At 45.2% G+C, this 71,400-nt stretch overlaps 4 protein-coding genes and 1 long non-coding RNA gene across 5 annotated transcripts; 2 read left to right on the top strand and 3 right to left on the bottom strand.

The window, feature by feature from the left end:
- Window positions 1–14,136: 14,136 nt before the first annotated feature.
- LOC124651732 (STOREKEEPER protein-like) lies at window positions 14,137–15,612 on the bottom strand. The gene has a single exon (XM_047190773.1). It carries the CDS (start codon window positions 15,610–15,612, stop codon window positions 14,398–14,400), a length of 1,215 nt encoding a protein of 404 aa, XP_047046729.1. The 3' UTR covers window positions 14,137–14,397.
- Window positions 15,613–21,386: 5,774 nt separating this feature from the next.
- Window positions 21,387–22,565, bottom strand: LOC124682396 (protein HVA22-like). The gene is made up of 5 exons (XM_047217088.1): window positions 22,408–22,565; window positions 22,274–22,300; window positions 22,048–22,170; window positions 21,776–21,941; window positions 21,387–21,650 (listed from the first exon to the last, which is right to left on the bottom strand). The coding sequence occupies exons 1-5, from the start codon at window positions 22,452–22,454 to the stop codon at window positions 21,618–21,620; spliced, it is 396 nt and encodes a 131-aa protein (XP_047073044.1). The 5' UTR covers window positions 22,455–22,565; the 3' UTR covers window positions 21,387–21,617.
- A 3,211-nt stretch (window positions 22,566–25,776) lies between these two features.
- On the top strand, window positions 25,777–39,786 carry LOC124682397 (IAA-alanine resistance protein 1-like). The gene is made up of 11 exons (XM_047217090.1): window positions 25,777–26,116; window positions 26,211–26,294; window positions 26,388–26,437; window positions 27,608–27,659; window positions 29,315–29,419; window positions 29,717–29,973; window positions 31,868–32,017; window positions 32,157–32,264; window positions 38,800–38,901; window positions 38,983–39,027; window positions 39,385–39,786. The coding sequence occupies exons 1-11, from the start codon at window positions 25,777–25,779 to the stop codon at window positions 39,535–39,537; spliced, it is 1,446 nt and encodes a 481-aa protein (XP_047073046.1). The 3' UTR covers window positions 39,538–39,786.
- Window positions 39,787–58,050: 18,264 nt separating this feature from the next.
- On the bottom strand, window positions 58,051–59,500 carry LOC124682398 (putative clathrin assembly protein At1g25240). The gene is made up of 2 exons (XM_047217091.1): window positions 58,469–59,500; window positions 58,051–58,411 (listed from the first exon to the last, which is right to left on the bottom strand). Exons 1-2 carry the CDS (start codon window positions 59,489–59,491, stop codon window positions 58,244–58,246), a joined length of 1,191 nt encoding a protein of 396 aa, XP_047073047.1. The 5' UTR covers window positions 59,492–59,500; the 3' UTR covers window positions 58,051–58,243.
- A 7,818-nt stretch (window positions 59,501–67,318) lies between these two features.
- Window positions 67,319–70,016, top strand: LOC124682399. The gene is made up of 2 exons (XR_006996270.1): window positions 67,319–67,510; window positions 67,767–70,016. It is a non-coding gene; the product is annotated as an uncharacterized LOC124682399 (long non-coding RNA).
- The last annotated feature ends 1,384 nt before the right edge of the window (window positions 70,017–71,400 follow it).

Below are 71,400 nucleotides of genomic sequence, written 5' to 3' on the forward strand. Positions count from 1 at the left end.
CGACAAGAATATGTTCTTCCTTTGCATTACGACTCCGGGAGGGAGATTGAGCGGAATAACAAACACGGGCCAGCAGCCGTACGCGGCAGTCGACATACCATATGGGTTGAATCCATCGGTTGCTATCGCAATTCTAACATTCCGAGCCTCACTTGCCTCATTTGGGTGCTTTTGATCGAAGCGCTTCCATGATTGACCATCGGATGGATGTACCATGGGTACCCGTTTCGCTCGTCGGGCAATCTTATCCCGGTCTTATGCCATGTCATCTCGCTGCGGTCTCCTCGAACATGTAAAGCCGCTGGATTCTTTTGATGAATGGGAGATAACGAAGAATCTTTATGGCTACTTTTGTCCGCCTCTTCCGACCATTGCCTACATCTACCTCATGATACCTAGAGTGACCACACTTGGCACGAGTACTTGTCATCCGCATAGTCTTTCCAAAACAAAAGGCAAAGTTTTGGACGGACATCATATGTTACATAATCCATTTTCAATGCTTTCAAGATTTTCTTCGTTTCGTACATGGTCTTGGGCAAGCAATGACCTTCAGGCAACATGTTACCTACTCGTGCTCGAGTCTTTTCAAAGGATGCTCGAGTACTCTCAAACATGCACTTGTCGGCTAGCAACTGCGTGATGCCATCAAGTTGAGACATTTTTGCACCCGGGTATAGAGGCCTCCTAGCCGAGGCCATCATATCAATGAAGGCCCTCGCGGTTGGCTCAGGTTCCTCCTCCGGAAGTTCCTCCGGTTGTGGCGGTCCCTCCGGTTCGAGCGGTTCCTCCGGTTCGGATCGTTCGTCCCATGGTAACTCCGGCATGTCAGCATCCCGAAGATCATCTAGCAAGTTTAAGATGCCATCGTTCTCATTGCCATCGATCCGCTGCCGCATCACCTCACCTCTATCACGTTCGTGCCGAGAAAAGTCGACCGGCGGGTCGTAGTCACGCATATACCCATTCCACCAAAGGTGTTTAGTCATCTCTAGAATATCCTTAGGATGACGCCTCCTGCAGTACATTGCAAGGGCAACGGGGACGAACAATCCCCTTCGAACCACGAGCTAACTCCTTCACTAACAAATCGGTCTTCCATTTCCATTCATCCGTCACTTGAGTCGAACTAACACGGCCACTCGTACATCCACTCATTATCAGCCATCCCGCTTTATTGCGTGACAAACAACAAATAGTAGCATGAAATTGAATGCATCATATTTTTATTTTTCTACCGGCGAAAACGCGTGCATCAACCTACATCTCTACTAGGTGGGCTCCTAGCAGCCTCGGACCCGTAGTTGGGTACGTTCTCCACGCTGCTCGGGTGCGAGACAGAATTTCGGCAAGACCTCCCCGCTGCTCTCCCGATACACGTCTCGGCAAAAAGCCGAGAGGATGTGCATCCGGAGAACAACGAGGGAGGCGCCGACGAAATCCTGTCTCGCACCCGAGCAGTAACATGGAAAACGTACCCAACTACGGGTCCGGCGACCGTCCCGTAAATGCCACAAGCGTTACGGTTCAAAATATGCCGACCACTAATGCATATTTATCCGCGTAACGCTTGCGGACGGGAATTGACACCTAGGTTACGCGACTTGACGGAGAAATTAAATCTAATGACATAAAAAATGCGAGAGGGGAGTCGGCAATTCAGCTCACCCTCGGCTGTAGAGGAAGTAGTCGAACAACCGGCGATGTCGACGGCCGTAGAGATGCGCCGCAAGATCCGGGATCGTCACGCGGGATGCTCACTACGGGACCTGTTAGAATAATCAAAATATGATCCCAAGGTTCTCTCCGGTTCACCTCCGAGGGAGTTCCCCCCCCCTACCTGCCATACAATCGCTGCCTAAGTGTAGGAACCCCATGTCCGAGAAGGCCGGGCACACCTTGGAGGGGGTAGCATTGGATATAGAACCATCTCAAATCACTTTTGTGCATGCCATGTGGACACACACAACTTTGGGGCCATTCCCTAGGTCCGATGCTCGATTTCGACGAAACCCTAGTTCGCGTTGACCGCGCGCGTCTACCCCTTTGATCGCATCCCATCGGGGGTCCCGCGGTGGGCGTATGCCTACGTTTGAGCTTGGTTAGGTCATAGGTACATGTGGAAACAAGTACCATCCCATATGATCCCAAGGTTCTCTCCGGTTCACCTCCGAGGGAGTTCCCCCCTATACATGCGGAACGCGCCTAAGTGTAGGAACCCCATGTCCGAGAAGCCGGGCACACCGGAGGGGGTAGCATTGGATATAGAACCATCTCAAATCACTTTTGTGCATGCCATGTGGACACACACAACTTTTGGGGCCATTCCCTAGGTCCGATGCTCGATTTCCGACGAAACCCTAGTTCCGTTGACCGCGCCGTCTACCCTTTGATCGCATCCCATCGGGTTCCCCGTGGGAGTATGCCTACGTTTGAGCTTGGTTAGGTCATAGGTACATGTGGAAACAAGTACCATCCCCTATGATCCCAAGGTTCTCTCCGGTTCACCTCCGAGGAGTTCCCCCTATACATGCGAATCCGCCTAAGTGTAGGAACCCCATGTCCGAGAAGCCGGCACACCCGGAGGGGTAGCATTGGATATAGAACCATCTCAAATCACTTTTGTGCATGCCATGTGGACACACACAACTTTTGGGGCCATTCCCTAGGTCCGATGCTCGATTTCCGACGAAACCCTAGTTCCGTTGACCGCGCCGTCTACCCCTTTGACCGCGTCCCATCGGGGTCCCCGGTGGGCGTATGCCTACGTTTGAGCTTGCTTAGGTCATAGGTACATGTGGAAACAAGTATCATCCCATATGATCCCAAGGTTCTCTACGGTTCACCTCCGAGGGAGTTCCCCCCTATACATGCAGAATCTGCCTAAGTGTAGGAACCCCATGTCCGAGAAGCCGGCACACCCGGAGGGGTAGCATTGGATATAGAACCATCTCAAATCACTTTTGTGCATGCCATGTGGACACACACAACTTTTGGGGCCATTCCCTAGGTCCGATGCTCGATTTCCGACGAAACCCTAGTTCCCGTTGACCGCGTCGTCTACCCCTTTGATCGCGTCCCATCGGGGTCCCCGGTGGGCGTATGCCTACGTTTGAGCTTGCTTAGGTCATAGGTACATGTGGAAACAAGTATCATCCCATATGATCCCAAGGTTCTCTACGGTTCACCTCCGAGGAGTTCCCCCTATACATGCGGAATCCGCCTAAGTGTAGGAACCCCATGTCCGAGAAGCCGGCACACCCGAGGGGGTAGCATTGGATATAGAACCATCTCAAATCACTTTTGTGCATGCCATGTGGACACACACAACTTTTGGGGCCATTCCCTAGGTCCGATGCTCGATTTCTGACGAAACCCTAGTTCTGTTGACCGCGCCGTCTACCCCTTTGACTGCATCCCATCGGGGTTCCCCCGGTGGGAGTATGCCTACGTTTGAGCTTGGTTAGGTCATAGGTACATGTGGAAACAAGTACCATCCCCTATGATCCCAAGGTTCTCTCCGGTTCACCTCCGAGGGAGTTCCCCCCTATACATGCAGAATCCGCCTAAGTGTAGGAACCCCATGTCCGAGAAGCCGGCACACCCGGAGGGGGTAGCATTGGATATAGAACCATCTCAAATCACTTTTGTGCATGCCATGTGGACACACACAACTTTTGGGGCCATTCCCTAGGTCCGATGCTCGATTTCTGACGAAACCCTAGTTCTGTTGACCGCGTCGTCTACCCCTTTGATCGCATCCCATCGGGGGTCCCCGGTGGGCGTATGCCTACGTTTGAGCTTGCTTAGGTCATAGGTACATGTGGAAACAAGTACCATCCCCTATGATCCCAAGGTTCTCTCCGGTTCACCTCCGAGGGAGTCCCCCCTATACATGCGAATCTCTCCCGCCCTTTTTTTCCCGCCCACCCTTTTCCCGCTGCTTCTCTCCCGCCCTTTTTTCCCGCCCACCCTTTCCCGCTCCTTCTCTCCCGCCCTTTTTTCCCGCCCCCCCCTTCCCCCCGCTTCTCTCCCCCCCCTTTTTTCCCCCCCCCCCTTTCCCCCCCCTTCTCTCCCCCCCAGTTTTCCCGCCGTTTCAGCCCCTCGTCGGCCTATATATAGCCATGGCTTCTCCACTAACAAGCACCAGCAACATTTCTCCCTTCATCACTTCTCTCATCCAATAGAACCACAAAATCCTTCGAGCTGAGCCGCCGCCGAGATGGCTCCTCGTCGCCGTAGCAACACGGGCTTCATCGGCGTTCGCTCGCGGCCCGCGGGACATTTCGCGGCTGAAATCACCGCCGGTGGTACGCGTGTGTGGCTCGGCACCTTCTACACGAAGGAGGCTGCTGCCCGCGCATACGACGTTGCGGCTTGAGGTTTGGCCGGCCGCGCCACGAAATGAACTTCCCGGAGGTCGGTCTCCGACGGAAGCTCGAGTCTCTCTACCGAGCCACTACTTCGCTCACGGGGTGAAGCGCGGCGGCACAGGGCTGGCCAGCCGGCGGATTGATACCACCGAGACGGACGAGCAGTTCATGGCACAAGGGCGCGCAGACCATCCCGGAGACGTCGAGGCAACGCGCGCATTCCGGAAGGAGAAGCGGACGTACGAGAGAGAGAGAGGAGGGCGGGAAAGCGGCAGAGGAAGGCCGAGGTTGAAGCAGAGTACGCCAAAGGAGAGGCGTCGACATGGGGGGAGAATGATGAACGGTGGTTGTGGGAACCTCACAACCACCGCTTCGCAGGACACCCCCGCCGAGGATGAAGATTTCGACTTCTCTGATTAATATGTGTGTGTCGAGTCCGTGTGTCTAGCGGGTCATGTGTCGACCCAGTGTTCTTTAAATGCTTTGGTTTGTGTGTGGGTCTAGTTCTTTTAGCCGTTTTGGTTCATGTGTGTGGGTGTAGTTTCTTTAAGTGTTTTGCTTCCTCTGTGTGGGTGTAGTTCTTTGTACTCGTTTCGCTCGTGTGTGGGTCTAGTTCGTAAGCGCTTTGGTATGTGTGTGAGATTAGTTATTTAAGTATTTTGTATCGTGTGTGGGTCTTAAGTATTTTGTATCGTGTGTGGGCCATTCACCCCCTCCGAGGTTCGATTTCTGGCGAAGGGGTTCTATACCGCCCTTATACATATATATAGGTTTCCCGCAAAGGGGTTCGCCAAAATAGCGATGAGAAATAAATAAACAAAAAAATGATTGGGATTAATAATTATCTCTTTGGTGCAAAAAAAAATGGAAAAACAAAAAAAATAGCCGTGCCGACGGCCTTGTTTGTGCCGTGGGTGACCGTCGGCACGAAGAAGGGGGACCCAGTCTCGGTCCTCGTGCCGACGGCCGCCGTTGCGCCAGTGGGCTACCGTCGGCACACTCGTAGACGGCGCCGTGACAGCCTAACGGCCGGGCCCGCCTGTCTGCGCGTGTACCGACGGCCGTGGCTGTGCCGACGGTGACCTTCGGTCGCCACCTTTCGTGGCCGACGGTCCGATTTGCGCCGACGGTGACCGTCGGTGTAGCCAGCAGTGTGCCGACGGCCGGCCTGTGCCGACGGTCAGCTCCGTCGCCGGTCGACCAGGGCCTCTGTGCCGACGGCCCCGACATTTGGCCGTCGGCACATCGGCTGGCCGTCGGCACATGCCGTCTCTCCCGTAGTGTTAGTCACTGTCAGTATTTGTCGTGCATAACAACTCTTACTGATTAGTGGTTAATATATATGCTTGGCGACCATATTTTCGTGAACTGATCTGTGGGTTGAACCGGTCGGCGGCGCGTATTGAAATCGTGGCTACATTAACTTGAATGGAAGCTACTAGTTTAGCAGGTATTAGTAGGTATAACAAATTGGAGAGCTGGGTTGTCAGTTCACCGGACAGGATGCGTGAAAGGGCAGCAGGGGTTGCACACTAGCAGCCGCATCCACCCTTGGATGCCATGCACTCACGCCACTACGTTCCGTCCAAGATCGTGCGTTGTATTCCAAGCGCTGTGGGAGAATTGACATGTGTGATCGCCAGAATCAATCATTTGTTTCATGATGCACTGTACCGCCTACCAGATTGGTTAGTATAGGTCTTTAATCAGCTGCATGTGGGCTTTGGTGATTCAGAATCTCGACAAATGCAGCTCAAGCCTAATCTGCTCTTGGCTTTGGGGATTCAGAATCTTCGATGAACGCAGATGCAAATGCATGACACTGTCGATGGTCGGGGCAACGTCCATACAGTTACCCGGTCAGGTTCAGTTTTAAGTGTCACGCTGATGCTGCATCTGAGGGCACACTCTTAATTTGACATTTGCATTGTACGGTATGACAGTCCACTACGCAAGTACTCTGTATAGTAATTGAGATTGGGTAAAATACTAACATTCCGTGACACAATTCGATCTGATAACTAACCTTGTTGTCGTAAGCAGTAGCAAGGAGATTTTGTCATCTCACTGGGAAAGAGGCTCAAGGGCCAATAAGATAATATGACAAGCCCAAACGAGTAGCTGCAGACATCCTTTGCATTCCTTGAACTAAGGTGAATGTGTTGGTATTGGTTTACGACTATATTGCACTATGCTGTCCTAAACTTGTTCTAGACGCATCCGTAGAAATATCTTGAGGAATCTAACCACTTTTCTGCTGAAATCGCAGCCCTTGTGAATACATTATGCATCTGCTGATGCAATGTCAGTGTAGATTCATCCAGTAAGATCCTCCCCATTCCCCAAGATATTTGACCTTCTCGTCGCATGTACGGTCCATTACGCAAGTAGCAATGATAAGCCCTCCGTACATGATACAGTTTGGTTTGACAATGAAATAAGTCACCGGAAAGGAGGCTTCAAGGGCCAAAGCGTTGCCCGGAGCGACTAGCCGCGCACATCCCTTGCGTTCCATGAAAGTTTACCGTAAGGGCGCCTCGCCGCTACTGCACTCCGGTGATCCAGCTGCTACAAAATAGCACGCATGGATGTGCAGAACCGTTCTCCTTGACCATGTCATCTTGGGACGCGTTTGGTTTACCCGCAAAACATGCAAGCCGGTCAGCGACTCGTTGGATTGAAGGAATTTCATAGAAATTTTGGAGGATTCTAACCCATAGGATAGGAGTTTTTCTATGGAATGCATTTGAATCATGGGATTGAGTTCATCAAATTTCCATGGAATCCATTCTTGTGCTCTTCATTTCATAGCAATCTTAACATGAGCTTAAATCTCATTTTATTTTATTTCCTTTGAGAAGTCCAATACACTTGCACTCTATCTCTATCTAATCTCTCTCTTCAATGCTATAAATTTGTGTGTTTGCTGTTTGTTCACCATCCAAAGACACCTCATACAAAATTCTTGTGCTTCGAAATCCTGTAGCAATTTATGGTACATGACATCTCAATCCTGTGTTTTTTCTATTCGTACGTTTTACATTGGCATTGTATTACTTTGACATTGGCATTGTACGGCTGTACGGTCCACTACGCAAGTAACAGTGGCTTCTACAATTGGATAAAATACCAGCAACATTCCATGACAATGTACCGCAGAAACAGCTCTACCAAAAGATATTACGACAATGTAACGCTGTACTGATTTCTTGAGAAATCTTACTATTTCCTGCTAAACTTCAGGCCCTTCTTAATACATCATGCACCTGCTGATACAATGTCAAATAAAACATGAATGTGCGCGTACAATGTCAATATAGATTCATCCAGTTAGATCCTCCGGATTCCCATTACCACGCTGATGTTGCATCATCTGAGATTTGACCTTCTCGGCGTATGTATGGTTCATTACGCAAGTAGCAATAATGAGCATTCCGTACATTGTGCAATCTGATTTGATAATGAAGGAAGCAATCGTAGGAAGGTAGTAGTAGGATGTCTGTTGCCATTCAGGGTGGGCATAAAAACCGTGAAACCGAAAACCGAACCGAAGCCGAAACCGAACTAACCGAAATCTCGGTTTTTTCCATTAACCGCTATTTTTTCGGTTTCCATTTATACTAACCGAATTAAATTTGGTAGAATTCGGTTTTTAGCCCCACCAACCGAACAACACCGAATAGACCGAATTGAGTAACCTACCATCAATTTGTGCAGAAACCGATCATTCCATAGAAGCCCAATTGCGTTTGATGCTCCAAAAATTGTTCATTCAATGTATGACTTTGGTCTTTGATGTACTAGCTTTTTCTGAATATAGTGTGAAGCCTGCATAATAGAACACGTCGCTCGAAGTCTTAGCTACCCCTTTTAATCGCTCACGAGTGATGCACTCGTACCACGAGTGCCATGACCTACCAAATAGCATCCCTCCACGATTGGTGCTCATTTGTCAATTTGTTGCGCAGTTGATGCTTTTTGTGTTGATATGTCAATCACTATTTGCTTTCTTCGGTGATGCCTACTATTTGTTCAAGTGAGTAGGTTCATTCGGTTTTAACCGAAAAACGAACCGAATTTGTCGGTTAACCGAATCTTCGGTTTCCTAAATTTTCATGCCAATTTCGGTTACCATTTTTGAAAACCGAATTTGTTTAAAAACCGCAAAAACCGAACCGAAATTTCGGTTAAAACCGAATGCCCACCCTGAGTTGCCATCTCACCGGAATGGGGGTTTCAAAGGCCAAAAGCACTGCGCGAGCGACCAGCCGCACGCATCCTTTGCATTCCATGAAGGTTTTACCAGGAGGCCGCTTCGCTGCCACTTTCTCCAGTAGTCCAGCTGCTCCAAAATCGGACGAAGGAATGTGCAGAACCGTTCTCCTTTGACCATGTCATCTTGTTTTGCAACCAAAATTTGCTAACGCCTAGTGGATTCTGTGCCAGGGTTTGCTATCGAGATATTTGCACTTTTGTTTTAGCAAACCGTAAACCAACGTGGGCTATCTTACCAGGATTCGGTTTACCACTGATCACAGACCAAATTAACACGTTAATATTTTTGCTGAATTTCTGACTGTACAGCCGATGTTAGCATTTCCTGCTCTTCTGGTGTACTGATCTGCTTGTTGGCTTTGGTGATTAAGAATCTCAGGAAATCCAACGCTGCTTAAAATCTGCTCTTGGCTTTGGTGATTTGCAATCTTTGATAAACAGAGATGCAAATGACACTGGGCCGGTGCAACGACCATACATCTACCCGGATAATTCAATTTCCAGTTTTTTGTTTCAAAAGAAGTCCCAGTTCTCTCCGTATCTGAGGACCTAGTATTAAGTTGACATTGGCTTTGTACGGTACTAGGGCGCACTACGCAAATTCTCATGATTTTGAAATTGGATAAACTACTAGTACTGTGACACAATTCAATGCGACAATTAAGCGAGTCGTCGTACGATTTTATCATCTCGCTGGGAAAAAGGCCCCTGGTACATGAGTGTTTTAATCTTGGTACTACTGCGCTTTGCTGTTCTAAATTTGTTTTATAACCAGAACTGTACAGAAAACTTGTTTGGAAAATCAGCTTAAATTCAATTAATATACCATATAATTTTCTTTGACTCAATTTTTTTTAGCTAAGCAAGCGATTTTAAGCTATTTTGTACCAAAGAAAGATCGCCAAACAAAAACCAAATGCAGAAACACACCGAAATTATGATATCCACCGCAATACCAATATCTTGGGGAATTTAACAATTTCCTACTAAAATCACGGCCCAAGTAAGGAATGCATCTGCGGATGCAATGTCAATGCAGATTTATCCGGTTAGATCCTCCCAATTTCCAATAAAATTCTCGTGTCGCGTCATCTAAAATTTGACCTTCTCGGTGTACTATATATGGTCCGTTACGCAAGTAGCAATGACAAGCATTCCGTACAATTTGATTTGACAATGAAAGTTTTGCCGTCATCGTAGCAAGGGGGTTTTCCCATCTCACCGGAAAGGAGGTTTCAAGGGCCAAAGTGTTGTGCGAGCGACTGGCCGCCGTGCATTGAGTTCCATTAAACTTTACCAGAAGGGCTCCAGACTCCATTGATCCAGTTGCACCAAAATGGTAGGCATGGATTTGCAGAACCATTCTCCTTGGACCATGTCATATATGTGAACTTCTCCAAAATTTTCATGTCAGCATCAATCAAACATCATCCATATGAAGATAAAATATATTAATTCATGAAGCGCTACGTGGATTATACGGCTTACTAAAAAGGCAAACAAGAGTTGCATAATTTCTAAACTTTGGTTGGCCCACATTTAGTTTGCAATTGAAATTATTTCAAAATGCCACTGGAAGGTTTGCTAGCTGCACTTTGTTTCTAATAAACCAAACACTAAGGGCGATCTCAACTTGGTTTGACAAAGGCGCCTTCACATCACCTTTGCCTTTAGATATGTTCGAAACTGGATTTTCAGAAATGTTCTTTCCAGGGTGGTCACACATTTTTTTATGTTTGACTACATTTCAAAAATAACTATCAACAAAGAAATGTGTAGTCAAAATATCTCATTGGAGACCGGAGTTCATTCCTTGTAGCAAACCCTAAACAAAAAGTATCTTAAACAGAATGTGCTGTAGCCCGGAGCATTGGCGACTATATCAAAAAAATTGGTCAAAATCTCCTTTCAACAAAAAATGATTATTCAAAATAGGCCCAAGCCTCGGAAATTCAAAGGTAATCTCGAACTTATATGCCTCCGCTGGAGTAGGAACATTGAAAAAATAGCAAAGAAAATCAAAACAAGCCAAATTGGCGTGTGTTTCCATAGATCCCGAAATCTCAAAGCAGTGTAACCCCCATCGTGGTATCATTTAATCTCACCCATCCTACCTTAATCCCAGACATGTATCCTTTAATCTCAACCATTATTGTGTGTCACTTAGAAAGATACCTCTCGATGGTTTACACTGTTTTGAGATTTCGGTCTATGGAAGCACAAGCCAAATTGCAATTTTTTACAATGGATATGGACATGTTTTTGTAGCTGAATGCAAAATTTTCCTGAGAAGACATGTGTATGCTCTGCGCACTATAAATGAAATTCGGTGCTCAAAGAAATGACATGTGTGGCTTTTTAGAGAACTCTGATTTGTTCTTCTTTCACATACCACCACACATCTCTTTTCTTAACGAAATGTTTAAGTGCAGTTGGGACATATGTTCATATTCGTTGTAAAAAAGTATCAGTTTTCTTAAAGAAAATTTCTTTTTCGATTTTTCCTTCTTAGGTAGGAGCATGCGGAGGCTCTGAGCCAAAACGCCTTACCCGTGCTTTTTTTTTTTTTTTGCGCGAGGCTGAGAATAAGAGTGCTGCTAGCTCCTGCGGATTAGTCTTTTTTTTTTGAGTAACCAATATTTCATTAATCGAAAACCAAGTTACGTGAAGCAACACATGTGGAAACTAAAAGATGAACCGGGATAAAATGATTATCCTGAATTTAAAGATAAAATCCTAAAAGATCGAGAAATACAAAATGATTCATAGGGTTTCCTGCAACCACCGTAGCCAGCGACCACGGTCCAATTCCAACGCCGCCGAGACGAACGCAAGAAGAGACGCCGAGCCTCCATCGTTGCAAGATCCAAAAAACACCATCGCCAATGAGGCTTTGTGAGTCGATGAACAGGCCTGCTGCAAGCAGCGAGGCACATGTCGTTGTGGCACGTCGTCGTCCGGGGGACGTCCCCATGCTGTCTTGGACCAAGATACGCCGCCTCCTATCGACGAAGTCGGAGAAGAACGACATATCCACCACCTCCGGACCAACAACTTCGCTCCAGAAGAACCACCTCGCCCCGGCCTCCAGCGCCGTCGTGGACAACGACAAACGCCAGTGACACGTCGAAAAACAGATCTCGCTAGAGAAGACCAAGCTACCGACCTGAAAGATCAACAAGCACACGTTGTCAACAACTCCGAGACGCCGCCGTGAAGGTCGCCGTCGGTGTGGGAGTGAAGTTGAGGCAGATTTATTGCCCGGGCGCCGCTCCCACCACCCCAACGACGCACCGCAGCAGCCCTAACTACAAAACGGAGCAGGAACGAGGTCCCCTCCCCCTCCTACCACCGGAGCGGCAAGCAGAGGGAGAGAGCCCCAGAGCTCACACCGGTGGAGATGGGATCTGGCCGCCGCTGCCTTGAGAGAGGAGCAGGGACAATTAGTCGGACACGATAGAATGCGTGCGGCATGCCGTAGCTACAAATCTCTCACGGCGACACTGTATTGAGAGATTTCACAGAAAGCCCAATCTCGTGTAGTTTCGGGCCCATGATGAGGTTTGAAGTTCTTCCATGCAGGTTGGAGTTAACCGGATCGAATGTGGCAAGTGGGTTCGACAAGATGTTCCCTCCTTCCGACTCATGGGCTGGTGTCTTTGGTGATCAAGAGAGCCGGTCACAAAAATATGTGCATACACTCATCCTACCATATGAACTCCTTTGAGAGACTGAATCCAAGAGACTGAGCCAAATTCACCACAGCCACCTCGCTATCGTCATTCGAGAAACTGAAAGAAAATTCAGAGAGACGCCAAAGCGTCAAACCTAGGGATTGATTCATGGTGAGCTAAGGTACCACTACCCCCTAACCATCAAACCACAGGTTAGTAAACTGCAACCAGCTAAACCATACACCAATGAAATTTAGCCGCTTAACACTATCCAGCTTGAACCTGAGGTTACTGCAAACTCATGGCATGGTCATTGTGATCCATTTCTGGACACATGGTCAGTTGGGTCACCAAAAGTAGATCCCAGCAACAAGAATGACAGCAACATACCAAAATGACTTTGTTTCCGGCTATGTAACAAGAATGACAGCAACACGAACGCAGATCAGATACACCAGATAAAACCAGCCAGCATTTGATAATTCCAAGATGATACAATGCCTGTTACTAAGTAAAGTAGAGATGCAGATCATAACATTACCTACTGAGACCAATGGCCGCAAAAATATACAAGAACCACAATGAGATACACAACTAGCACTTCTGCAAGTTTAAGACTGAGCATATCAGCTGGGTTGCATATACTTGCATGTGCAACCCTTAGTCTGTCTTTGGCAGACACATGGGAAATTATGCAACTTCTTTCGAAAAAGAAATGTGAATGTTCATTATGCTACAACATGCATTTGGAGCAAAAACATGTCCATGCACATTCTCCGCCACTAAAGCAACTTGGTAAAACCTAAGGACCAAACTTTTGAACTGCACATGTCATATCATGATGAACATCCATGTATTTTCTATAAAAAACATCAACTTTGAAGAGGAAATCTAATATATGTTGTGTGCGCAACCATGTAGGCACAACCCAGGCTATCAAACTTGATGCTACAGAGGTCAACATTTCAAGGGATGAGGGTTACTAGGCTATCAAACACTAGCAGTACGGGTGATAGCTACATTAAGTGTACCTAATTACATCTAACAAAAGTCAAAAACATGGGAGACTTGCAAATTTTGGTGAAAAACATGTCCATGCACATTCTCTACCAATAAAGAAATTTGGTAAAGCTTAAACACAATACAACTGCAGATGGCATATACTCATATCATGATGAACATCCATGTACTTTCGAAACCAGATTAATTAGATATATGCCATTGCAATTATTGCGTATTCGAGAAATGCCACAACAATTTTTAACCCAATTATCCTCGAATACACAATTATTGCAGTGGCATATATCAAATTAACCCAAAACCCAGGTTATTGAACTTGACGCTACAGCGGTCAACATTGTAAGGGATAAGTCTGTTTACTAAGCTATCAAACACTAGTGTAGCTACATTTAGTGTATCTAATTACATCTGACGCATGCTCCTGAGTCCTGACCACTCCAACATAAGCCATTTGCAAAATAAAGTGTATCTAATAGCTACATTATGTGTATCAAATAACCCAGGTTATTGAACTTGATGCTACAGAGGTCAACATTGTAAGGGATAAGTCTGTTTACTAAGCTATCAAACACTAGTGCAGCTACATTAAGTGCATCTAATTACACCTGACGCATGCTCCTGACCACTCCAACATAAGCCATTTGCAAAATAAACATTAAGCTTTAGTTCTTCCCGTGGGAACCTAGCAGTTAGCAAGCACCAAGACTATCCCTTGATGAAATGCAACACGATTCGTACTGAGACATGCAGAATTAAAAGAACACTTATGGTAAATATTGAAGTACTTAACCAGATATAAATTAGTATCTAAGCAACATAGGTCAGAATGTTTGACAGGAAGCGACAACTCCTTGTTATAGACCTATTTGGTTGAGGTAAGCATACCCTTGCACATTAAGTTAAAGCAACCGAACATCTATATCCAAAAGACGAAAACATCAGAACATGACTAATATACGAACTACAAGGACACATTATGTCAATATCACCCCTTTTGAGCAAGTACTCATCGTACAATGCATGGAAAATCCAGAAGTATGTCAATTTGAACCCACTCAGTTAGTACCCTCGAGTGCATCAAGCACCATCTTTACCGTCTCCTTCATCAGGTCCATCCGACGCAGGTGCTGCCTGATCTCTGAAAGCTTGAACTTCTCTAGCCTCTCCTCCATCGCCAGTGCCCTAGACCCTTCAAGCACATTGAAGGCCTTCCTGAACGCCGTTCCACTCGGTTGCTCCTTGGACAGCTCCTCAACAGCCTCCCACAGGTATGGGTACATGCCGTTCCCCTTCCCAACAACACCCTTCCCACCTCTGTTGCAGTGCCCAATTGCAACGGTATTCGCAGTCCCGTTCGAGACAGTAATGGCCTTGAGCCGTCTATTCGCCCTGCGGTCAGGGCCATCCCACCCACCATCCATATCCCGCTCCCCGTCGCTCTCTCCACTCTTCTGCTCCTCATCGCTGTCCGCAAACCAGTAATTACCGTAGGCAGCTCTACCAGCAGCATCAGCACCCCAAACCATCTTGCTAAGCTCGTAGACGTCACACTCGTGCACAGTCGGCAATTCCGGATCCTGCCCATCCTTGGTACGGGCCACGAGCAAGCGGAACTTGTGCTTGAGGCGCCGGACCTTGTCACAGAGCTGGGTGGTGGATGCCTCTGCGGTCAGCTGGCCACGGATCTGGCTGTGCAGCTTGCCGGTCTCCTGAGTGGACGCGGGGAGCGCACCTTTCTTGGAGCGGTAGGAGATGAGGGAGCGCAGGATGGTGATCTCGTCCTTGGGGCTCCAGACCCGCGGCGGCCGCTTCCGCCTCTCCGCGGAGGGCGGGGAGGTGCGGGGCCGCTTGGAGCGCTGCGAGGAGCGGCGCGGGCTGGAGCTGATGGGCTTGGTCTTGTGAGGGTCGACGAGGGAGTAGCGGCGCGGCGGCGTGGCGTTGTCGGAGTCGGATGCGGCGGCGGAGATGTCGGAGTCGGAGTGGGGGCGGGGGGAGCGCTCGCGGCTGCGCCGCGGGGAGGGGAGCCGGCCCTCGGCGTCGGCGTCGGAGTCGGAGGCGGCCGCGAGGTCGACGGCGGCGGAGATGGGGGTGGAGGACAGCGCGGCGGCGTTCGGGTGGGTGTTGGGTGGGGGGGTCTTGGTTCGGGAGCGGGAGCGGGAGCGGGAGCGGGAGGGAGATGGGGACGGGGAGCGGTGGTCGTGGGACGAGTCCGCCTCGTCGGAGGCCGAGCCCGGAGCGGCGGAGGCGGCGGCCGGGCGCTTCGGGGCCATGGTGGGGAGTGGGGAGTGGGGAGTGGGGAGTTAGGGTTTGGGGGTTTGAATCTTGTGGCTGCGAGATTTGCTCGCCGCTGCCGTCACTGTCGATGTCGAGGCAGAGCGTCGGGTCACAACTCACAACTCACAAACTCCACTGACCAGCGTAACCAATGGACCAGGATAACCATCTCTAACAGAGCCCCACCTAACAGAGCCCCACCAAAACGTGAACTGAAAACACTGAATTCAGTTCATCGAACTCGTGTTTACGGATCGAAAAATTGATGGCGCAGAACAGACCCCGTAAACGAAAACCGTAAAACAGCATATTCCCTAATTATGGCCCACCTGTCAACTTTTTCTCTTTTTTACCCATTTTTTATTTTTTCTACTCTCTTCTTCTTCCCGGAGACATCTCCTACCAAATTCTCCCCGCCCTGGCCACCAAATCGGCCGCCCAGGCCGCGCTTCCCCCCGCCGGACCCTAGCCCGCGCCCGCCGCCGCTCCCGGACACCGCGCCACGCCCTGGCCCGCGCCGCGCCACGGGCCTGCGACTGGCCGCCGTGCCCCGGGCCTGCGCCTGGCCGCCGCGCCCCTGGCCCGCGCCCCGGCCGCCACGCCCGCCTCCGCGTGGCCCCTGGCGCACGCCCCAGCCGCTGCGCCCGCCTCCGTGCCTGGCCGCCGCGCCCGCCTTGCCTCGCCCCATCACGCGCTGGCCCGTCTTGCGCCGCCCCGGCCCGCGCCGGCTCGCCCCACGCCGCCCAACACTGCTCCGGCGAGCTCGACTCCGCCCCGCCCTTTCACGGACGCCTCCAGGGCCGCCACGCCCGCGCCCGGCGAATTCGTGGCCGGCCGGCTGCCCACTCTCCCTTCCTCGAGCTCGGAACGCACGACTCCGCCGAAATTTGGTTGACCTTCGGCCGGATTTTGTTCAATTTGATCCTATTCCGGTAGTCCTCCGGCGGAAGTGCACTGTTTCGAGCTGAAGTTTCAGCCCGCCAAAACACCACTAGGAGTACAGTTCACGTTCAGTTCCGACCTTTCGACCCCTACAAATAGGGGGCAGAGTTTGGTTTCAGTCTCGGCCCGTAAATTTTTTTGCGGTTTCGTCCCGTTTACAGTAATTGATTTGCGCCGATTTTCAAACTGAACCCGTAAACTGGCGGTTATTTTTCAGTTTTGGGCCTTTTACGGGCTCTGTTAGAGATGCTCTTAGAGTGTGGGTGTGCTTTACTCAACTAGAAAGCAGAAAAATAAGCGTGCTAGTACTTCAAATTAAACAATGCAAAATATAAAAAAATCGATAGAAAATATCTTCACCAGCTTAGGGTTGGCAGTACTACTTGTATTCCCTGCAAATTCGTTGTGCTAATATATAAATTTAGGGAGAACTAATATGTGATTAGATGGTTAGGAGGGCAGTGGCATCCCAGACATCTAGAGTTCAAATTACAGGTTTGATACTTTGATGTCTCATAATGGCAAAATATTCTTCAGTGGAAGGCAATATTCCTGGCTAGATAACCTGCCAAAATACCATTATCTAATGGATAGCACTCCGTGAACGGATCCACGTAGCGTCGTAAATAACCTGCCAAAATACCATTATGGTAGTTCAATAAGTTCCAACACAAAGCTCATACTCTTACTTGAATTTGAGCCTTAAGTTGATAACCCCCCACAAACTAGTTCGTATCATATTCTTTGGGGTGATTAAAAAGCAATGTATGTTATCTGCATCCATAAGGTGAGCAAAGGGGCATACCAGAAAATTATGCTTAGTTATTTCTCTTGGTGAAACACCATCCTTATTGTAGTTGTGTTTCCTAAGGTTGTTCTAAGTCAAAATACCCTCCTCTTTTATATTTAGATCTATGCTGGTCTTTCAAATGTATTTGCTAGCAAACCTTGTATTTTCAATTCATTATTAGGTCAACATACCTAATTTAATCGAGAAAGTATTTAGCCTCTGTAAGAATCATCATGGTCGAGTGATAAATTTACATACATCAACCTATGATAACAAATATGTTCGGTTATGCCCCATCTAATATTTAATGGTGCCTAAGATAAATCAGTTGTGCCGGAGACTTGTTTCCATTATGAAATGTTATATAAGGATGAGACTCAATTGTCGCGATTTCTTCTCGCCATATTTGCGCTAAACAATTAAGCTTAACTAGAACGATACACCGCGCGTTGCAGCGGGCATCTCTTTAAGAAATCTAATAAAACACATAAAACTTGGTTTATAGAATATGCAATATTTAGTTGGCCATAGTAGCTAATACAATAGCCATGAAATGGATAAGTATTTGAAAATTTCAAGATTGTTATATTTCAGAGGTGTACGTGATTGATCTAGATAAGGTGAAATCAACCAACTGTAGAACCAAATGATATGGATGGCTTGCATGAAAAATGCATGCACATTGCGGCATTACATTTTAAAAAATATCTTATATTGTTACGTATATAAGAGCTCATAAGTAACACTGAGTTTAATTCACAAAGAGTTTATTTGGTTGCCAAAACTATTTGGTGTTCAAGTTACACATGACTTTACTATGTAAAGATATAGCATGAGGGTGCAATATTATCAATCGAGCGGCAAATATAAATAGTGGCATTGCTAGTTTAATGGTTAAAATAGATAATCTAAATATCTTGCATGTAGAGATAGATAATAAATAAGGACTACTATTAGTGGGATGAAGTGGACAAATGATTGGCTAAGGAAGTAGGTGATGTGGATAGCTTGCATGTTGAGATAGACAAATATTAATTGCACTTAGTGAGATTTTGTTTTATAAGAAGTATAGATTTGGCATATGATGAAGTAAATGAGTTAATTAGCTCATGAATACTAACTCGAAAAGAAGAAGAGAACATGAAACTTAGAACACAAACACGTGTGTAGCTTTGAAATGTCTCGAGGTGCAATGTTTTAGGAACTAATGCTGCACATAGTTACAAAAATATGTAACTAATTCTTTTGTATTGAATAAACAATCAAAGTTCAAAGCATCAAGCTACTTAAGAATTTATCAGCCAACTTTATACAGCCTTGCAACTATAGATTGAGCCTTGTTTTTCTTATTCATAGTTGAGTACTACAAAAATCAACACGGCGCGAGACAGACCCAACATTATGCTCCAAGACTCCCTTGTCGTATATGCTCCTTTAGAATGTAGGAGAATTTTTATAATATGCCACACTTTTCTTTGAAATTCTATTGTTTGTCACAGGACCACCACCCGTCAGTGGCATGTGGTAGTCATGTAACAAATAATGGAAGTCTAAATAAAGATGTGGCAAATTATAAAATCCGACGGAGTTTAGAGTCATGGCATGGATACAAAAATGATAACAAATCGTATTTAAAGATAATTTATCGTGTGCATTAGATTTTGAATGCATAGCATGTTGATATGAAAATAGGGTTCCCCGGAGGTATTTTTTGCGTATGTAAGGTATGACCTCTTGAAAATTATGTACACTCTTGTTTTCCGAAGCGGGCATGCTTGATGTAGTTTTTTTCCATTTTTTGAAGTTGGGGTCTTGATTCTTCTTTTTAGTTGCATGGAGAAACAATTTGCGCATCTAAGTTACTTTAAGTTCACAATGGAAAAGAAAATGATGATGTCGTGCTTAATTCAAGAATTTAAGAGGTGCTCTGAAAAAATGGGCACGTGGGTAGCAGAATTGCAAATGTCGATAGTGCGATTGGCTTGCTTGACACAACTGAGAATGTAAGAGATTTAACTCCTAGAGTGTGAAATTTCAGAATCAGTTTTAAAAAGCTACTTCTCTCCTGATCAAATAAACAAAAATTCTTCTCGAGGCAACTTAAAATAATTAAGTGTGTTAAGTTTGGTGACGAAAGCTCCAGTTTTTTTTATGTCCTTGCATGTTACCTCTACTCAGCGCAAAAGGTATGAAATTTCCAAGTTAACATTATCTTTGGAGGCGTTGCCTTGGAGAGTGTGCATGCAGATGAACGCTTCCTTTTGTTGTTGGGTTTGGAGGATGTGGGGGCGGCTGCCATTCTGGTCCAGCTTTCAATAAAATTGATAGGATACTCATATTAATAAGTTGTAATTTTATTTTAAAGCTCATCTTCAAAAAAAAAAAAATTAACGTTAAGCGTACTTGGTCCGGAGCGATTTGAGGATAGGTGACCAACAAAATGCGCAAAAAAGACGTATTAGTCTGTGAGGCTAGTCTAAAGATCTTAGAGAGCTACCAGTAGACCCGACCAGGGGTGGCCGAGGTGTTACATGCCCCTGGTGTTCTAGGAGCGTCATGGCAGCGGCCTCGAAAACCATGATGGGCATCTTTCTCAGGGGGTGGATCAGCTGCTTGCCATGGATTGGGTGGCTATCTTGTGTCGCTAGTGTGGCGGGATTGTCAGCCTGGTGGACGAGGCGGGTTGACTCTAAGTTGGGACGGTGGCTCCAGAAGGTTCGTCTGCCCGCTAGGGGAGCTGTTGGAGGTTGAGACAGTGATCCCGTAAGTTTCGCACTCTATTGGATGGTTGGCTTCTTCATCTTTGTTGGAGCGTCCGGCTCTCATAGCAGTAATGACGTTTTTTTCTTGGGCTTTGGTGAGAGGTCGTCCGGTCTTAGCGGAGTGGTGTTTGGGCTTGGCCCTTCTTGTGTTGGTGTTGGCTCATTCTAGCTGCATCGGTTTTTATTTGGTTTTCCGTTTATTAACCGAGTAACTTTCTTCTTAATTAACCGAAAAGGTAAAGCGTTTGCCTCGTTTCAGGAAAAAGAAGATATGGGAGGACTTGGTGTGATTGATTTGAAGCTGCAAAATCAATGTCTGCTTCTGAAGTTCGTGGATAAATTCTATAATCAAGTTATACATCCCTTGAGTTGAATTGGTATGGGAATCTTACTATGATCCAGCTCTACCACCAGCCAAGATTAGAGAGACTGCTAGTTTGGTGGAGGGGTTGCCTAAAATTGTTTTAAAGAATTGGCTTCATGCTAATTATAAAATGGCAGAACAATTTTACTATGGGAAAATGACTGGCATGAGCAAAATCTGCAACACTCTTCTTCTTTTGGCTTCGTTTGCGCATTCTTTGTACACTTCAATTTCTTCAGCTATTACTAATGGAGATCTCTCTGAACTTCACAATTTCAATAATTTGGTCTTAAAGGCCTCTTCAGACTATTCAGTATGCACAACGGCAAAGCATATGCTGCTTTCATGACTCCTAATTAAACATCTGCTTTTCAGTTGCTTATGAAAATCTTGCTGCCAACAAAAGCACACTCTTCTTCTGGTTACTCCTTCAGGAACTTGCTGCAGAGAGAACAATTTTCCATTGAGTATAATTGTGTTATGAGCAACGAACATACCCGTGAGACTAGAACAAATTTGTTCATTCAATGCCTCTGTGCTCAAGATTGCTGGAAGTCTTTGTCAATATACTACTATACTTATGCAAGGAACAGATACTCCTCTTGAATGCGAATGCATACTGCTTCACAGATTGAAAAGAAATTTAATAGATCCTTCTTCACGGAAGTGTCATCCTTGAAGCGTGGGCTACTTGAATGACCAGAAATGCTTGCATTTTCAAACATATTCCACCTCTACCATTGTAGAACAATATTCAAGACTCAAAAAAGTAATTAGGACATCGTTGCGTTGCGTGGAAATGTCGTGGCATAACACATGTTGACATATGGTCAAACATCGGCCCTATGGATTCAACGGGGAGCAGCAAGATACACAAGAGCCTAGCAGGTGGCCAGAAGGCGTCGGCTTATTATACAGAGCATGCGCAGTGACTGTGTGTTACACTTCTCGATGTGCTTACAACAGGAAGTGTTTCAGTAACAGAAGCGGTACAGTAACTTCTACAGAGTAAGTACTGCAGTAATAACTAGTTTTGCCACATTTCAGATACAGTACATGATACACCTGCTAGCTAAGATCTTAAGGATTCTGCACAACAGTAGGTTACACTCGTGGATCAATCTGCTGCTAGGTCCCTTCTCCTCAGTACATATGAACATTGTCAGCCGCCTCAGCCTGCAATAGTTTTTTTCCAGTAGGGGAACATAAGAAACAGAGAACAGAACTCGGCCTCTCCGGCATAGAGCACTTACATATTATCACTGATAAGTGCAGAAAAACGCGATTGATCTGGTTGTTACCTTGGCTATGTGCACCTTGTGGTCGGAGTCGCCCTTGCGCGCCCTGCCGCGGTACTTGCGGAGCTGCTCCCTGACGAACTTCTCGTAGATGAAGGAGGCGCCCTTGAACTGCGGGAGCGCCAGCCACGCCACGAAGAGCAGCTTCAGCGGATACCACACCGGGATCCTGGACGCAGCAAGAAAACAATGAGATCGACCGGGAAATCAGGTACAAACCAGCTCTACGATTTAAAGGAGTAACTGTAATTCAGTTGGGATGGAAGATTCATTACCAGTAGAGGACAGGCTCGGCGACCAGTTCAAGGAGGGTGATGAAGGAGTAGAGGATCCAGTAGGCCAGCCACTGCTCGTCGTCGACCTTGGACGGGCTCTCCATCGCGCAGATCGACGCGTACCTGCGCAGCAGACCCGTCAGCGTCGGATGCAGTGAGGATTAACCATGGGAAGCAAAACGATCCACAGCGGTAGGTTCTGAAATTAGTTCTTGGGTGTACTTACAGAGGGTAGAGCAGCATAACGCTTGGCCTGCGGAAGGAGACGAAGCAGCACCAGCAAGAACAGAAACAATATCAGACATCACCGTGACTCTGCGGCCGGAAATAAGCAGATCTGCAAGGAGATGAGATGCATACCCGGCGACGGAGTGAAGGTGGGTGAGGAGCGCCCATGATTTGCCCATCCTCTCCTTCCCGATAAACCGTGCTCAAATGGATTCTACAAAAGATTGATGTTGCTAAAGGTGGGAAACACGAGACCTCGGAGGGAAGCAAAGCTCTATTGGATCGAATGATGGGACACACGAAGATTCAGTAGGAGACGAGCGGAAGATTGGCTTTGTAGACGAGAGTGGGGGGGGGGGGATCGGGTGCTTGGCGTGTACGTGGCGCCCTGGAGTGGCCGACCTGACAAGGCTCCGAGATGTCATTGCGCACATTCGCGTTCGAGCTTTACGTGGTCGCTCCTGGCTTTGCATGCCAGGGTTCTTGACTTCCTGTTCCGGGACGCGAGGCAGTGCTCCGCCTCCGCGTGGCTTCACGCCGACACGTGCAAGGAGTAGCGAGGGTCTCGTGGCTGCACGCGGAGGCGTGCCGCCTGTCACCCGTTCTGTGTGTCAGTGTTTGTAGAGATCTCTGAGACTATCTAGAGTGGTCTAAAAGCGGCCGCTTTAACCTAGCTGCCTCCTCCAGTTCATCCTCCTTCATAGATTGGTTTTTCCTCTTTCGGTCGGCTTCGCCGATATCGGGAGGAGTGAAGAACCCGATCTATACGTGGAGTTTCGAATATAAGTATTGTTTTTATTAGATTATATTAGGATTTTGGTAGCCGTCTTCTTGTTGGTTTCCCTCAATGGAGATGGCATCGTCTGCAATAAGTGGTCTTCGGCCTTTCGTTCGGCGACGAGATCTTCTTCCCGGCGTCAATGGTGGTGTTGAACAATCACAATTTTCTAGGTATGGATCTTCGGATCTTGCTTCGCCAGATCGATTTTGGATCTTTGTCGTTGTTGCCGCGAGGAGGATTATCCTCGCAGTTTTTGTCCCGACTGCTACGTCCTCGACAATGGTGATTCGTACTCTCGGCTCTCCATCGATGACGACAAAGCTAGTTGATAATTATTCCCTGACATACTGGTGTTGGCACTCTTGCCGATGTTGTATGACTGCTTTAATGGTTGCGTGCGTGCACGCAGCCTTGGTATTGCGGCTCAAAAAATTATGGGAGAACTTTCGTCGGTATCTACAGGTTTATGGTTCGTTATCTATCTTTGGCTGCCTTCAGAAGAGTACAAGATTGTGTTCTGGAAGAAGAAAGAAATTGAAGACCTCGAAGATTTGTTACTATCTTTTAGACTTTATTTTGTAATCGTTAGAGTCAGTTCATGTATCTCTACCATGTACTATTTGTTGCTATGAATAATTGAATATATGTGGTATTGACTGCCAAAAAAAAAATCTAGAGTGGCCTAAACCAAGTAAAGCCCCATAGCACACACCGCACACCCGTAGTGTTTAATGGACCGGCCCAACATCGCATTGAGATGTTTTTTCGTCCAGTTTTTCATCGGTTTTCGTCCAGTTTTTTTTTTTGTTTTCTGTTGCTATTTGTCAGGTTTTTTTTTGAAATGATCATTTTTTAAATTGCTTATTTTTGAAAAATTTTAATTTTGAAAAATGCTCAACTTTTAAAAATTGTCCAATTTTAAAATATCTATTTTAAGAAATAAATAGATTTAAAATTTGTTGAGATTAAAAAATTGTCTGATGGTTTTTTGTCGGTTTAAAAAAATTCAAAAAGTGTTCATTTTCGAAAAATATTCAAATTTTTTAAAAATAAATTTAGCAAATTATTCATATTTTAAAAATATTCACATTTTCTAAAATTTTCTATTTTCCGATTTTTGAAAAAAATATTTTGACAAACACCAAAGTCTTTGAAAAGAAGTAACAGAAAACTGTTTTGACAAAGTTGTTTTGAATGTTAACAAAGATGTTTTGAAGAGAGGTACTGAAATCCAAGAATTTATGTTTACCTTCATCTTTGTAATGTTGTAAGAGTTGCACGTCTAGTTGCAATAACTGCACTTGGAGCATGTTTGTGTCACCCAAAGTTGTACCCTCAGCCATGTGTGCCTAGATGCAAGTATCTAGCAGATCAACCCAACAAGAAGTAAGGGCAATGTTGTTGACTTTCCTTTTGCTCGTAGACAATCGGGATCTCTACTCCTTAAAAGGGTACCCTCCTTTACTTGCGAGTACATGATAGATTGGACTTGGCTTAATACTTCCTTGCTAATTTGTCATTCTGATCGCTACCCCATGAGAGAAGGTGGGTGCGAACTCATCCCCACCGCTACCAATGCAGCCATGCCACCAGAAGTACACTGATTAGGGTGGGAAGGAGGGATTCTACGTTAGCAAGTGCCGCCGCCAAGCCGCCTCCTAGAGCAACACCGCCGCCGAAATCAAGAGCAAAAAGTGGTGGATTTTGGATAGAATCCAGATGCACTCCGCGCCAGATCCAGATCGCCGCCGAGAACCTCATGACTCGTGATACCGAATTGACATGCCTCAAGCTAATTAAGTGTCCATGGACACCAATTTAGGCATATATCATACTCACTCCCTCTATATTACTCTAAATCAAGATGAATCAACGTATTAGAGAGGGTAGCAAGGCCGGACCACAAACAGTGGCGCTTAGGAATAAACCCTAGTACAAGATAGATGGTTCTTTCTCCGCTGGAGGACGGATTAAAAGAAAAAAAAATCTACAGAGCGACAATGAACAGAGCGGTTGAAAAGACAAGCACATCTGTAGAGTAGGAGTTCATCAGCTGTAATGGCAGGAAGCTTCGATAGCTGTTGGATGCTCGATCGGCAGAGAATGTTTCTGGGCAAGTGAACACTTAATTGAATACCTTAACACTTCGTCAGTTACAGTTTCAGTGCATGACGACTCATCGGTATGAACTTTGCAAATTGACGACACGGGACGGGAACGGGACCATGCCGGGTGTCAGCTGGGCACCGCTCTGAGGTCTCGACTGATGTCGGCACTCCTCCCTTCCCCGTCCGTCCTCCGGCCACTGCTTCACTCCACTGCATCTCCAAATCCAGTGCCCAGTTCGTTGCTAACCTGCTATCCTCCATCAGATACATCTCTCGTCGTAATCTCGTCTACTAGTTCTCATCCAAGTGCTCCCCAAATCGCACAACACTTTGCTTCACGCTTCCCCGATTTCGTCGACCTCGACCCAAGCCCGATCTGAAACTCCGGCTCGGTGGCGCACAGTTTTTTTTTTTTTTTGCCGTGTTAATTTTGTGGCTAGCTTATACGGAGTACATCGGAGTAGATGGACGTGGTAACCTTTGGTGTGGTAGTGGGCATAGTCCTCCTCCTCTTCCTGCTCGTCCTCGTCATCACAATCGAGGGCACCTGCCGCAGCCGCAGCCGCTCCTCCGCCGCCGCCTAGTCTACACCGCCGCCTCCGTGTGGCCCCAATGCCCCGCCGCCTCCTCGCCCTGCTGCTCCTGGCCGCCGCCGTCGCCGCCGCGGCTGGACACGCGGCCTCCTCCTGCCCCTTCCACGTCGAGGAGCCCCACGATCACCATGACCACGGCCACGGCCACAGCTGCGGGGGCGCCGGCGCGGGGGATCCCCATCACGAGCACCACCACCACGACCACCACCACCATCAGCCAGACGAGATCCGGCGGCTGCTCCCGGAGGAGCTGGCCGAGGAGGCGGATCTCGAGCTCGAAGGCTTCGGCCACGACCACCACCACCACCACCACGACCACAGCCACGGCGACTTCTCCCTGCCCGAGACATCGCCCATGGGTCAGGATTCCCCCCCCCCCCCCCCTTCTGCCCCGTATATCTTGCGCGAAATGCGGGCGCCCAGGCACGGCTGAGAATTTCGGGGGTTTCGCAGGTCTGTGGTTAAAGGCGATGGGGTGCTCGCTGCTGGTCAGCCTGGCGTCACTCGTCTGCCTCGTCCTCCTCCCTGTGATCTTCTGTGAGTTCCCTGCTTCACCCGTTGCAGCCATTTTTGTTTTGTTCTGAATATGTGCTCACGTTCTGAATGTTTGCTTCATCTGGAATTTGGCAGTTCAGGGGAAACCGTCCAAGGCCATGGTGGATGCGCTTGCGATATTCGGGGTAGGCGCACACAACTTTGCAGTTATTAGAAGCTTTTCTTAGGAAGAACATCAGTCTAGGAGCAAATTGATATGCACACCCACCTTACTTGACTCTGAATTTATTTGCCTAGTACAGTACTAGAAATGAAGTACTCAATTACTCTACATTCCGAGTTCTACTGCTATCTCCGATTGTTCTGAAAATAAGTACTGTCATCTCCGATGAGTGATGTAGCTTGAGATTGCTTTACAACAAAGTTATTTCGGTGATGCGTCAGGCTTGCTTGTTTGCCAACAATTAAATTCCATCGTTTTCTAGCAAGGCGTTGAGTTATTTAGTTAAGATTCTCAGGACCTCGTTTAGAACTAAGTGGTTGTAAAGTTTGAACTGTGGGAAATAGGAACTCAGAGCTCATCCAGTGTTCACTATTTTTCTTTAATTTTTTTGACTTGTATTTTTTTGGGGATTCTCATGATTATTCAAAAAACATTTCTGCAAATCTGGTCAATTCATGTACGGTCTTAAGAAGTGCAAGTGCAAGCAGGGCATTTGTTGTAACATGCTAGGAATTTGTTTAGTGGCATGGCTGGAGCTGTTTGCATGCATAAACTGCACTTTGTCATGAACTAGCAACTTACACGTGTGTTATTTTCTTAACACCTGTTGCTGATATGTTTTGCCTAGCTCATCTATATGTTTATTCATACAATGGGCAATGCAATGTGATACCATATTTTTTTAGCTATTTAAATGAAGTTATATATATGTTCAGAAGGATCATGCATATGCATCCTTATTATGTGCTATAGCTTTATAGGTGGTTTGTGATTTGTAAATTATTGGGTGGGAACATGATCAACTGTACAGAAATCATATCATAATACTACTTTTGTCTAAAAAAGGATGTCTTAGATTTGTCTAAACTTGAATGTATTTTGACACTATTTAGTATATAGATACATCCAAATTTAGAAAAATCTAAGACATCCTTTTATGGACGGAGGAAGTACTAAAAATTGTAGCGAAAGTTATCTAACAAAGCATCTGAGATGAGATATGCGCTGCACTTATTAGATTTCTTTGTTTCCTGTAGCCATTACTTGTTTTTTTTATTTTATTCTGTTTTTTAGTTTCCATACTGGATTGCTGTAGGATTGTTATTTATGTTGAGGGTTGATATTCCTGCAGGCAGGAGCAATGCTTGGAGATTCATTTTTTCATCAACTGCCTCATGCTTTTGGTAAATCCGTTGACGCGTATGTTATTGTTCTTATAAGTTGTTCATGTCTTCGTAGCTCTATTTTTCATAGAGGCAGAATTGGTGTTTTTTGGTGAAAATATATAATGGAAAAGTTTTTTAACTGAACATCCAAATTCCAAACCATTTTTCCATTCTATTTGTGCCGAGCTACGAAGCACCGATACTTCAAACTTCGCCTTGTCCGCGTACAATACTTCACCGATACTCCGATACTCAGGCGATACGCGTATCCCAGGAGTAAGAAAGAAAAAAATGCCGATACTCGGGCAATACGCGTATCCCAGGAGTATTGTCTATTCCTATTTAAAAAGAAAGAAAAATATGCCCATACGGCGCTGGGGACGTTGTCGACACGGCTGAGACATGGGAAGCCCAGACAAAGCTCACTACTAACCATAATAACCAGTGCGCTCTCTGTCGATTCGGTCGATTGACCATCACAGCGGATCAGGAGTGACTGAGCGCACCGTGGCAGTTGCTGCAGGTCTTGCTTGCTTCTGGGCTTGCTTGCTTGCTGCCAGGCTGTCCTGTGTGGTGTTGCTTGCTGCTGGTGCTAGGCGATGCAGCCATTGATGTATTTTGCAAGCACGAATGGGGCAGTATAATGATTGAGGAAATTGATGAGATGATCATTCGGCCATCGAGGACATAAAACAGACATGGAGACAACAAATGGGACAGATTTTTCATAGCATTCAATTATTCTTTGTCTAAATCACTAGGCATTTTATTAATTTTTATATGTAGACTCGCCGTATTGCTATTTCTAGAAATTGCTGTATACCGCGTCCCCGTATCCGTATCGCCGTATCGGTGCTTCGTAGGTGCCGAGATCTTCAAAACTAGACCCTGTTTTGATATGTTTCAGTAAATATTGCGGCATCAGTTTTTCTATTGGATCTGCGTCGAATGCACCGTGTGTTAATGCAGCCGGTAGCTGGCCCTCAGCAGAATGTTGCCTTCGACATAGTGGGCACAATCCCAAATCTTTCTTCTATATGCGGTTTATCTAACTTTGTAAAATTTAGGAGCGTTTTTGTTCGATTAAGTTCGTTTTGTAGAAAACATGAAAAATATATGCACTGATCAGTGAAAACCGGAAGAACAAGAAAAATAAAAAAACTAGAAGAAAACCCAACGGCCAAGCAAGAGCCCTGAGCGTTCGGGTGCTAGTTCCTTCAATTGTTCAGTGACAAATACTCTGTTAGCGGACTGCAATTTTGGGATATCTACTTGATGAAGATGTGCTACATTTATTACACACTGGATGCTCAAAATATTCCATTAAACCATATTGCTTTCCCTTTTAACTAATTGTTAAGAGGTGTGATACTGAAGTATTGAATATTTGAACTTCAGCACACTTCATGCAATGGTTTGTTCCTCATGATGATTTTCAACTTGGAGAAATATGTAGTCATAGCAATGATGTTGTTAGGGCCCTGTAATTTCCTAGGTTCCTGCTTGAATCATATTTTCTTCTGTGAAATTTCCAGGGATTTCCAGTGTCTTCCAAACATGTTCTAAGTTCTGCATTTTTTTAAACCTTATGCTGGCTCTGTTAATCCGTGATACCAATCTGCCTTAGCTGCACCCTTATTTGTTGCATGTGTTATTTTTCTATGGCTACGCAGGTGGAGGGCATTCTCATTCACATGACCACGAGGATCACGCTCATGCTCATGAGGAGTCACATGCACACTCTCTGGAAGACCTTTCTGTCGGCATGTCCATTTTATGTGAGTCTACCCTACACACCTATATGAAACAGTCTTTACAATTGTGAAAGCTGGTTCTTACCCGTAAAGAGAAAAGCCTTCACAATTAACAAGCCAAAAGGTGGAAAAATATTGGTTATTATTTCTCAAAGATGGAATTATGTTAGCTGGAATGCTATTGTTCTATAGGGTATTCATTCATGTTGCATGTTGGTGAACATACGAATTGAACAAAATATAAGCCATATTATAACCCAGTAACTGCTAACTCTTTCCTCTGCATGCAATATTCATTGAAACTATAATCATTTCATGCAGTTGGTATTGTATTGTTCTTTATTGTCGAGAAGATTGTGAGGTATGTTGAAGACAATGCTCAAAATGGGGTTCATAGCTTGGGCCATCATCACCATCATAAACGAGAAGACACCAGTGATAAGGCGAAGTTGGATCACAAGAAAAGCGATGATGAGGTTAAAGATACAGATCAAGCAGACAAACAAACTTTGCATGATGGTGCAATTGACAAAATAGATGATGCAGATCATAAAGATTCAAATGCTACTATACGTAAGGTATATCTGATTCTATTGATACAAAATTATGAAGCTATCGATTATGTTCTCCTACGCCTTCAATTATTTTATTATTGCATGAGTATTCTGTATCTTATGTACCTGAGCGAGGCACAGGACCCTATATTCCAAATGTGCATTGTAAAATCCATGGAAGAAATTTGCAAATTAGTAGACCCGCAATACCATGCTATGTAAGCAAGCTGCATCAGTTTGTTCTTTTTGTGCAGGAGACAGTCATATTTCTGTACCAAATTTTGCATGTGTGCATGTTATAGCATGAATGCATGATGCACATCCAGTATTTTTATTTTCAAGAAAATTCATGACATTTTGATTTGGGCACAAGTATACGTCATATATCAAATGTAGGGCGTGCCACCAGCCTGTTGTACAAAAGCCTCTTTATTTGTTTATTATGTGGTTCATTTAATTTACTTTGTGAACAAAAAAATGCCATGGTTGGAAAACAATGCCTTAACACTTGTTAGTTGCTGAAAATAAAGCTTACCTAAACCCCACAAATAGTAAGAGAACAGTACTTTTTGTGATTGGCAACTTGCCTGTACAAGCATGGAGAATTATATACGGAGTATTTGTGAATGGTGGATTGTGACACTATGAAAGACTGGTGTGCAACAATTGTGTCAACAATCCAAACAAACTGACTGCAAAAACATAGAAAAGGAAAAAACATAGCAAAACGTGCAGTGAAATAAAAAACGCAAGGGGAAACTCTTTATTTTCCACCCTTGCCGAATAGTTAAGGGGAAGCTGTTCTGCTCAGGTTTAAATAGAAGCGTGATGGATTTAAATACTCCATGAAGTGGAAGAACATAAAATCCTAGTGACCACATACCAGTGACCCTAACTGTTGAATGCATACATATCTTAGTGCAAACTAAGGGTGTCAAGTGGGATCCCATTTTTGTCCCACTTGTAGTATAATTTGACTTTTTTAGTACAAATTTTGACATCAAAATTTGAACTACATAGTACAAAATGACATCAAAATTTGAACTACATAGTACAAAATGACATCCCACCGGGATCCCACCTTGACACCCTAGTGCAAACACTGACATAGCTGAAATAGTTCTTTTGTTCTATCAGGATAGCTTGCTGCTTACCTGATTTGCCAATAACCCTAGTGACCACATACCAGTAACCCTAACTGTTGTTTTGTTGTCTGGTGCTATAAATACTTAGCAGTCAACATGGACTTTATTAAATTTGAAACTTAGTGCACCATGCTTTCCTATAATATACTTAGCAGTCGTATTTTTCCTGCAACAATGTATAACGAGTGATTTTCTTGTTATTAGGAAGAGCATGAGATTCTAGATATGTAGACATTTGACTAGAAACTTTTTTATGCTGGAGTAGAAAGCCTTTTCGTTTCTCATTGCTTGGTTTGCTTTTGCAAGCTTTGTACTTAAAACTCTCAATGTTATTGATTTTCCTGCAACAAGGTACATTGTACAGATGCATGCTAATATGTGATAGTAAATATGATCTATAATGCTGTTAGGCAGCATTCAGACCACATTTAGTTCTTTGCATTTGTGTAGCTAGATCAATAGTAGTATACACAGTTCTTCTACCGCATTTCCACTTTTGACACTACATGGAAATATGGAACCAATATGCGCATCATTTCTTGTTTCCGACGGAAATTCCCATCAGGGGCTCAGGGCAGCATGTTTTAGAATATACCTCAGGTTTAGGGTGTGTTAATAGCATAAGGGAAGTCTAGGAGGGTGGCATAAAATTGGAAGACTGTAACTAATCTTTAATCTCCGCTGTTTGGTGAAGCCTCTTTGTATCATTTGGGACTGGCATTTTAGGATCACACGGTCAGCTTATTGACTTAATGTCTTTTTCTGATGAACAGAGGATCTCTTCTAGTTCCAGTGCTGCTAATAAAGAGCCTATCAGTTCTGGAACTGATTCTGCCCCCAGCAAACCATTACCAAGTGAGGATTCCACTGTTTCCAACTCAAATCTGGTGTTTGGCTACCTTAATCTTTTCTCAGATGGTGTTGTAAGTCTTCTGAATACTCTCTTGTATCACAGCCATCTTTATGTTTTTATTGCACAATAGTTGTATATTAGATTTTTTTTTACTTTTTGCTAGGTTAGATTTAATGGAAGTTCATACAATAAATATATGAATAATGCAGCATAACTTCACTGATGGGATGGCTCTTGGAAGTGCTTTTCTGCTACATGGTTCTGTTGGAGGGTGGTCTAGAACTTTATTTCTTCTTGCTCATGAACTTCCTCAAGAGGTTCGATTCCTCCACAAGTTAACTGCAGTTTCAAATCTCAATTACAGGATTAGTCTCCTGTTGCATCCTAGTATTCCGAGTGTTATTTGTTTGCAATATTACACAGTACTCCCTCTGTTCCCGTGCTTATGGCGTAAATCTTATTGCACGATGCATGGTACAGTTATGTTTTACGGCCTTGCGATATTCCGAGACTATATCCAAGTGCATCAAGGTTCAGAAGATAAGAGTCCAGTTCACCCACTGAACGGATTGTAGCGAACAAGGGGGGGGGGGTGAATGGGCGCTGTTGCAACATTGCAGTGTATATGATAAGTCTTAAATATCCAACGCTGCACAAGTTCAGTTTGGTGACACCGAGTCCACGCCACTGTTTAGTAATTAGAATTTGCCCAGTGTTCATTGCAGTGTACGCTGCACAAATTCAATCTTGCCATACCCAACTTCTAGTTCGTCCTACGCCACTGTTGCAACGGGAGTAAAAAAATCAACTTTTGGACGAAAAAATTTGGACCTTTGGAATGATCCAAAATTTCCCTCGAAGTCAATCGACGCTCATAACCCTAGCATCAGTTTGTCCTTTCGTTTTAATCTTCAATTTTGAGTATCTTTCCATTTGCTATACTCTTTTATACTTTATGATTTTTATTTCATCTACTCTTGTAGACTATTTTAAATTTGTTTTTAAATCTACAAATCACAATCCTAAGAAGAATCCTGATATTCACAAATTACAACTCACTTGGAAACTGAATCTCCAAATCAAATAATCACAACTAAGGATTATGTGCACGCATTAGGTACCTGGGCGGACGGTGTGGAAGGCACCGGAGGCACATCCGTAGTTAGTTACCTGAAATAAGAAAATAAGAAAAAATCAACCACTCCATCATTTTTTTTGTTTAACGTAAGGCCAATACTATCTTAGAGATATGGTACCGTGACTTTTTTAACAATACCCCAAGACTTTTTATCCTCCAAACTTGTCATAGCATTGTGTCTAGTACAGACCTGTATATAAATAAATTACGTGAACTGGCAAGGAATTAAGTTGATTCACATGATTACTATTCTAGTAAAAAATATTCTGTCAACAATAAATAAATGAAGAGGTTTGTTCAAAAATTACCAAGCCACCAAAATACTAATGCAGCGAGTAATAAATCACATGGCTATACTTTCATTAAGATTGTCTCATCATTGTACATGTACCTGACGTGAAATCAAGAATTTATTAGTGTTCATCAACCACTGACAATTGCTAACTGATGTATATTTGTAAAAAGCTAATGCATTATTAGGCATTACCGGATCAGAACAGATATGTACCTTGACAAATAATCTGCTCGGCGCTTGGCATCTGGACTGCTGGAGTCAGACACTGCGGTTGCGGTCAGTGGCTGATGGCAATGCCATGGCGGCGGGGATCAGTTAACTCATCGGGGATTGCCACTTGAGGCCTCGTGGAGTATACCTGAATGCATGATAGTGTGACACAGCTAGTTTGGCCATCAAATTCATCTGCACGTTGGGATTTGCGATTGGGTCAATGCAGCAGGCCAGCAGCCATGCTGGTAGTTTAATGGCTGGGTATATGATACAAATCTACAATTAGCATAAATCATGTCGCAGTTTATGAAATCGGCGAGTCGGCGGAGCGGTGAGGAGGAGTACGACCTGGCCGCACCCCAGCTTCCTACACCAAGGCAGAGCTCGCGGTGCAGTCATGGGAAGCTCCACGGGCGTCTGGAGGTCCATGCATGTGACATGAACACCGCCCCTGCATCGCCACAACCATCACGGTCCGCGTCCGCCCGTCTTGCACTTCCTGTCTCCCTCCTACAAATCAGCGCGACATGACTCACTAAGGGATGCGTGAAGTGTTGCGTGAGCTCGGACCTATCCTCGAATTCGCCGGGGCTGCACCGGCAGTCGAGGTGGGATGAGTCGAGTCGAGAGGTCGTGATCATTCGCTGCCCTGTCGTAAGTTGCTCCTAGTGTACACTCATTTCAGTAATTAGAAATGTGCTCTCCATTTGAACGCCTACCTATCAGAATCCAGGGATTGGAGTATCTAGAAATTGGGTGTTGCCTGCACATACATCAAGTGCAAGCTCAGGTCAGTAATTAGAATTTGCAGTAGACTTATCCTATCTCTCCAACATAGCCAAGGGCATTTAAGACTTTTCATCTCTTCTCAGCTCAGCCAAATAACTTTGACCTGTAATGCGTCTCCATGGTAAAAAACGAAAGAAAAAACTAACAGAAGAAGCATTTTATTAAGAGATTTCTATTTTCGTGCCCTCAGGTCCTTAGTTGTACTCAGTTTTTTCCAGCTCCTTAATTTTCCTCAGTTTTCCCCAAGCCTTTGTCTGAAATTCTCAGAAGGAGCTCGGACGGGAGGATTCCCGTTTAGTTGACCGTTCCGTGCTGACGTGTGGGGCCGCGTCGTGTGGGACCGCGTCGCGTGGGGCTGGTAGAAAGGGACTGCGTGGGACAGGACGAGACCGCGTTTGGTTGTACGTGAGAGCTCGGTTCTGTCTCTCTCGGACCAAATTGGCATTTTTTAGAGCGTCTTTTTCCCCTCTTGTAACAGTTCTCTCTCTTTTCACCAAATTAGTATCAAATCTAGAGAAGCTTCTATTTCTGTCTTTCTTCAATGATTGTTGCCTTTTGGCCCTCGTTTTTGCCCAATATGGTAACAAATCTAGTATCAAATCTAGAAGCTAGTATAGGATAAATTCACAGTAGCATAATAAATCCAGAAAACTAAGTATAATACATAAACTGCATACAACAGCCAAAAGCAGCCAATAACGATGTTAATGTTCACCACAAACTAAGCTGAAAATAATACAAGACGCAATGTAACATGAAGATTAGGATACCCCAGGATGTTCTTCATTCAGCATATATTTCTTCGTCGCTCCATTCTCCGATCTGAAGGAAATATTCATTGAACTCCTTCCGTCTGCAGTGTGCAGCCAATACATCCTTCAAACGGTATTGCCATTGTTCATTTCTCAGACCGTAGTTTCCTAATCTATCCACACGTAGTGACCACTCATCCCAGGCCTTTATATCATCAAAGTACTCTCTGATATAAACCAAATCCGCGTAGTACATGCAGTCAGGTCGAAGTGTCGGGTGCACTCTGGTGTCGACGGAGATACACCGGATATAATGGGTGAAGAAGGCACCGACTGCCAATGTTACTGACGGCATGGAGAGCGGCTCTCAGTGTCCACACGGTACACCAATGGTTGACCTTCCTCCAAATGCCTGTTGTCACTGCCGCCGCCCAAAAACACAAGCAGCAGATCACCATCCGACTTTACAAGGTAGAACTTGTCATTTCCAAGTTCTGGAAATGAAAATAGTGTCTCCATGTTGACAGTGCTCGCGCGCTGCTCCAACTGGACATTGTTGGTGCACACTAATTTTCCGAACTCAAAATTGTTCATAGCTATTGCATACAATCATTGAACGGAGTAATGCAACGCAGAGAATGGTGCTCGATTGAAAATCTTCCTTCTTCCAATCTTCATCTATATCCTTAGTTGGAGTGCTCTTATCGACCCAAGCAATTTCCGCTTGGTAATCTGTGGAAACGAAGACTATAGTCGGGGACTTCATTACAGCGAGTGACTCCAGAATAACAGATGGTATCTGCGCCTCAAACATAGTGTTCAATGTCTTTGTGAGTGGGTTCAGAAGCCGTATCTTGTGCGGCTGGTTCATCTGCGCAAGCACGATGACGCCACGGCAAAAGCCGACGAAGTAGTATCTAAAATATATTGATGAAGATAACATTCAGCACTAAGATGTTTATGATTGAAAATACAAATAGATTAACTCTAGATATGTAGGAATTTGAACCTTGCATGAACTTCCGTTAGATCGATGGTGACGTATCGGGATGTGCGGAGCTGGAGGAAGGTGAACTCAGCGGCGCGTGGAAGGGCGTGTTCTACCATGATCCATTCGTGCAGGTGCACCCGAGCGCCAATTTCTACAAACTTGCCTCAAAGCAGAGTAAGTGTCCATGTACTCCTCGTTCGCCAGTAAGCAGTCGTCGATCTTGTGAAGTAGTCCGTCAACCATGAGAGAGGTCCAGTTCACGGAGGCGCCGCGCTTGGATGCGCCGCCCTCAGAGGCGACGGGCTCGGCGGCGACGGCCTCGGATGCGACGTGCTCGGAAGCGACGGACTCGGGGGCGACAGCCGCTGGCGCATTCTTCTCCATCGCCGACAGGGGAGCGCGTGTAGGGCGGTTGGGTTTTTTTCTTCGATTTGAAGAAGTTGATGGGACGTGAGAGGTGTGGTTGCGTGCGTGAGTGAGTATGAGACTGTGTGCAGAGGGAGGGAGAGAGGGTCGCCTCCGAGCCCGTCGCATCCGAGGCCATCGCCGCCGAGCCCGTCGCCTCGAGGGCGGAGCATCCAAGCGCGGCGCCTTCGTGAACTGGGCCTCTCTAATGGCTGACGGACCACTTCACAAGATCGGCGAATGTTTACTGGTGAACGAGGAGTACGTGGACACCAACTCTGCTTCAAGGCAAGTTTGTAGAAATTGGCGCTCACGTGCACCTGCACGAATTTATCATGGTAGAACACGCCCTTCCACGCCGCTGAGTTCACCTTCCTCCACCTCCGCATATCCCGCTATGTCACCATGGATCTAACGGAAGTTCATGCAAGGTTCAAATTCCTCCATATCTATAGAGTTAATCTATTTTTATTTTCAATCGTAAACATCTTAGTGCTGAATGTTATCTTCATCAATATATTTTAGATACTACTTCGTCGGCTTTTGCCGTGGTGTCATCGTGCTTGCCCAGAAGAACCAGCCGCACAAGATACGGCTTCTGAACCCAGTCACAAAGACATTGAACACTATGTTTGAGGCGCAGATGCCATCTGTTATTCTGGAGTCAGGCGATGTAATGAAGTCCTCGACTATGGTCTTCGTTTCCACAGATTACCCGACGGAAATTGGTCGGGTCGATGAGAACACTTCAACTAAGGGTATAAATGAAGATTGGGGAGAAGGAAGATTTTCAATCGAGCACAATTCTCTGGTTGCATTACCCCGTTCAACGCTGAATTTGTATGCAATAGCTGTGAACAATTTTGAGTTCAGAAAATTAGTGTGCACCAATAATGTCCAGTTGGAGCAGCGCGCGAGCACTGTCAACAAGGAGATACTATTTTCATTTCCAGAACTTGGAAATGACAAGTTCTACCTTGTGAAGTCGGATGGTGATCTGCTGCTTGTGTTGTTGGGCGGCGGCAGTGACAACATGCATTTGGAGGAAGGTCGACCATTGGTGTACCGTGTGGACACTGAGAGCTGCTCTCTCCATGCCGTCAGTAACATTGGCAGTCGTGACTTCTTCGTCCATTATATCCGGTGTATATCCGTCGACACCAGAGTGCACCCGATACTTCGACCTGGCTGCATCTACTACGCGGATTTGGGTTATATCAGAGAGTACTTTGATGATTTAAAGCCTGGGATGAGTGGCCACTACGTGTGGATAGATTAGGAAACTACGGTCTGAGAAATGGACAAAGGCCATACCGTTTGGAGGATGTATTGGCTGCACACTGCAGACGGAAGGAGTTCAATGAATATTTCATTCAGATCAGAAAATGGAGGGATGAAGAAATATATGCTAAACGAATAACATATTCATTCATCTTGGGGTATCCTAATCTTCATGTTGGCCTTACATTGCATCTTGTATTATTTTTAGCTTAGTTTGTCGTGAACATTAACATTGTTATTGGCTGCTTTTGGTTGCTGTATGCAGTTTATGTATTATAGTTAGTTTTTCTGGATTTATTATGCTGCTGTGAATTTATCCTATACTAGCTTCTAGATTTGCTATTAGATTTGTTACCATATTGGGCAAAAAAAGAGGACCAAAAGCAATAATCATTGAAAAAAGATAAAAATAGAAGCTTCTCTAGATTTGATACTAATTTGGTGAAAAGAGAGAAGTGTTTCAAAAAGAGGGGAAAAGGGCGCTCTGAAAAATGTCAATTTGGTCGAGCTCTCACGTACAACCAAACGCGGTCTCGTTTTGTCCCACGCGGTCCCTTTCTACCAGCCCCCGTGACGCGGCCTCACACGACGTGGCCCCACACGTCAACACAGAATGATCAACTAAACGGGAATCCTCCCGTCCGAGCTCCTTCTGAGGGTTTAGACAAGGGCTTGGGGAAAACTGAGGAAAAACTAAGGAGCTGGGGAAAATTCAGTATAACTAAGGACCTGAGGGCACAGAAATAGAAATCCCTTTTAATAAATAACAGTAAAGCAATGGCATAACCGGAATTCCAGGAGAGACTAGTGGCATTTGCATACATCTCCCTTGGTTAAATTACCTTCAGTGATGTTTGTTTTTGTTTAAGTGTAGGAGTAGGATACTTCGTTTCAGTTAACATTTGTTTAATGAGTAGAACAGCTTCATTGAATCATGAAAATGTGGTCATACTTTTGCTGATGATGAACTTCTCATCTTTTTGTCAAGGTTGGGGATTTTGGAATCCTGGTTCGCTCGGGATTCACCATATCTAAAGCCCTATTTTTCAATTTTCTCTCTGCGTTGGCTGCTCTTGCTGGAACAGCACTAGTGAGTTCTTGTTCTATCCTCTCCTAAAATGGAAGTATTATTATTCAGGGTCGAATGCCTAATTCTCTGCGATATGTGCAGGCACTGTCTTTGGGAAAGGATCCGGGACATTCTTCTTTAATTGAGGTATCTTTATTCTATTAAAAGTTAATGGTCCAGTTTCTACTTTGTACGCAACAGAAACTAATTAGTTTCTCATCCATATTACTTGATAGAAATAAATATATTCTTTCTTTACTTCTTTTGGAGACACCCCAAGACAACCAAATTAACGTTCATTCATATTACTCCCTCCGTCCGTAAATGGATGTTGGATACTTAACTAAATTTGGATGTACCTATACACAAAAAGTGTCTACATACATCCGAATTTAGATAAATTTGCGACATCCTTTTATGGACAGAGGTAGTACATCATTATTTGATGAAAGTATATCATGTATTTTGTGTATTGCTGATACCTGTCATCATACACTTCTGCAGGGTTTTACTGCTGGAGGTTTTATTTACATTGCTGTTGCCGGAGTCCTCCCACAGATGCATGACCAGAAAACTACGCTGAGCAACTCAATGACTCAGTTGGTTTTCCTGACAATGGGAATGCTGGTTGCCCTGGGCATATCTCTAGTAGAATGACCTGGATCTCCATTTCTTTGTAGCTTTAGCGTTGAGCTGCCCTTATGCCAGTCTGGTCACTGCATCACTAGAAGATGCAGCCTGAAAGAGCGACTCCCCTGATATTTTGGTGCAAACATAGCAGAATATTTTGTCAACTAATTTAGTTTCGCTTGCATCATTAGCATCATTAATATAGGTCTTGGCAAAGACTTCACTGAACCTTGAATCTTGTGATCATGATTATATGAAGGTATACACAAGTACATCGGCAAGCCTTGTCTGGATTACCTTTCTCTTAATGAAAGAGCCTTGCCAGGGTTTGTGGGGGTGGGGTTCTTGATCCTGACAGATGTCATGGAGTCATGGAGACATGGAGTAGTATGCCAATGATGAGGAAACGAAAGTGTAAACTTAACTTTGGTCTTCGCTAATTGTATGGAGCCGCTGATTTAGCATAAAGTAGCTCAAAAAGTTCCGCAGATTGGGTATTACTTTCTGGTTAGCCTGATCTTTCGGAGGAGCTAAGTTTCGGAAGTAAATAGAACTATTTTAGAGAAGGCTATGGCGAAACGGTCTCGAACACAAAACAAGTATTCCATTATTCTGGCGCAAAAGTCCCAACCACGACTGGTGGAATTATCAGTCCAGGAGTTCGTATTATCCACAGGAGATGTCTTTGGCATGCCAAACGATCGACGCGACTCATGGCAGAATTGGTACGGAAGTGGCGGCCTTGCGATGGCACGATCCACTTGTCGCGCACATGGCGGCATGCGCTCATGTGCGTTGCGTCTGCCCGATCGTGTTCTGTGCATCGTCAGCTACTTCACGTGGACATGAATTAATCAAGGAAGAAATGAGGTCAGGAAGAAGAAATAGACCATTCGGTGATCCAACGGAATCGACTTGCCTCGGGTGATATTTGCTCTGCTCCAACAGCTACTTCACGTGAGGAAATTGCAAGAACCAGTAACTCTTTGGGATGTTGTTGCACAGACCAGCGACTCCAAATTTTTTTTGCACAGACCAGTGACTCCATGTCTCAAGCTCATAATGTACCAAGTATTAGAAAACACTTAAAAATTCGTAAAAAATTAATTACTCATCAAAAAGTTCTGAAATTTTTTGTGGATGTCCTTAAGGATGTAATAGAACCATTTTTCACATAAAATCCATTTCAACTGTACAGTAAGCATTTTTTAACGAAAAACACTTAAAAACACTAAAAACGCTTAAAAATCATAAAAAAATAATTATGCATCAACAAATTCTGTTTTTTGTGTGAATGTACTTAAGGATGTAATAGAACCATGGCCCCGAAGCGGGAGTTCGAGCCGTCCGCCAACGACCACGAGGGCGGCAGCAGCCGGCGAACCGCGTCGGCGGCGTTGGAGATGGGGCCGCGATCGGATCTACGTCACCATAGCGGTGGCGCAGATGTTCTGGGATGCCGGCATCCCAATGCCGTGGGGAGACGTGCACCTCCCCCACGACTGGCACCTGAGTCCAGATTGGGTTCCGGTGCCGCCGATCCCGGGCTCCGGCAGCGCCCGCATCGCGGAGATCCGGAGGCGCCGCGGGTTGTGGTTCGAGGTGGAGCACGATGCGCGCCGGCGCACGTGCTTCACCTCGACGACGTCGAGGCCTCGCGCGCAGCCACGCACTCCTGCTAGGCGGGCTGGCCGCCGCCCCGGCGGCCTCTACATCAACGAGCCCGCGGCGGCGCCAGCGCAAGCCCCAACCCCAGCAGGAGGAGGACGACGACCCCGAGCTGCAGGCATTTATTTGAGGATGTACTTAAGGATGTAATAGAACTATTTTTCACATAAAATCCCTTTTGACTCTACAGTAACCAACTTTTACGAAAAAGCATCTCGGCGAGGTGCGGTCATTTGGCCAGCTCCTCGAGGTCATTGAGCTCGCGGGACGCCGCCAGCGCTGCCTGCAGCTCGGGGTCGTCGTCCTTCTCCTGCTGGGGCTGGGGCTAGGGCTGGGCTTGTGGGGCTTGCGCTGGCGTTGCCGCGGGCTCGTTGATGTAGAGGCCGCCGGGGCGACGGCCAGCCCGCCTAGCAGGAGTGCGCGGCTGCGCGCGAGGCCTCGACGTCGTCGAGGTGAAGCACGTGCGCCGGCGCGCATCGTGCTCCACCTCGAACCACAAGTCCCAGTTGGGACTTGTGTCGCCGTAGGCGGGGTGCTCCCGGAGGTCCGCCGGCAGCTGCCTGCGGCTCCTCCGGATCTCCGTGATGCGGGAGCGGCTGGAGCCCGGGATCGGCGGCACTGGAACCCAATCTGGACTCAGGTGCCAGCCGTGGGGGAGGTGCACATCGCCCCACGGCATTGGGACGCCGGCATCCCAGAACATCTGCGCCACCGCTACTGTGACGTATATCCGGTCGCGGCCCCATCTCCAACGCCGCCGACGCGGTTCGCCGACTGCTGCCGGCCTCGTGGTCGTTGGCGGACGGCTCGAACTCCCGCTTCGGGGCCATGATTCTATTACGTCCTTAAGTACATTCACAAAAAAAAACAGAATTTGTTGATGCATAATCATTTTTAATGATTTTTAAGCGTTTTTAGTGTTTTTAAGTGTATTTCTTAAAAAAATGCTTACTTTACAGTCGAAAGGGATTTTATGTGAAAAAGATGGTTCTATTACATCCTTAAGTACATCCACACAAAAATTCAGAACTTTTTGATGAGTAATTATTTTTTTACGAATTTTTAAGTGTTTTGTAATACTTGGTACACCGTTCAAACAGGGAATATGAGCTCTGAGACATGGAGTCACTGGTCTGTGCAATTTTTTTTTTGGAATCACTGGTCTGTGCAACAACGTCCCGGAGAGTTACTGGTTCTTGCAATTTCCTCACTTCACGTGGACACGAATCAATGATGGAATCGATCGACCACTCGGCCGATCGACGTAGGCATTTGTTACGAACAGTAGCCTAGATTGTTGTAGACTGCAGAAATTACTGCTCGGTCCTTTCTCCCATCGGTCGATCACCGTCAGCCGTCAGGTGGACACATAATTTTGTCTCGCAGCCCATACCTTTTGTACAGGAAGTTTGGAACAGAGCGCCCATGGCCGACAGGAGATATGAAATGGTCATCAATAAGTGTCTGTCTTGTCTTCCGGAAAAGAACAAAAGGGTTGGCTAGCTACTGTCTCGTAGATCCCACACCCCAGTGAGAACAAGACAAAGCCATAAGAAAGTTAACAAAGAAAATTGTAGAATCCTCACTCTACAAATAAGCAACTCAGATTTGTCCAGATTTACATGTATATGCAAGCTAAAACACGTCTAGATACATGGAAATATAGATAAACAGAGCCACTTATTTCTGAAAAAAGGGTTAGAATTCTCCAAAATAATTTGAAAATTCTTTTCACGAAATGAAAACGGGCCGCTTGAACCAGGACCTATTCTCATAATAGGCAAAGCGAAGCTAAATAGGAAAGAAGGTGGCTGCCTTTTTTTTGTCAAGAAATAAAAAAATGGTGAAATGTGGACCTAATATGGCTGGCTACAAGTATAGCTAAAGAAAGATGGGATGAGGGTTATGCGAACTGTTAATAGGAACTACTATATAAGTTATGGGGAAGTTTCCGCTGGCTACATTTTGGTTTTCGCGTGAACTTTTAGGGATGCAAGCGGATGTCCCGCATAAGTTGTTAAAGCAGTGGCATTACAATACTAAACTAATCGGTAAAAAAATACCCCCTCCGTTCCTAAATATAGGCCATATGGTTTTTGGCACGAATATTAAAGAACACACTTGGAGGAAAAGTTACATCGATTTTGGGTGAGATTACCCCTGACTAATTGACGTAAGAATAGAGGAGTTTGCATCGGATAAGAAAACACAATAAAATTCCTAAGAGAAGTTCCATACAAACGGTGCAACGCAATGCACCTTATATTTGGATTTTTTCTCAAAAAACTATATACTAGCTTATATCAAGAAAATGAGGGAGAATTTGAGAAAAAACACTTGATTATGGAGAGCCTCATGAATAGAAGTTCCATACATGACTCATATTGACTATGGAGAGCGGCATATCGGGCGCCCTTTGCATTCTTAGTTGTGTTCATTCTTTTCCTAGGTAGGATTCATGAGGCTTGAAGATCGATCATGTGGGTATAAACACTTGATTATCGTGGAGAGGAAAACGCTTCGCTCCGCGTCGCTCCCCGCGGGCGACCGGGGCGAAACCTAGCTTCTCCCCTGTAAGGGTACATTGCCCCTATGTGTGGTTTTGGTAATTAATGACAACCCTATGGACTAATGTTTTCATTGAGTTTATATAAAGGAATATTTCATAGGATCTACTTGCTCTCCATGTGTTGGATTCAAGTATGGATGCCATGAAGATAAAGATATACCTTGTGATTTGGCATCAAGATCATCGGTATGAAGATATATTTGTGATATGATCAAGAAGAAGAAATGAAGATGGAGTTCTTATGTGGAACTCAATATTAGCCATGCTCTATCTTATGTGAGTATGAGAAGATACAAGGAGTGAGTTGGGCAAATTCAAGATGAGCATCTTGAGTGGATCACATGCTTGAAGCTTGCCGTCCATTTGGTGATAATGGACATGTGAAGATGTGCATCAATGGAGCTTTCCCATCATAGTGTATGGGGGAGCATTTGTGAGTATACACGAAGCGACAATGATCAAGTGATGGGATGCGCAAGGCAAAGGTATGACCTTGATAGGTTTTCCTTTTACCGGTCTCGAGGTGGTTGATGGGAGACCGGATTATAGGATAGATAGCCGCACTATTAAGAGGGGCTTTCGGTTGGGTAACTTGATCACATCGTCTTAGGGAGCTCAATCCTTTGCATACTTTGCATATCCCTATTGCTTCTTGGTGTTTCTCTGTGTGAGGTTCTTGAGCTTGTTGCTAGCTTTACAACAAGCCCAAGTTCATCGAAAACGGAGTTCACATGCATCTTCTATTGCGTTTTCGAGGTTGGGTGATTTTACCGGTTATTCATGATATAAGGTTCTACCTTTTATATCCATGATAAAATCCCCTCCTACAGATTCTTGGGTTTTCACTTTCCATAAGATAGCATTTGTTGTTATCTTCCAAACAAAATTGGTTTCATGCGAATCGGAGTTCGGGAGCATTAGTTATTAAAGAAAAGAGAAAAGGATAAAAAAGAAAAGAAAAGGAAAAAAGAGAGGCGTGGCAGCCGGCCGGCCGCCCGGTCAGCCGGGCCGCGCGCCGGCCCACCCGGTCACCGACCGGCCTGGTGGCTGGTGCCATCCGGGCTGCTTCCCGGGGGCTTTCGGCCCACGTCCGGCGGCTGGCCCGGTCACCGACCGGCCCGCCCGGTGCCAGCTCCGGCCGGACCGGCCTCCACGCCGGCTGGGCCTTAGCGCCCCGCGCGGCCCACCTTCCCCCGCGCTGCCTTGATCCGCGCCGCCCGTGCGCAACTGGGCCGTCGGCTCCGCCGGCCCACCCGCGCGCCCTGGCCGGTCTGGCCTCCTGGCCGGTGCCGGGCCTCACTGCCCCGCCGGCCCAGCCCACTGCCTGCCTCTCCCCCCGCGCGGCCGCAGCCTATCCGCCGCCTGTGAGCGCAGGTTGGCCCGCCCGGTTGCTGGGCCGGTCGGACCGGGCCACCGACCGGGCTCCTCAGTGCCCAGGCCGGTTGGCCGGCCTGGCAACCGGCTGGGCCACTTTTTTGGGCGTTTTTCCTGCGATTTGCACTTATCTTTTTCCCCAACGGTTATTTCTTCCTCCCTTGCTATAAATAGCTTTCTTCCACCTTGAGACAACTAGTTCTTCCCATTCTCTCACCTCCATTGTTGCTATTTGAAGAACTTGCTCTCCCCCTTGATTCCTCCAACCATTCTTGCTCATATTTGAGGATTTGAGAGAGGAGATCTAGATCTACACTTCCACCAAACCGTTTCTTCTCTAAGTGAGGGAATCTCTCGGGATCTAGATCTTGGAGTCTTTGGTTGACTTTCCCCCTTGTTCTTCCTCTCCAATCTCATCCTAGCATTCGTTGCTTTGGTGGGATTTGAGTGTGAAGGACTTGAACACCTCCGGTGTTCTTGCTTTGCATCATTGCATAGTGTTGAGCTCTCCACCACGATTTGTTCGAGTGAGAGACCGTGAGCTTGTTACTCTTGGAGGGTGACCTCCTAGTTGGCTTGGTGATTGGTGCTCCGGTGATCTCTTCAAGAAGATTGTGAAGAGGCCCGGGCTTCTCCTTCGTGGAGCTTGTGAAGTGGTTGTGGAGCTTGCCATCTCCGGAGCGGAGGAAAAGCTAACCATAAGGAAAGGGCCATTATCCTTCGTGGGTGTGGTTCGGAGAATAGGGTGAGCCTTCGTGGCGCGGGAATCCTTCGTGGGACCTCCACTCCTCCAAACGTGACGTACCTTGTTGCAAAGCAAGGGAACACGGGAATACATCCTCGTCTCCGCGTGCCTCGGTTATTTCTATACCCGAGCTCTCTTTCCTTGTGATAGCCATCGTGCTTGAAGTACATATATCTTGCTATCACTTGTGCTACATATATCTTGTGCCTATCTTGCTTAGCTCTAGTTGCTATTGTTACACTTAGTTGAGCTTAGCATATTTAGGGTTTGTGCTTGTAAACTAAACGATAGTTTAATTCCGCATTCATACAAGACAAATCCGCAAGAGTTTGTAATTGCCTATTCACCCCCCCTCTAGGCGACATCTCGATCTTTCAATTGGTATCGGAGCAAGGTCTCTCCTTGTTTTAGGCTTCACCGCCTTGAGAGTAAAGATGTCGGCTAGTAATTTAGTGCACAATGACACAATTATCTTTGTTGGCACAAATTATCATTTGTGGCGAAATTGCTTGCTTTGTAAACTTCGGACCTTGTGTCCAAACATTGAGCAATTTCTAGATGTAGGTTTTTCTCCTCCGATGGATTCTCAAAATCTATCTTTAGAGGATGAGAAAAACTTACATCTTGAAGCTCAAGTATCTAATGAGCTTTTATTCTCTTTGAGACCCGATTTTCGTAGGTTCTTGATATATATAAAGCGAAAATCGTCTCATGAGATGTGGATCAAGCTTAAGGAAATGTTTGGTGGATCCACTTCTCAATTGGTCGGTGGTGACTCCGAGGAGCTCTCTTCCCCTTCACATCATGAAGAGCTCCAAGTTGCTTCCACCTCCGGTCGTGATGATATATCATCTTCTTCCACTTCACCAACGTGTTGCAAGACACAAGGTAATGATATGGTGAGTGGTGAGGGAAATTGCAATGTTGATATTGTGCTCATTAGTGATGACTCTTCATCTCTATCTCATTGCAATGGTTCCTCTTTGGACTTAAACACATCTTGCATTGAAAATAATCTACATGCTTGTGTTGATAGTCCTTGCATATCATGTGTAAATTGCTTACATAGATCTCATGAGGATATGCTTGCCTTGTCTTGCTCCCATAATCAAAATGTTTCTATTTCCTCTAGTTGCTTGTTGACTAACATTGTAGAGGAAACCGAACACTCTATGGATCAAGACATGATTTCAAATGAGGATTCAAGAATATCTTCATCTTCATCCTCCGGTATGCACATGTGCCTTATGGCAAATGGACCAAAGGTATCTCCTACTTTGACTCCTAACACATCCTCTAATGATGAGAGTGATGATGATGATAATGATGAAGAACATAATATCTTGGTGCATGATATGGCAATGGTATATGCTTCTCTTCGTGGTAATAAAGAAGCTCGTGCTTATCTCGAACACTCTATGGATACCTTGAATAAATATAGGGAAACCATAGTGGAGTTGGAGTCCCATATTGAAAATGGGGAAATGAGTTTCACTCTCCTCAAGCATGAGCTAAAAGATGAGAAGCATGCTAATTTCATGCTTACACAAAAAATTGAATCCTATATGCATGAAAATGAGAAAACTATTGTTGATGCTTGTGCTACTAACTCTAATTCTTGTGAAGCATCGACCTTAAAGGAGAATGTTGAGCTAAGGGCTCAACTTGAGTTGCTAACTAGCAATTATAGGGAATTGGAAGAAAGTCATAAAAAGCTCTCAAGCTCTTATGATGATCTTCTAATTTCCTATGATGGGCTAAAGTTAGCTCATGAGGCAAGTATCACTAAGGTAACATCTTGTGAGCCTCATATGGATGTTAGCACAATCTCTACTACAAATGTTATATTGCCATGTGCTAGTCCTTGTAATCCATCTAGTCAAACTAGTGATACACCTTGTGTTGGATTACTCACTTTGCCTTGTTGCTCTAACAATGAAGCTTCTACTTCCTCTAGTACTTGTATTTCTACTAACCATGTAGAGGAAATAAAAGAGCTCGAGGCTCAAGTCCTTTCTTTGAAGAAAGACTTGGAAAAGCGTCATGAAGGGAAATCCGCACTTGACAAGATGCTAAGTGTGCAACAATCCCCCAATGACAAAAGTGGACTTGGATTCAACTCCAATAACAAGAACAAGTCCAAGAGCAAGAGCAACAAGAAGAAGGGCCAAGACAAAGTCAAGGATCCGGCCAAGTTGGTTTGCTTCAAGTGCAAGGTTGAAGGGCATCATGTTAGATCATGCCCATTGAAGAAGAAGAAGCACTTGAGTGAGAAACAACAAGGGAAACGGCCACAAGGTCAAGGTCAAGCTCATGCTCGACCTCAAGTTGAAGATAGGCCACTTCCCAAGAAGAATCAATATATTGTTCCCCAAGAGAAGAAATCAATAAAGAAGAGAAAGGGGAACACTTGCTACTTATGTCGTAAGAAGGGGCACTTTGCTTCTTCTTGCTTAGGTGGTACCTTATCTAACTCTATAATTGTTGATAATGATTATTCTCTAGGGAAGGATAAGGATGGCAATGTGTTTGCCAAGTTTGTTGGAACTCAAAGTGGTTTCAAGAAAAGAACCATTTGGGTTGCCAAGCCTATTGTGACTAACCTCTTAGGACCCAACTTGGTTGGGGACCAACAATCTCAAACTTAATCAATAGGTACAAATGGAGGTCATTGGAGACTTGGCTACTTCATGAAGAATTAAGGGATCTTCACATATTATATTTTGACCAAGTCAAGTCATATGGATTATCATCTATATCTTATATCCAATGTTCCTCTTTGCGGTAACTTATACTTCAACTCATCATATTTATTGTAAGTTACTTGCCCCTTTGCATGTTTGGTTTTGTACCAAATATTTGTGTGTATGTGTTGTGTCTTACTTACCTATCTTGTGTATTCAAGTATGTTTGTTTGACTCATCATATACTTGTGTATTGTTTTGGAGCCTAATGCATCTTGATGATATCTTATTTGGCTCTCTTTGAAGTGATTAATGGAACATCCCATTTTGGGGGAGTGATATGCTTTGTGCATCTCTCTTTCTTTAAAATGTGTGTACATGGGTACCACCACTTAGTATTGATATTGCAAGATTATCTAGTCACTATGTGGTGTGTCATACTCATGAGAAATTCAAATTCTAATTAATCATCTCTAGTCGAATTTTAGTTGCCTCTTGTTTTAGAAGAAATGACTTATCACATTATGGGGGAGTAATATGTTTTGTACATATCACAAGCCTAGAAAATGTGAACATATGAGGTTATGCCACTTAGAGTTGATGCTCTTAATTATCTTGTTCCTAGGTGGCATGTTTGCTCAAACAAGCTCCACTTCTATTGAAAAGTTTCTATTGGCTCATCTTATGGATTCTTGTTTGAGTAAGAAATTCTTGGTACGGTTTTTCCTCAAATACATATCTCTATATCTTATTTGGGACACCGCTTGCTTCAAGTTATTCTAATCATTGCCGTGCGTGATTGTTTGACTAGTTGAAGCTATCAAGAATCTTCATCCGTGCATAGTGCTTAATTCTATATACTTATCCTATGCCTTTTATTGTGAAGTTGATCCTTACTACCATTGTCATTTCACCACCGGAAATTATTTCCAATATACTCATTGTCTTTGACAATTTATAACCTTGTATGTGATTGAATTCATGGATCATCTTCACCTTGGATTGCTTCTTATTTACTTATTTTATTTCCAAGAAATCTTTGTTGCTCCCATTTGTCTTCCTTGTCCCTTTGAAAAATCTTTTGATAAATTCTCTTAATTCATATCAAGTGTTTGTTTTGGAAGACAAACCTTTTCCTTACGGTACATTGTGACATTGTGAAAAGTGTAGAGGGTTTGGTTTATTTGTTTGAACCTTGCTCTTTTGGGAGTTTTGCTATCTCATTCCCTCTTACATGTTTTTAATTGGTGAATGAGATAAATCTTTGAGCATGTTTGCTTTATTACATCCTTTATGCTCAATGGTCTCTTCTTAGTTCACTTGTTGAACTTTGTTGAACAAATCGTTTGTGATTTGCTTCTTAGATATAATTTGGACAACAAATTTGTTTTTGTGACACCTCTATGCCTTATTTAATTCTTTTGGTGTTTTGTCCAAAGTATATCTTTCTTGGATCTTTAAAAGTCTTGGTGCATGCTTATATGTAATTTGTTTATACTTGTAGCTTGCTTGCTTTCTTTTGATCCATTATGTAGGATATACTCCATCATATCCTAAACGGCTAAGATGTGCATGAAATTCAAAGTTCATATAAATATGCACATGTTTATATGGAGTGTGTCCTATATATTGTGGTTAGTCTAACCATGTTGGACCCAATAAGTTTGGGGACCAAGATGTACTTGAATGTTGTTTTAGGTACATTGGAGATGCAATGGAGGCTTGTCTCATCTATAAGAAAGGTGTTGTCACCATATGAGAATTGGAGTCAAGCTAGGATGATCGATGAACTCTTATCTACTACATCAAGCCATTGCTATCTCGGTAACAAGTATCTTATTCATGCTCTCTCATATAGCATACAACCTCTTGTAGGTTGTATCTTGGCATGAAATTATTTATTTCGAAAATATTGCGGTTCTTGAAAAACCCTTTTAAAGTAAAACTTCTTATTGAACATTTGAGTAATTTGAGAAGATGCATATGATAGGTTATATATATATATATCATATTTTATGATTCACCTATCACAAATATGCCCTCTAGCAATTTATTGCATATCAATTCCTCAAAGAGCTCTTGTGTGCAATATTGATGAATTTGTGAAATAAATCCGTATTTGTGATACTTGTTGCCTTTCTCAAAACACTCCAACTAGCTCTACTTCCCTTATTGTTAGTTGTAATGCTTTTGAGGTTTAACTTGGTTGAAGTTCATTCATATATACCATAAGTGAAAATTGGAGCCATTGGCTATATATGCTTCTTAAGCAAACATCCTTTGGTATATTTTATGACTTCATCTTGGATATCTTGTTTTATCTATTTTGTTAACCTCTTGTGTGTGCATGTTTCTTTATGGATCACTTTGTCCACTTTAGAAACTCATATACATAAGAGTGTTAATCCATCACCTTGATATCCTTGATCTTTGCCGGCCATCTTTTACCCCTTTTGTTTTTAGTGGGTTGGTAAAGAAAATTTATGAGTGCTTGGTTTATTTATTTTCTTCATGCACTCATATCTCGTAATTGTTGGACTCAAGTTGTTCTTGATAAGCATACTCTCTTTATCTTAGTTGTGTTCTAAATGATATATAGGGAGTGAGGATTCCATGTTTGTGCATATTGCATTCAAATGCAAACATTATAAATTGTGCACGAACCTTGGGGAGCTTTCTTATTTTTAGAGCACTATATCTTTCTTATCATGATATCTTTGTTTGTCCAATTGGATCTTTGATTGCTTGCTTTATTTGTTGAAGCTCACTTCACCATGTTATTTTTTTTTGCAATCTTTGATCCTCAATATAGTTTGATTTCCTTCAAGTATTCATCATTGGATATGTGCACTTGATTCCACTCAAATTATGAGAAGTGCACACTTTGGGGAGGAACTCACATTATATTGGCCTTCTAAATTTTTCACCCATTTTGACAATCGATGCCAATGGGGGAGAAGTTTAGAGGGTTTAAGGGAATGGTTTTATACTTAAGCTTGGTTTGTGCTTAAGTGTTTTGCCTCTCATGCATTCCATATTTATATGTCTTGCATGGTTGTATATATATAGTGGAAACTATCCCAAAGGTTAATCTTGACAATGTATGCAATGAATTCATGTTCATCACACGTGCATATATTGTGGGGGAGTTTTCTCTATATATATTGGTTCTACTCACATCCATTGCATTTGTTGTAGTTGTGTGAGTAGAGTCGGTTTTGATATGGACTAGTTGCTTTGTGTTACTTGACCATATCAAATACAACCTCTTGTATACAACTTATTCTCGGATAAGTTGCATACTTGTCACTAATATTCATTATATAAACCCTCTTATTATGGTTGTCATCAATTACCAAAATGGGGGAGATTGTAAGGGTACATTGCCCCTATGTGTGGTTTTGGTAATTAATGACAACCCCTATGGACTAATGTTTTCATTGAGTTTATATGAAGGAATATTCCATAGGATCTACTTGCTCTCCATGTGTTGGATTCAAGTATGGATGCCATGAAGATAAAGATATACCTTGTGATTTGGCATCAAGATCATCGGTATGAAGATATATTTGTGATATGATCAAGAAGAAGAAATGAAGATGGAGTTCTTATGTGGAACTCAATATTAGCCATGCTCTATCTTATGTGAGTATGAGAAGATACAAGGAGTGAGTTGGGCAAGTTCAAGATGAGCATCTTGAGTGGATCACATGCTTGAAGCTTGCCGTCCATTTGGTGATAATGGACATATGAAGATGTGCATCAATGGAGCTTTCCCATCATAGTGTATGGGGGAGCATTTGTGAGTATACACGAAGCGACAATGATCAAGTGATGGGATGCGCAAGGCAAAGGTATGACCTTGATAGGTTTTCCTTTACCGGTCTCGAGGTGGTTGATGGGAGACCGGATTATAGGATAGATAGCCGCACTATTAAGAGGGGCTTTCGGTTGGGTAACTTGATCACATCGTCTTAGGGAGCTCAATCCTTTGCATACTTTGCATATCCCTATTGCTTCTTGGTGTTTCTCTGTGTGAGGTTCTTGAGCTTGTTGCTAGCTTTACAACAAGCCCAAGTTCATCGAAAACGGAGTTCACATGCATCTTCTATTGCGTTTTCGAGGTTGGGTGATTTTACCGGTTATTCATGATATAAGGTTCTACCTTTTATATTCATGATAAAATCCCCTCCTACAGATTCTTGGGTTTTCACTTTCCATAAGATAGCATTTGTTGTTATCTTCCAAACAAAATTGGTTTCATGCGATTCGGAGTTCGGGAGCATTTGTTATTAAAGAAAAGGGAAAAAGAGAAAAGGATAAAAAGAAAAGAAAAGAAAAAAGAGAGGCGTGGCAGCCGGCCGGCCGCCCGGTCAGCCGGGCCGCGCGCCGGCCCACCCGGTCACCGACCGGCCTGGTGGCTGGTGCCATTCGGGCTGCTTCCCGGGGGCTTTCGGCCCACGTCCGGCGGCTGGCCCGGTCACCGACCGGCCCGCCCGGCGCCGCTCCGGCCGGACCGGCCTCCACGCCGGCTGGGCCTTAGCGCCCCGCGCGGCCCACCTTCCCCCGCGCTGCCTTGATCCGCGCCGCCCGTGCGCAACCGGGCCGTCGGCTCCGCCGGCCCACCCGCGCGCCCTGGCCTGCCTGGCCTCCTGGCCGGTGCCGGGCCTCACTGCCCCGCCGGCCCAGCCACTGCCTGCCTCTCCCCCCACGCGGCCGCAGCCTATCCGCCGCCTGTGAGCAGGTTGGCCCGCCCGGTTGCTGGGCCGGTCGGACCGGGCCACCGACCGGGCTCCTCAGTGCCCAGGCCGGTTGGCCGGCCTGGCAACCGGCTGGGCCACTTTTTTGGGCGTTTTCCCGCGATTTGCACTTATCTTTTTCCCCAACGGTTATTTCTTCCTCCCTTGCTATAAATAGCTTTCTTCCACCTTGAGACAACTAGTTCTTCCCATTCTCTCACCTCCATTGTTGCTATTTGAAGAACTTGCTCTCCCCCTTGATTCCTCCAACCATTCTTGCTCATATTTGAGGATTTGAGAGAGGAGATCTAGATCTACACTTCCACCAAACCGTTTCTTCTCTAAGTGAGGGAATCTCTCGGGATCTAGATCTTGGAGTCTTTGGTTGACTTTCCCCCTTGTTCTTCCTCTCCAATCTCATCCTAGCATTCGTTGCTTTGGTGGGATTTGAGTGTGAAGGACTTGAACACCTCCGGTGTTCTTGCTTTGCATCATTGCATAGTGTTGAGCTCTCCACCACGATTTGTTCGAGTGAGAGACCGTGAGCTTGTTACTCTTGGAGGGTGACCTCCTAGTTGGCTTGGTGATTGGTGCTCCGGTGATCTCTTCAAGAAGATTGTGAAGAGGCCCGGGCTTCTCCTTCGTGGAGCTTGTGAAGTGGTTGTGGAGCTTGCCATCTCCGGAGCGGAGGAAAAGCTAACCATAAGGAAAGGGCCATTATCCTTCGTGGGTGTGGTTCGGAGAATAGGGTGAGCCTTCGTGGCGCGGGGAATCCTTCGTGGGACCTCCACTCCTCCAAACGTGACGTACCTTGTTGCAAAGCAAGGGAACACGGGAATACATCCTCGTCTCCGCGTGCCTCGGTTATTTCTATACCCGAGCTCTCTTTCCTTGTGATAGCCATCGTGCTTGAAGTACATATATCTTGCTATCACTTGTGCTACATATATCTTGTGCCTATCTTGCTTAGCTCTAGTTGCTATTGTTACACTTAGTTGAGCTTAGCATATTTAGGGTTTGTGCTTGTAAACTAAACGATAGTTTAATTCCGCATTCATACAAGACAAATCCGCAAGAGTTTGTAATTGCCTATTCACCCCCCCTCTAGGCGACATCTCGATCTTTCATCCCCGCACCCCAACCTCCTTCCTCCTCTCCTCCCCGCCGCCGCCGGCGGCGGCGGCGGGCTCTTCCTTACCCGCGCGCGCGGGGCTCTGCGCGGGGCAGATGCGGCCGGCGGCGGTGCTCTTCGGGGCGTCCGGGACTCGGTCCGGCGGCGCGGTGGCAAGGCATGGCGGCGGTGGCTCTCGGCGAAGGCGGTGGCGGCGCAGCGCGAGCCAGGGCAGGCGGCGGAGCGCGGCGTTGGAGGGGGCTGGCTGGCGGCGCGGCGCAGGTTGGGCCAGTTGGGTCCCAATCTGGGCCTGGCGGGCACGGTCCATGGCCAGGCGGGCCAGGGCAGGGCCACCGCCGGCGGGGCACCCTCCGGGCTGCACTGCGGCTGGATCTAGGTCTGGGCCAGGTGGGCCCAGATCCGGCGGCCCGGGCAGCTCGCGTTCGTCCCCTATTTTGCTCGGGCGGGTCGTCGGATGTTCTTGCCGGCGTTCAAAGGCGAGTTCTTGGAGGCCGACAAAGCGACGGGCTTGATCGGCGGCGTGGTGGCGTCGGTTACGGTGCAACTACGTCGGCGTTGCGGCGGGGGTGCTCCTTTGCGGCGATGTGCGGTCTCGGTCGCGGCCGTCTTGCGAGGAGTGAGGTCGCGGTGACGCCGCTCTTGGCATCTGCCTAACACATGGTGGTCTGGCCGGTGGCGGCATGGGTTGGCTCGGCACAGAGCTGCTGTTGGATGGCATCGGCGACGTGGGCATAGCAGCGCGGCAACACGGCTAATGGGGCCTGATCCGGGCCTGGCAGGCGGTCGGGCCTGATCTAGGCCTAATTGGTAGTGCTACCACGTCCGGACGGTGGGCACCTTGTGTGCCGGAGGGCGGATCCCCTCCCCTAGCTGGCGCTGGCCCTGATGACTGTTAGCTATGGTGTTGGCCTGCCCTGTCCATTTCGTCAGCGTTTCGCGTGTTGGCTAGGTCATGGGCTCGAGCTCGTGGGAGGCCGGGGCGGCGGCCCAGGAAGGCGGACTGCACGGTTGGCTCTACGGCGGGCAACGTTGCGGTGGTGGTGGCCCTCTCTTCGGTCATGGGGATGGCGTGGAGCGGACGATGGGTGTTCCTGGGGTTGGCGGCGCTTCGGCTTTGGTAGCTCCCAGATCTTGTTTCGGAAACCTACTTCGGTGGCTGCGGGCGGCTAAGTTCTCCGGGCGTGGTGTGAGGATGCTTTCGGGCGAAAGCTCAGCGCCTCGGTGCCAGCGACGGCGATGCCTGCGGGTGTCGCAACCCTCTTGGGGGCGTCGTTGTGGGTATCCTCCCTGCGGGACGGCTCCGTGTGAAAACCTAGACCTTGCGGTCTCGGCGGCGGCGGCGTGATGCGTCGTTACCCTCTTGGTGGCGCCGTTGTGGAGCTCCGTTGCAACTCGGGCCGTTTTCAATGTCGCCGCAAGTTTTGGTTTTCGTGTTCTTTTTTGTTTATCCTTGATATGCTTTGTAAGAGGTTCTCCTCACCATCTTGTATCGGTTCGGCCGTTGCGGCTTTATTTATAAAGCGGGGCGAAAGCCTATTTCGAGGAAACACTTGATTATCAACATACCCATTGCTTAAACCTATTACTACTAGATGATAAGAACTTTGAGCTCAAGCTACAACATTGCCATTCCATTTTTCGTGTTGGTTTGTACTCTAGCTAGCTAATTAAAATCGGTAGCAGGAGCGACATGCCGCCATCTGCGCGGCTCCACCGGCACCGGCGACAACATGTAGTTGATCTCCGAGGGTCTGATTTTCGGCGTTGCTCCCGCTCGGCAATGTGAGGAGACCGTGTTGCTGCACCTATCCATCTGTGTACGCAAGATTAACCAGCATATTTTCGGAGTAGATACGATCTGGGCATCTATGTCGAGTGCAGGGAGTTAATGTTGCACAAAGGGTGTTCGATGATATTGGCTTCAATGGATGTTGTTAGCTGCTAGCTGGAACACATTTTTTTTTTCGAAATGGGGATTTGCCCCGGCTTCTGCATCATGATGATGCACACGGCCATTTATTAAAAAAGGGTTCCACAAAGTAAGGTTTACAACTCACGCATCACCGAGGATTGATACAAGAATCAACCATCGAAAGCAACATATACTATGACTATATCTCAACATAGCCTACTAGTATGTCGCCAACCAGCCTGGCACAAGATATCCTGAGCGACCATCAGGAGCCGTGTGCATCTAGAAGCCATGACATCCCGCTGCCCCTCTGGAGAGAGTAGGGCCCAAAGCTGGACCCAATGGGAGACCATATGAATAACCTGCAAGAAATGAAAAGAGGATTTTTTGTTAAAAATTATATCATTTCTGACCCTCCAAATAGACCAACATAAAACAGAAACCCATGATGGTTATACATCGATGGGTATGTGGGGCAAGGCATTTGAGCTGCTTCAGAGGGTTCCTCGGGAGTACAAGGGAGTATGATATATACAGTGACTTCTCTGACCGCATGACAGATACTGATTGTACTGGTTATGAGGAAGTAAAATGAATTGAAGCTTTCGGTGGATAATGGCAGGTTCTTCTCAGTCTATTATTCTGTTAAGATCAATGGTTTTTGTAAAATATTGAATTCTAATATTTTATCATTATGATGCTACTTAACAAATTTAATTTACAAACTGATACTGCAACATCTTGTAACGCAAAATAGATTTTGTATACAAGCTTGCTCTGAAATACTAGCTGGAAATTATTTGACATGCGATACTAACACGTTTGGTATTTTTGTATCTATTTTTTCCTAGCTTGAAACTCTATAGTAGTTTTATATTGGGAAGGTTAGTGCACTCCCCTGTTTGAGGCATGAACTGCAAAGAAGATGATGACGAACAACGCGTCGATCAGTAAAAATTAATCTCGAAACATGTATATATCAGAAAAGTGGTGGCCAGAGATTTCGAAGAACTGTGTGGACAGTAGTGATATACTCCCTCCTTGCCATAATGTAGTGCATACAAGATTTTTAAAAAGTCAAACGATGCCAACTTTGACCAAGTTTTTTGATAAAAATATCTACGTATACCATACTAAATATATACCATATGGAAATATACATCATGAAAAATCTAATGGTATTGATTCGATATTCTAGATGTTGATAGTTTTTCCTAAATACTTAGTCAAACTTCACATTGTTTGACTTTTAAAAGTTCTAATACGCACTACTTTTTGGTAAGGAGGGAGTACTAATTAGCACACTGGTTTTAGATGTGTCAGTATAAATTGAGCTGATGTTGGAGTAGAAGAATTGCGGGCCAAACAAACAATTGAATGACATATGAGGAGGGATAAAGTTCAAGAGAAAAAAGATAGGCGAGGGTCGTTAGCGTTACCAGTATATATATGGGGATTTCTTTGTTGCGTCAGGCATGTTGAAGGAATATGGCAAGGTCTTTTTAGTATTTCAAGTGTAGTGGCAGGTCATCTAACTACGAAGCGTAAAGCTGGTTGGTTTCTATATGCAAAAAAGATTAACTCCCGATGCAACGCATGGGCACTTTTGCTAGTATCTATATAAAAAGAATTACTCCCCCATCATGGAACGGTGGGAGCAGCAGCTTGCTAGGCATCGCCGACTCGCCGTCATGTATGGCCGGTTTTCAAACAACTATGGATGATATGCATCCTTCTTCACAATACAACAGTACGAGTTCATCCCAACTGTATTTACAACAACAACTCAATCTCAGCGTTCGTAACTCAAAAGCAGAATACAACAATTACTTGTCAATATTCATGGAAATTTGGACTAATCATTCCTGCAGATCAGACGCTTCTTCTCTAGGAAAACAGAAGACGAACATCTAAGCCAACAAGTTCATGCTCTCCGGAACGCAGGATCCCCACGACTCACCTCCGAACGGGTTCACGTAGTTATCGAAATAATAACCTTGCCGGTCGCCGGCACCGGCGATGTCCTCGCCCTCGTCGAACACCACCCACTCTCTCGTCGCCACCGCCACGCTGGCCGTCTCCATGGCGACCAGCGCCTTCCCTTCGTTGTTGTCCATGGCGACGAGCGCCTTGGCTTCGTTGTTGTCCATGGCGACGAGCGCCTTTGCTTCCTTGTCATCCTCCACGACCTTGGTGGTTTCTTGGGCGTGGGCCATGATGAGCTTCTCGAGGTCCCTTATGTCGTCTTCGGGGACGCGCTCCACGGCCGGGAACTCGGCGGCGTTGAGCACGCCGAGGCTCCGGCAGAGCTCGAAGTAGGACGCCAGCTGCGCGCTCTGCTCCGCGGCCTTGCGCAGCACCCGCATTCCGTGCACGCCCCTCCGCCGCCTTGCTGCCTCCAGGGTCTCCCCCGCTCGAGGCCTGGGCGTGGTGGGCGCGGAGCCGAGAACGCTGACGAGGAAGCGGGCGATGCCGGTGCATACCTGGCTGTAGACCTCGAAGATCTCGATGACGACGCAGTCCATGGCCTCCAGGACGAGGTTCTCCTCCATGTCGTCCCCGTACGGCCGGATCTGCATGAGCAGCTCGAGCAGGTGCTGCCGCTTGGAGACGCGGTCGAGGCGCGCGTCGTCGTCGTCGTCGTCGTCGTCGTCGCTGGCGGCGTCGATCTCCTGGGCGGCGAAGAGGGAGCGGACGTCGAGGAAGCGGAAGTAGGCGCGCACGAAGGCCGAGAAGCCGGAGGAGTTGGGCGACGCCGCGGAGCGGTCGCGGAAGTCGGCGAGGTCGAAGGGGACGCGGCCGAGGCGCGCGGCGCGTGGCGCGAGGTCGGAGCGCAGGAGCAGGCCGTGCGCGAGCATGAGCGCCTTGAGCGCCACGGCCCAGCACTGCGTCCGGCCCGCCCGGCGCGCGAGCGCGAACATGAGCGGCTGCATGTCCGGCGGCGAGGCGCGCGCCAGCGCGAACACCCGCGCCGCGCCCCGGTAGTCCACCGCCCGCTCGTCGTGGCTCGTGGCGCGGATCACCGCCGCCTCCAGCTCCGCGCTCCTCGTCACCGGCCCCGTGCACGGCCGCAGCGCCACCACGCGTGTCAGGTACAAGCTCCTCCTGTCCTTGACCGCCGCGGCCGCGCGACGCCACCACCTCCGCGCCGTCGTCATTCCCTCCCGCCCGAGTCTTCCCGCCACGACGGGACGGGACCCTTCACCTGGCCTCACCAACACCTCCTCCTCCACCGCGCGCGATCGATCTCAAGGCGCTCCCCCGATGCGTACGTTAATCCTCGGCCGTTCTTGGCCGCTCGAGCGTCTGGTGGAGGGGAAAATGAAGGTGGCGCAAAGGAAACGGCGAAAACCAAACAAAACGGCAGGCTGCCGGGGAAGAAGAAGAAGAAGAAAAAGGACGCGCCAAGCACGACGTGTCTGGCACTACGGAAGGGGAAGCACGCGACGCCAATTGGTCGGCAAATGGAATGGTGGTGGGCGAGCTGCCAGGTCAAGCTTTTCTCCTCTAATTTTGTTGGAGGCCCCGAGAGCTCGCGTAGAGTAAAGAGCTCTCTCGTCTTGTTCTTTCGTGTACCCTACCGTACTTGCTTGATCTGTTAAGTATCGAATGCGTGCGCAATTATCAACCCAGAGCTACAAAGGGGATTGATTTGAACGGTGCCATAATAATAGCGAAAATAATTTGTTCAAGTGTACACAATATCTGAAAAGAATTCACATGTACAAATGGATGTGATCTGTCTACCTATGATTTCCATTAAACACATGTTTTTATAAATAGATAGTAGAAAAAAAATGCAAATATGTACATGCACTGTTTAAAAATTCAAAGGATCATCTCTTTTTATATAGCTCACATGTTGAAATGTTTCTTAATGAAATTCTGCACGTATATAGAATATCTCTACACGTACATGTGATTATTTGCAGATTTTTTTAGAACTTATAAACTTGATTTTATTTTGAAATTTTTGGAATACAGGAGCCCGAGCTCCAAGTCGCTATAATAAAAGCTTTTGTGGCCCTTTATTTTCGGTTCCATTGATTTGGTTACAATGATCTTGTTTATCTGGTACGTTTGTTTGTCCGCATATTCTTTGTGCAACTTTTTTTCCTTCTAAAAAGGAGAATAACCCTTGCATTTGTATCTATTGATTTTTTGATAGATTTAGAAAAATGATACCAAGTACATCTGGCTTTTTCTGTAACAACACGATGTTATTAACTAGTTGAGACATCAAAGACACGTGACACCAAATTATTACAATAAGAAAAATAACCTAGAAATCCACGCCAAAGCAATCAACGACATATAACATCGACATCAACATCAACATGGCAACAACTAGACTACAAGATTCTTACAAAATGACGTCTTCTAGAAGGTTAGATCATGGGCTTTCACCCAAAAAAACATGTCAGAGCCCTCTCCATGCGAAGCTCGCAACAAGGAAACTAGGCGTCGACATCCTCATTGTAGGGGTATAACTAATGAACGTAGAGTATATAGCATGAAACCACCATTTGATAACAATTTTTCTCATTTAGTACCACTTTATATTTACAGGACAAAAAAACTGCCACAATTATTTAACTGAAAACATCAAATGTCAATTGAGAGCAAAATGATGAGCGGTGACCCAACACACCATTGCATATTGTAGTGCTCAAGTCGTTGACATAACACTCATAGACGTACTATTTCATAAAATATTACATCTCTCAGGGTGGTACAACAGAAACATCGTGGATCCAATATTACCCACTTAATATTTACAAGCCAAAAGTGTTGGAAAACATCAAGAACCTCCTCCAATCTTCTCGGTCCCATGAGGATTCACATAAGACTCCAGATCCAACTCAAGAAGCTTAACTGTTAATTTTTTTTGAAACTAGAAGAAGCTTAACTGTTAATGGTATGACTAATCTAAGTACCATGATATCTCATCAATTTATTCTATAGAGTTTGGTGCTGCTCGACTAAACTATACTAATCGAGATGACTACTGCTCTGCTTCATCCTATTCCTTCGACTCCATAAGCGATGTCGTAGTCCACCCCTTCAATACCTCCAGACATATCAGGTTCTTCATAGTCGATATTGCCTCCTCTAGACTTCAGAAGTCTCCTCCTCACCGTTTTCAAAGTCTAGCAAGCGTTATAGAATGAACATGATGAGTATGCGCTGGCAAGTTCAACAAGAGAGATTATTTGTGCATTATCTGCAGTCATGGACCAATGGTCGTCTGGCAAATGAAAGATTTTGTAAGAATTTCTTCAAAAATGTTGTTTTTATTCGGAAAACTGTGCCCACCAGCCTTCACATGTTCACTAGAACTTCATGGAATTCCTTTCCTACCATGTTCATAGTTCCTTCCTGAAACAAGGAGTAATACTCCATCATTTAATACACTCTACGGATGTGCGTTACTTTTTCCATAAGAGACCATAATCCTTGCCAACCGGGCATACTTGTTGTCCGTACTCTCTTTTGCATGGGTCCAGCTAATGATCCAAGCCAACCAGTGTCCTTCTCAATGACCCCAATACCCACCCTTTTGTAAGGTCTTCCCTCCCTTTATCCTATAGGTAGACCATTCCAGACATTTGTCCTCACCTCTACTCTATAGATAGACCGATCTAGACAACCCCGTACGATCCATGCATCATAGACAATCTAGTAAACGAAATCTTAGACTCGAGATGAAAATGTTTAGGTATGTTCCAAATAATTGGCCAAACTAGCTCATCATACTAGTTGTCCGTTGATCGTTGATATGCAAAAGGAAGAAGATCGAGCTGACTTTCTCATCCCATACCAGACATCATGGTCAACACGCAATATACATCACAAAAATCATGGACGACATTCGTTATTAGTCCTATCTTCACAGTTGCAACAGAACCTCCACCATCAGCATAATCCATGGTTCTGCTGCCCACCACATATTGAAATTCATAATTGTAGGAAAATAATACTTTTCTTTTAAATGCAGGAATAGTATGAATAGTAATTTGCAAGTAGTTTGATATAAATACTTCATCGACATGTGCAAAAAAGAACTTTCCTTGAGACTGTGAGGTAATATAGTTTAAAGGTTCGACTTGACCCTGGACCTCGGGTCATGAACATAAGCATCATTGTCTGTAATGTTTAAAGAAGCATTTAAATTTTCATAATTCAACTATCTTACAAAAGATCACTTAAAAATCATATTTGTATTCCTTGAGACATATAATCTCCCAAATAATTATTTTTTTTCTTCTAAATTTTCTTTAGTAGAAACATTTTGGAGTGGTTTTTAGGGTTTTTACTATCCAACTATAAATAGCATGGGCCCACTAGTCATCCCTTCGACCTGGTCTGGTCCAACCAAACTGGCTCAACTCGGTTGGACCGGTATTTGTTTCTCTCTCTCTCTCTCCCTTGAATCTCTCTTCCTCACCCACAAGCTCCTGCGCCCCGCCGCCACGCTATTTCGATGAGCTCCAGCCACCTTGGCTGCCGCCGTCGGCCTTAATCGACGAGCCTCGCTCCGCTTCATCATCCTGTCCTGCTTGATTCATCTCTCGCTTCCTCACGTGCTCGCCCCAACCTTAACCCTAACTAGGGTTACGATGGTGGTGCTCACCGTGGCCTAGGGCTTCTTCCCAGGTGCTGGAGGTGGTATTGCTACTCAAGGACCTCATTATGCTGCTGCTAGTAACAATATGCTGTCGTACAATGTGCCACCACGCTATGTGCCTCCATCCCTTGGCTCCATCAACGATCTCCCATGCACTCCACCTCAGTAATTTCTCACCTCTCTTCTATATGGATGCTCTTATACTCCTAGTTTGTCCTGGTGTTCATCAAGATCACAGTTTCGTATCTAGTAATTCTATTGCCCGTGTACCGTGTGATTACGTTCACAATCCTCTCGGTATAATCCTGAGGGATTTTCCCCGTGTCTGATGCGAATGGATATTCTCTAGTTCATCCATTTGATGAACTAGATCATGTTATCTTGCCATGATTAAGATTGTGCACTTTCAATAATAAGTGTTAACTGAACATTGGATTCAGTTTCTTCGGCTAATGGTGCTAGTGTATTTTTAGCTTGGTCTACCAGATAGATTTATATATATATCCACTTGGGTAATTCATATTTATTGATTCAGTTTATCTGCATCCTTGCTAATGCTTATGTGCTTTATTTTCTATATCTACACATTTGCAGATGTTGTTGTTATTATCTACTGCTTTGGATAATTGCTCATGGCTTTCCTGTCCCGGCACCATCCTTGATTTATTTCTCCAGATGATACAGTCTTGGGAAATCCCCATGAGTATCCCTGTATTAGCCTGATGTTGTTGAGCATGATCTGGTCACTACAATATTCATGTTGTACATGTGCTTGTGCGAGTGATGCTTAAATCACTCTAGTTCATGTGTTGTTGATGATTAACTCACTACGGTGCCTCTGCAGAGTCTTTACACTGAGTAAAACCCTGTACAATGATGTCCTAAGCTTATTTGCACTTAGATGATGACTTGTAGCTTCATCAAGCATTTTATTTTCTTGTACTTAAGCCCTTGTGATCTATGTATGAAATAATCTATGTGGTGCCTCACAAGAGTGTGTACAAAGATTAACCATGCTATGCATTATCTAGTGTTTCAGGTGCTTGTGTGTAGTGAATAAATAAGCTTTGATCATTGCTAGTTGATCAATGATGCCAAACTATTCCTCTCAAGCAACTACTGATACTTGAGAGTGATGTACTATGAAATATGACATGGGATGGATCCATTTGATCTATCCTAGTGCTCTATCCTATTTTACTCTTGATTTGCCAAGTACCAACCTGCTGTTTGTAAGTAAGTGTTGGTCTTCTGGCTTAAATAAACTTGCTTGTGGTAAGCCTGCTCCTCCTACCTTGTTGGCCTGGATCCTAGGTGATCTATGTAATCATGATGGCTTGGTGGTGTTCTAGGTTGATGTGGCGGCGTTTCTACACATGTGTTCCTGATATTCTTGTGCTAGTAATATCGATGGAAATTACTTTGGTGTGCTCTACAAGTCTTATTGTTAGTTGTTGGGTTTTGCTAGCTGCTGCCACGCCTCCTCTTATGTCATTGTAAATATCCTTGTGCTTTTGATAGAACATAGTTTCATGTTGTGAGTAAGCTTTTGTTTTGTGGGTCCCATGCGGTTCAAGTTTCCACAAAGATAATTCATCCCCCCCTGAGGATGCGCTCAAATGTTCATGTTTATCACTATCTAGTTATGTTCTGTGAGTTGCTAAGTGTGCAATAGTGACTGTGCGGGGTCATTATGTGATGATGTTGGTTATTGAATGCTTACTAAGATCATTTTAAATGTTTAGTGTCAATATGATTCCATTGTCATTTTTGCCTTATGCCTTCTTAATGAGCTTAAGAAGATTAGACAATGTTTTATTTAACTATGGTTGCCTACTTTGTTACTTCCGTGTGATTGGAACTCAAATGTCATTCTGACAATGTTGCCTTGGTAAGTCCCATCACTGGGATCTGTTGATGTTGCCTTGATGTTCCACCGCTGCTCTGATTTTCCATCAGATGATTGTCCATGTTGCCTTTAATGATTTCCCTCTAATATGTTTGGTGAATTTCAAGAGTTCTTCTTGTAATCCCATTGTTGAGCTCAAATATCAAATTGCCTCACCCTTATGGTGAAGGCAAACATTCTAACCCTAATTAACCACAAACAACTTTGTCCCTACCTATTTTGCAAAGGAATAAAGATTAGAAGAAGACATGAAGATTAGTATAGGTTTTAGTTGTAGATTTCATCTTCTTTTAGTTTTCCCAGTTGTTTTAATAAACATTGCAATGTTTATACTTGGAATAAAATGGTATTTACTTATTTATGCTTATGTTCCTATATTTGTTTGAGTTAAATTTAAATTCAATTTGAATCTAGAATTCAAACTCCATTTTATATTCAAATGATGTCCTTGAGTTAAACTCTTTTCCACATTTTCCTATTTGAAAATAAATTTACAAAGTTCATTGCAAGATTAGCACACTCTACTAATGATCTAATACCTAAATCATCTTAATTTAAATGTGATCTAAATCACTACGGGGTTTTGAAACAAAAGCAAATTTTCCCCATAATTTTAGTGGCATGCAATGAGATGCAGAAATTCTAAAACTGTCCCCTCCATGTCAACATTGCAAGATTAACAAACTCTCCTAATGATCTAATATCTAAGTCGGTTGCTAAATTTGAATTGTGTGTGACCACCACCATGAGAAGGTGTGCTCCACAAAAAATTGCCGCAATATGGTGCTAGATGTCCATTGCCAGCCACCGCAGATGCTCTAGTGTGCAAAGGAAACACCATTCCAGGCAAGGACAAGCACGACATGCTCTCGAGAAATATGGATCAGGCTTGAGACAAGTGGCTAGGACACGAAAAGTGCACTTTCCATTCATCTAAACAACAACCTTGAACTCGCGTTTCAGGAGTCAAACGCTCTCGATAGCGATATATGTGGTTCATGTGTCTTCCCTCACTGCCACTGTACGACGTTGTTGGGAAAAACACATAGGGCTGATGATGGTGGAGGGACGCTACTTCCCCTCCTCCGTTGTTTAGATTGATTGCTATGGTGTCCTCTTGAGTGATGGATATAGGGGGTGGAGCCGGAGGTCTGGTGCACCAGTAAAAAGTTGTTGGGGGGGGGGGGATTTCACTTCTTGTGCCCCAGTACCAACTCGCCCGGGGCAAAAGTCATTAATTAAGATATCTACACTACTTAAAAAGCACGAAAGTGTTCCTTATTCTGCCCATCAACACAATACGTCAACTGATTTGGTCGTCCTAGGACTACCCTTCCACCCGTTGCTCTCTCCCGCAATCAGCACCGCCTCCCGAAAAAAATCCCGTTGCTCTCGTCCCGCAATCAGCGCCGCCCCATCACCTCAGCGCACACAGCTCGGCCCCTCCCTTCCTTGTCCCCAAACACTCGTGCAGTCCCCTCTTCTCCCTCGCATGTGCGCCGCCGCTTCTCACATCGCCGTTTGGAGACCCCTCCTCCAGTGCTCGCCGACGACTCAGATGCGCCAACCTCCTCCGGTCGTCTCCCGTCCCTGGGAACGCACGCCTCCTCCGTGAAGCCACCGCCGTCGCCGCTGATGCCCCGTTCTCTCCAAGATCCGCCTCTCGCCAGCGGCCGGAAGCAGCGCCTTCACGGAGTTCCGCGACTTGATGCCGTCCCCTGGGACCCCTGATGATGATGCCGCGGACGATGCCGGGGAGCTCGACTTCGGTGACGATGACGGTCGCGGTGGCGCGCGGGTGACACATGGACGATGCTCGTGCCGGCTCGGTCCTCCCGCCCCTCGCCTTCCTACTCGGCCTCCACCACACTGGTAAGTTTCCGTGAGGAAGAGTGGTCGATTTGTTCAGGCTTGGTCTTTGAAGAGTGCCTGTGCGAGTCCCAGATCGAGGAAGAAGTTCGAGATCACCACCAAAATCTTTGTTAGTCGATCTTCATAGTAAACATTGACCTTCACAACTTCTGGCAATTAGTTAAATCCCATTGAGGTTCACAACTTTTGGGTGTGCCGCTGAACACTCGGCAACACCATCTAGACCGAGCCTATGTGCGTTCCTTTCTTTTCTGTGAGGAATGCAATCAACCCACATCAGTTGATCCCAGTGTGCGCTTTTTTTTTTGTCCGCATAGGACTGGTCACAGGATGCAGGCTTTGCTGTGGAGTGTCTTTCCAGCCGAAACCAATGGCATATCTCTGAAGCTCCTGGACTGCGCACCTCATGGGGCTGCATAGTCATTCATAGAACCGAACCTCTGAGGCCTTGCAGCTGGATTCGTCAAATCGTGGTGTGTGTGCGAATGCTCGTACTGGGTATACAGGTTGCAGATTCATCATCCTATGTTACTAATTGATCATGGTCGTGTTATTTGACTGAATTTTATCGTGCAACATCCAAACATTCACACGATGGTGTTAAGGCTTATGGTTTCTGCACCAAGATTTTGGCGGTGAGGGGTTTTCTCGACAGCAAGGACTGCCAAGGTTTCTGTCGATGATGAAGATTCCAACTCTCCCATGGCTGAGCACCCGCCATGCATTAAGTTCAAGACGCCGGACAAGATGGACAGTCACATTATGAATGTAAGCCAATAGTTATTTCCAGAAACCTTGGAACATCCAGTAATGTGGCAATGACCACTTGAACAGTTAGCTAATATGCTCTTTGAAGATACATGATTTATGACTAATGTGCACACATATTTGTTTTGGCCAGTAATATTGTGATACTCAAATCTGATATTGTAGATTGTGCTTGAGCTTCAGCTTTTTGTGCATTTGTTTCAGCCTTTACACAATTCATACACCGAGCTATATGGTTTTCTCATGTTTCATGCAGGTTCGTGTGCTGGTTATTTTTATATAAGTATGCAAGTTCTTTCCAATGGAAATCATCATCAATTTTGCTGGTGGTCTGGTCATTTTGTATCACTACGTTTGTCTTCGCTGAGGATACACTTTTCCCAGATTGTTTCTTCCACAACAAGGCAAACCAGGACATCTCTCTTCCTAAATGAGATTCAATACAACTCTCTTCACACAATTTGATTATTTTGTTTTGTCGAGTGGTCGAATCCCTATCACAATGAGTCGTACAGTATAAATGATCTTCAGAGTTGTCTGATGATCTCATTGGATATCAGGCTTCAAAATTGGCTCTTCTTTGGATGTCAAACAAATCTATCTAAAGTGTATTTCTCAAGATAAATAAAATGCTCCAAGTATTTTCCAGTTCATATGATTAGTGTCTCAAGTTATTCTCAAGTTCTTTTTCTGTAATTGTACGCTGCAATTTGATGGCTCCTGTTTCCTGCAATTCAGTTACGGATGTACTGTTAGGAATCCATTGTGGCTTATTTATATTTGTGGATCAAAAAAATGGAGAGGTTTCTCTCCTCTCCACCTGCAAGGTTCGATCCTTCCTCGACTGCCCCGAGCTAGATGAGTTCTTATTGCAATTTTGTGTTCTTAGGACAGAGGCACGGACTAACAAGTTCTGCCACTCAAATAACAAATTTACTAATTCAGGTTGTGCTAGCTTTTGCAGTCTTAGTAGAGAGAATGAAAACGGCTTTCAAAGGATCTAGCCCCTGTTCTTATCAACAAGGCCTGCAATCAAATGCTTCTTGTTTGTTGTTCTCTGGTCTTTGTATTATTTCACCAAATGGTTTCTGTATTAATTCGATGAATGGTTACACTATTCACACAATAAGGTGATCATCCTTGTCATTCAGATCAGATAACTTTATATTCTTTGCATCCCTCCTATTGGGATTCCTAGATAGCTCCATATATAGAGATGTACATGTATTTATATTCTTTATTTTCTACATTCCAACTATGAAAGAGTTGTACGCTGACTGAGATGGCAACAACGACCTTTCGTGCACCACCAACGCAGGCGGCTTGCCTTCATCATCCCTGAGCTATGGAAGGAGCACCAAGGTTAAAGATGACCTCCAGGTCGAGCAAGGCAACAGATTAAAGGAAATCCCCAAACAGAAAGGGAAGGCACGTCATCCCCACTCTACCTTGGTCCTCTTACTTCAGTTACTATGCATTTTAGTCTGTTCTTCAGAATTCACTCAGTAAATTAACATATTTGAGAGACATAGTTCTTGAGAATTGAATATAGTTAGGTTTTTTACGCTCCATCCACATCACTAAAAAAGGGAAAGATTCAATTATAGTTAATCCTGGCATTTCGAGGGTGAAAAATGCTACATTTTCTGGTAGACTAGAAGTGAGAGTACTATTTCTCACGCAAGATCATTTTAAGGCAGCTTCAATCTGCATAAATCTTAGATGAGATGATATGTTGTTCTGCTGTGAAGAAAGGCTCAGGTTGCCATGACGCTTGGCTGAATGGATCCATGTTTCCTTGGAAAGCGTCGGATACTTGGAAGGTGTAGACGGACCTCACCGGGGGAAGAAGACAACCACGCCGTCGATTCAGAGCATCCAATGATAGTTCATTTTGCATGGAGGACTAGCGCAGGGAAGGTTGCTGCAACGGTATGTTGAGACGGCGGAGGAAGGTTTGCTAAACCTACTAATATGTACTACAATTTCCATAAAGATAATGTTGCATGGAGGACTAGGGCGGGGAAGGTTGCAGCCGATGATGTTGACATTGCTAATATCTTCTATTCAAGTTAACTGATGTTGTGAAATTGCTAATAATTGGTTAGCTTTATTACACTAACGTATAGGGGAAGTAGATAGCAAAATTTTGGGAACTTCTCTTTCTGAAACATGGCCGTATTGCTTACATGCTCTATATTGTTAGGAGCTGCTAAAATAGGTACAGTTTGGTTTATTTAATTTTTCCTTTTCCTAAGGATATAGTTAGAATGTATCCATGTTGTTTGATTAGTCTATGTGTTAACTGTCTTTACCAATATTTTATACAGATCATATACTTGAAAAACCTTTAATCTTTACATGCAGGAGATAAGGATCTTTGTGAAGGTTCCGTAGATTCAGTTTTGGGCATTGATGATTCATTGTGTTCTCCTTCTACTCCATGATGATTTTAAAGAGAAATAATGTTTATTTTCGTGATAAAGTAAGATCTTAAATTTGACAAGACTTGAGTTTGTCTTCTGTGCATGATGTTATCTGGAAGATGATATTTTAGCAAGCAGTAAGTACACTGCAGGAAACACTATCTCAGATCCATACATTTGTTGTTTTTGTGTGTCCCAAAATACAAATTATTTTCAGCTGAAAATTTTCACGTTTGTGGAATATAATACTGGCTACATCATAATTTATTTTCAGATTTTTCGGAAACTTAGAAATGTGATTTTAATTACCTTTTAAAATAGGGATCACTCGTGACCATGTGCACCAAATCTCTGTCCACTAGCATGGAAAATTGATGGCGCAGTTCTTAGTAGACCTCTCGAAAGAATAGGTGTTTTGATCAATACTGTAGACAATCAGTGAAAGAGGGAGTTGGTACAGCATGGTCGGGGGGACTGTTTTTAGTGGTCAACTTACCGAGAACTAGCGAGTAGACATCGTTTTGCACGCTGGTTCAGTTGAATCTTTGGACGGCTTGACAAATATTTGGAAAGCTCTATGGAAGCTTCAAGTGATGCCCAAAATTATCAAATTTTGGTGTTAGAGGAGTGAACAATATATTGCCTTGCTTTGGAGTACCAGCCAAGAAGAGCGAATGAACTGATAAATTATATTTTACTTTTGTAAAACCTACATATCATTTGTTAATCTCTTGTGGTGGGGAATGGGCAGGCCTTGCAATAGTGGAATAGACGAACTCAGAGGACGGAGGTTCAAAAAGGCGAACTGAGATGGCTAAGCTGATCCATCGACTTTGAGGGCGAAATCTTAGGTCGCGCATCGAGGACTTAATTTATTTCTCTCATTTTGTAACACATGGGCTTGTTCTATTGGTACGTACCAATAAACGGAATAAAGTTGCTTCTCCCCCTCCCTTTTTGGCATAACTTAAACTTGCCTCTATTTCATTTGTTGACGACTCTTTGGGCTGGGCGGCGCGTGGTAGAATTCAAGGAAGGGGAAGGAGGAGGCACCAAAAAACTATAAATGGGGTGGAGCCAGGGGTTGGCGAGCAAGATTGGGGCGGGGTCCTATGTTGGTGGCGCGGAGACGAGGTGCAGATTAAAGGGGTGTGGTTTGTAGGGCGAAGGGAGTGGATGATCGATGGCTATTCATTTGTCTCTTTGTAGCTATACCACACTCGTACTATCATTGTCGTAACCAAGATCATCATCGTGTATTTGAGTGCTCTAAGGTAGTTCACATGCCTTTCTTATAATATTACAAAGGGTAACATCCTAGATTATGCATGAAAGCTAAATTTAATTCTTACTCTCGTCCTCATATGAAATACTCTCCAGCTCTTATGAGGATACATCGCTGCCTAAAAAAATTAGCATCCGCACCAAAGACTCGCATAATGAGTTTTTTACCCTAGCCATTAT

Source organism: Lolium rigidum, chromosome 1 (genome assembly GCF_022539505.1).
Source record: "Lolium rigidum isolate FL_2022 chromosome 1, APGP_CSIRO_Lrig_0.1, whole genome shotgun sequence".
NCBI classification, from domain to species: Eukaryota; Viridiplantae; Streptophyta; class Magnoliopsida; order Poales; family Poaceae; genus Lolium; species Lolium rigidum.

Bases quoted from the DNA above. Each gene is read 5' to 3' on its own strand.
- LOC124651732 (XM_047190773.1), bottom strand. From the start codon at position 15,612: ATGGCCCCGAAGCGCCCGGCCGCCGCCTCCGCCGCTCCGGGCTCGGCC.
- LOC124682396 (XM_047217088.1), bottom strand. From the start codon at position 22,454: ATGGGCAAATCATGGGCGCTCCTCACCCACCTTCACTCCGTCGCCGG. The intron at 22,301-22,407 runs GTATGCATCTCA...CTCCTTCCGCAG, and splicing joins CACCTTCACTCCGTCGCCGG to GCCAAGCGTTATGCTGCTCT. The intron at 22,171-22,273 runs GTAAGTACACCC...TCTGCTGCGCAG, and splicing joins GTTATGCTGCTCTACCCTCT to GTACGCGTCGATCTGCGCGA.
- LOC124682397 (XM_047217090.1), top strand. From the start codon at position 25,777: ATGCCCCGCCGCCTCCTCGCCCTGCTGCTCCTGGCCGCCGCCGTCGCC. The intron at 26,117-26,210 runs GTCAGGATTCCC...GGGGTTTCGCAG, and splicing joins GCCCGAGACATCGCCCATGG to GTCTGTGGTTAAAGGCGATG. The intron at 32,265-38,799 runs GTTCGATTCCTC...CTTTTTGTCAAG, and splicing joins CTCATGAACTTCCTCAAGAG to GTTGGGGATTTTGGAATCCT.
- LOC124682398 (XM_047217091.1), bottom strand. From the start codon at position 59,491: ATGACGACGGCGCGGAGGTGGTGGCGTCGCGCGGCCGCGGCGGTCAAG. The intron at 58,412-58,468 runs GCCAAGGCGCTC...GTCGCCATGGAG, and splicing joins TCGCCATGGACAACAACGAA to ACGGCCAGCGTGGCGGTGGC.